A 72,089-nucleotide genomic window follows, 5' to 3' on the forward strand; every position below is an offset into this window, starting at 1 on the left:
CCCTCTCTCTCTCTCTCTCTCTCTCTCTGACTGCCCCTCTGCCTACTTGTGATCTCTTTCTGTCAAAAAAATAAATTTAAAAATCTTTAAAAAAAGAAAAATGCAGGAGGGAATCAGAAGGCACTTACTTACACCATTAGAATTGACTGTTTCTGAGGCCAACAAGATCTGGTAGGAGTCAAGGTGGAAGAGACCTGTGCCTAATGGTGACGTGGCCAAGACAAGAGCCGGCAACTGCCCTGATGTACTAGGTACCTACTTTCCAGCATCACAAAGTCTCAAAGTCATACATTTGTTAGAAATGATTCATAAAATATTAGCATGAGAAAAGACCTTAAGGAATATCTAGAAAACACCTCCTTTGGCAAATGAGGAAGCTGGTGCTCACAGATATTTAGTCTGCTATCTCTGTCCTGAGTGTGTAACCTTGTGACACCTTTGCTAAGCAGGGAAACACACTGGCTCCGTGTTCATGCGGACAAGTCTGGCGGATGTGCCTTCTGACAAATAGTCTAGGTTAACCTCCCAAAGGGCAGGGACCAAGGGAACGAGGTCCTGGGCTATGGGTTGGGGAAGCACAAAGACAATTAAGACACAAGTCCACGAAGGTTCTTCCGACATAGCTGGGGAGTTGAGATACCCACAGTGTCAAATAATTACACAAAGCAACAATACATGGGAACTGCCTGCTGGCTATAGTCACACAGATGTTCTGGAACCATTCCCCTCTTGACATTTGTGAAAACCTTCTCAACATTTCTCCCCACTTTTCTCCCACGTCTCCTACTGAGAGTGCCTTCTCCTCAGACACCCGTATCTATTAATAGTGATACTATCCTCCAATCACAAAGGCTTGGAATACCGGAGTTTGCTTTTCCTCCTTCCTTCTCCTCCTCCCCATATCCGGTTAGTCACCAGGTTCTGTTGATCTGATCCTTAAATTCTACCTCGTCCTGTCTAAAGACATCAAAATAATATTTCTAATAACTATGCTCCAGCTCAAAGTCCTTTAGAGTGCTGCAGAAGAATTTGTAGAATGAAACCCAACCTCCTTCGTTTATAATGTCTGTGGTGCCTCATGATCGAGTCCCACCTCCCGTTTCCTCTCCCAAATCTCCTACAGGGATGTACCAGCCATGGCTTTTTGCTTTTGGTGTGTTTTTTGTATTGTGATTCTTTGACATCTGGGCCTTGCTGACCCAGGAGGGACTGCCCCTCCCAGGGCTAACCAATTCCGAGAGATAGGAAGCAACTAGCCCCAGAGGGCACCTTTCAAAGTCCAGCGAGGGGCACCTGGCTGGCTCAGTTGGTGGAGCGTGAGACTCTTGATGTTCGAATCCCACACTGGGTGTAGCGTTTACTTCAAAACAAAGAAAAACAAAGCAAGGTACTTGGCTGGCTCAGTCACTAGAGCATGCAATGCTTGATTTTGGGGTCCTGAGTTCAAGTTCCACATTAGGCATAGAACTTACTTTAAAAAAAAAAAGGCAAACCAACCAATCCAGAGCTCACACCCCAACTACCTCCTCTCTCTGTCACCCTCAAGGCGACTATTCCCCCACCTAAAACACCCCAGAGCCAGCCCCTAGGCATCTGAGCCTACTAAAATTATTCCAACTGCCCGCTCTAAACTTGCTCACCCTGTCTTGCCCATTCCTTCCCAAGAAAACCACGGTAAAGGCTCTAGCCCATGTTTTGGCCCACTCCTCCTACTTGCTGACCGACCTAGGCCTCGATGTGTCCCCACGTGGCCCCCTGTGGTGTGGTGTGCCTTCTCTCCTGGGATTGTGAGTTTAGTTATCTTTTCAAAGGCAGTCTTCTCCTAATCTTAGGTTGTCCTTGCCATACCTAAATAATAATAATAATAAAAAATTTATACTTTAACACAAGGAGTCTCAAACTCCAGGGGAGCTCTCTGTTTCTCAGACAGGCTCCTCCTGCTTTCCTACCTACGTATGTTTGCCTGTACTAGTTGTCGCTCTCAAAATGAGAAATACTGAGACTCTCGCCAGCTCACCTGGCGGTGAAAAACAGGCTATTGCTGCCCACTGCCATTCCTCTGCCATTCCTACAGCTTACAGCTCCCTCCATACTTCAGTGTGTTCTCCCCAGCGGTGGCCTGATCACTGGGGAGATAAAGCTGAAGGTGTGACTTGTTCTATAACACACAGCAAGTGGAAGACAGTGGCAGGCCTCAGAGCCCAGCAGGCTTTCTCTGTGCTCTTTTCCAGCACTGCATTGGCTCAGGTCCTTTGAGTATGGGCCGCAGGAACTAACCGTGGCCTGTTTGTCACAAAAGGGTCTTCCTGGAAGGATGCTGGGGCAGCTTGTATAACAGAAGGAGCTGAAGGACCAGACTCCAGGTGAAGTGTGAACACGAGTGGTCCTGGGGATGGAAGTCTGAGTCTTCGCTCAAGATCCCCGTCCTCAGTAGGACTTAGCTCAATTCCTTACAGTTTCAAATATTTGGAAGTAAAGATTTGAGGGATCATACATGGTCAGGTATAAACCCTGGATTAAATGTGGGGTGTGTTTGGGAGGGGGCAGGGTAACACTGATATGATCACTGGGGAACCACTCCTATGTATTGGAGAGTTCCCAAAGGAAAAGGGAGCTGTTGAGATTTGAGCATATACCCCAAGCTGAGTCTCCTACAGCCATCTTTCTAGTATTTTAAACACGAAATCTCTCAAATCAGAGTGGGTAATGGAGGGCTTGGATGAAAACAGCTCCAAATCCAGTTGACAGTCCTCACCTGCTCAGCGTAAAGCACTATGTGAGACCCTGCAAGGCAGGGGAGGGATGAGGTTGACTGTGAAAATCAGTAAGATGTGGCTCAAGGATAAGATAGGCATAAAAATCAGGACAACGACAAGCAGGATAAAGGCGTGACAATGCAAGGCTCTAAAAGAGGGAGAAAATCCTGGAAGATTTTGCAATATGGAGAGATTCCCTAAAATTTATATCCAGAGGAAAGCCAGAAAACTCAAGTTCAGATTTTCCTTCCTATTACAACTTTATCACCTACTGGAGAAACTGTACATGACTCCACGTGGAAAGTAACAGTGTTCTTATTTCCCCCTACTTCAGTCCAGCCGCCAATCCAAACATCTGCCACCCCTGAAACGGGCGCTTGGGGAAGGGTCAGGTTCGGGGGGCTTGTGTGCCCCTGCCAAGCCTCGCTCTGATGGCCTGGATAAACATGGTGTCTGGGAAGGAGAAGGGATTGCCGGAGGAGTCCTGCCTAGACTCCTAGGAGGATTTCAGATGTTTCTTCTATCAGGGAGACACCTCAGAAAACCTGTGGGCACAGACAGGGAGAAAGCCCTCTAGCATTCTTACTGCTAAGGTTCAGGACAGAGTCCTCTGCTGGTAACATCTCTGTACAAGCAGAGTTTGCCACAACACTTCATAACTCAAGACCCACGGGCCCAAGGCCACACTGTTGCAACATATTTGGATCCCTCGCACATTGTGGTGGTGAGAGAGTGAGAAGAATGTAAACATCTTGGTCTCATCGGGTTCATCCAAACGACCAGGCTTTATTGAGAGCACCAGGTGCCTCTCATGACTCCCCAGGGTCAGGGGAAATCAGTTGAGGACCTGCTGCAGGGCAGGGAGCGCCCTGGATTCCTCGCTCACTCCCAGGCTATTGGCTTGTCTTCAGTTGGTGGCTGCAGGAGGAGGCCGGGCCGGGTCGTGGGGACGCCCAGGAAGGGAAGGCTGGAGAAGCAGGTGAGTGGGAAGCCAGAGGCGGAGGAGGGGTGCCTGTTTGGGGGCAGGGGTATTGTTTAGCCCACCTTTCATGCTGACGTGGTGGAGAGGAGGCAAAACAGAATGGGTGAGGTGAGCTGGGGAGTGTTTCGGTGTGTCTGCAGGCACTGCTGCATTTTCTTCCACTTGGGGGCTGACTTAGGGACAGAGAAGCCTCCAGCACTGGTCCTTGGGAGACTTACAGAAATATATCCAACATCTCCTCACCCTTAATCCACACATAAGATTCATCTCTAGAACGTGGCTTTCTTTCAGCCAGGTGTTCGGTCTCCCCCACACCCCCGGGGGGGTCAGAGGGCTTAGAACACCCCTTTGTTCAGAGGCTGACAATAAACACACAGAGGCCCTCCTTGGGGGGAAAAAGTCTCATATAAATAGTAGCCCAGCTACCATGTCTCCTCGGCTTCACGAAGTTCCTCAAAAAACAAATTGCTTCACTGTAGGCATACTGGGTACATATGTGTATATTGAAGTTATGTGTGCTCATTTCCCAAAAAACACTGAGGCTTCACTATATGTAGGCACTGAAATACAGTGGTACATAAAATTGGCAGTTCTTGTCATGAAGTTTATAGTCTAGTAGATAATACAAGAGACTGAGGATCTATGCTATAAGTGCCACGCAGAAATGACCGGAGGCTACAGGGTGCTGTGGAAGAAGTCATTCCTTACCATAGGTGTTTCGTTTTTGTTTTTAGCATTTTTGAAAACTTAATATATAGTATATTTTTGGTTTCAGAGGTAGAGGTCAGTGACTCATCAGTTGCATATAATACCCAGTGTTCATAGCCATCACCCAGTTATCCCATTCGGAGAATCAAGGAGGAAGGGTTGGAGGCACTGAACTCAAAAAGAGAGGTCAAGGCTTCCTAAAGGTAGTGATGTCTGAGCTGAGCCCTGAAGGATGAACAGGAGATATTCAGGTGACCAAGGCCAGGATTTAGTGAAGTAGTCCAGACAAAGGAAGGAGGATATGAAAAAGCCCAGGAGAGAAAGAGTACGACATATGAGAAATTTGTGCCTGGAAAAGGTGAGGGTATGGTAGGTGATCACTAGCCAAACACCCCTCCCACCCCCGTCCTGCAACCTCATTTCCCCTTTGCCTGGCAGAATTTTTTTTATTGTATAAGGGCCATTATTCCTGTGTATGTTCTTTTCTGTTTTAATAGCCTTACTGATACACTAGTCCAAACATGCCTGGACAGCTGTTAGAATATGCCAAACAAACTCCTGCCATCTGGTGGATAGAACATCATTACGTACAGAAAATAGGTCTCACTAGTGTCAGGCTTACAGCATCCCAGATTATGGCAATTTTCCACTCAATGGTTTAAAAGTCCTAACAGGAGCTTTAAAAAAAATGGTTGAGGAAGAAATACTTAAGAATATTCTTGGGCCAGAGCCCCATGTGGTGTGGCAAATGTAAGAGGAAGGAGGGAAGGGAAACCACTACGTACTGTGTCAACATTACACTTAGCATGCTCTCACTTACTCCTCCAAATGATGAGGTAGGTATATAAACCCCATTTTATAGCTATGCAAACCAAGTCTCAAAGTACAGGGAAGAGGCAGCCTTGGCTGTCTCCTTTGTTATGCTGTCTCTAGCCATGGTTTATTTTTAACTGGTAACAGGTGAGTAAAGGGGCTTTGGTTCCCAGTTGTTCTATCTATGCTTCTAATGTCAATGAAAATAGTTAAGGCCCTATTTGGTGTTTAAAAGACGTTGGAAGACTGTTCATTTTACTCAATAATATATACATCAGTTGGTTCACAAAGCAGAAGAGAGGCTCAAATGCCACGTTAATGCAGACATGTTTTTAAAGCTAAAAAACTGGAACACATGTCTAACATTTTCACATTACTTCTAGTTGAGAGACATTCTTAAAAATGCAATTTAGATGCAGAAATTTGGAATTCACAGAACACATTCAAGGACTGACATTTTTGGACCTGAAGTGGTCTTGGGAAAATCTGAGATGAACAGGGTCCTTACAAGTATGAAAACAAATCACTTTAGCAAAGTATAATCAAGTGCATATATAATGCTTTTCCATAGTACTTGATGCATACTTACAAGTCCTTAAAACAAATCGATTTGATTGTTATGGCGCCTGGTACATTGTAGGAGTAAAAACACAACTGTAATAATTATGAAATTTTTGCTCACTTTCCTCTTATACAAGGATGTGAAAGGTTATTACAGACAGAATGTCCACCAGCTGTTCTGTCTCCACTGCGGTTTAAAGCAATGGGAATGGAACACCAGCAAAGTGGAGTGGAGGGAAATTAGAATTGACATGGCTAGGATGGGGTGGAAAGTTGGGAAATCAGTACAACCTTGTAGATGTTTAAAAATAAAAGGGCTGGGGCACCTGGGTGGCTCAATGGGTTAAGTCTCTGCCTTCAGCTCAGGTCATAATTTCAGGGTCTTGGGATTGAGCCCCATATGGGGCTCTCTGCTCAGCAGGGAGCCTGCTTCTCTCTCTCCCACTACCTGCCTCTCTGCCTACTTGTGATCTGTCAAATAAAGTCTTAAAAAATAATAAAATAAGATTAAAAAATAAGAATAAAAATAAAAGGGCTGGGTGTCCATGTGGCTCAGTCAGTTAAGTATCGGACTCTTGATTTTGGTTCAGGTCATGATCTTGGGGTCCTGGGATTCCAGCCCTGTATGGGGCTCAGCGGGGACTCTCTTTCTCCCCTTTCTCCTCCCCCTGCTAATGCTCTCTCTCCCCCTCAAATAAATAAGTAAAATCTTTTTTTTTTTTTTAAAGATTTTACTTATTTGACAGAGACACAGAGGGTGAACACAAGCAGGGGGAGTGGGAGAGGGAGAAGCAGGCTTCCCACTGAGCAGGGAGCTTGATGTAGGGTCCGATCCCAGGATCCAGGGATCATGACCTGAGCCAAAGGCAGACCCTTAACAGCTGAGCGACCCAGGTGCCCCTAAATAGGTAAAATCTTTGAAAAAGAACAAAAGGGGCTGTCTTCAGGCTGGGACTGGTGGGGTTTGGAAATACCTCCTGGTGTCAGGTTCCTAGTTGACTCAGTTTTGATAGTGTACTTGATTCCCTAATGTGGTAAGAAATGTGGGAGAGGATATAAAGCAGTCTACCTTCCAGAAATTTATCATCTGGGTATAGGAAGTCAAGGAAATGATCATTTGGATTGCTCAGGAGAGGTTTTGTAGAGGGAGGAATGTGACTTCAGAGAGCCTACTAAGAACGCATTTGGGATACACAGAGAGGAGGGAGAGACATTGCAGGTTATGGCAACTAAAAGTTCAAAGACCCCTTTAGGGCCCTTTGGAACCTGAAACCTGACATCAAAATATTGCTTTCATTCAAATTACATATTTTTGGGGGGTGGGCACAGTCTACTGAAAAGAGATTATGTAAAAAGGAAAGAGGCATTTCATTTTTATGTAACTCCCTATCAAATAAATTGTACCAAACTTAGGAAAATAGGCACCTGTATTAAGAGAGGTTTTTGGCTTCCTATCTTGCCAGAAAAGCAAATTAAATATAACTTGAATATACTCAGTTAACAAATATTTATTGAACACTTGCTCAATAAATGCCTGGCCTGGTTGTTACACTGCATAGGGACAAATAAGAAAGATACTTCCTGAAAACACACAACTTAGAGATGTAAGATGCTGGTGTTTACACATAAAAGTGATGAGTTTTGATTTCATATTGATTCAACATCACCTTATAAAAGCTATGTACACACATTTCATATGGCCATTTATCTGTGGAGTTTCAAAATAAGAAATTAAAACGAGAGGACACTCACAGAACACCATTCATTTCACAATTTTACTTGGGGCAAAAGTGTAAAGGAGCATTGCTAATACTTGTCCAAAGATACTCGTGTACACACACACACATTGGTTTTGTTTTTAATCAGAATAGTTAGGGTGTAGGAAGACCAGCAACATGCCAGAAGAAATAACCTTCTACTGGGTTACAAAAACTATTAAAGCATCCAGAAAAACTTGGAGGTGGCTAGATTCCCCCCCCCCTCCTTTTGCTTAAGGACAGAGCTAAAATAACAAAGTGAGGCTACACAGCCATACATCTGCTTCTGATTTACTCTCTTAATCTTGTCCGAGTTGGAGTCATTTCTAATCTTCAGAGAAGTTACAAAGGAATTTATACAAACGATGAATACATAATTCAACAAACACCTATAAAAACACATCATCAGTAGAATGTAGGTAAGGAATATATGCAAAATTCTGATTAGAAAGAAATTACCAGGTGCTGGGGCGCCTGGGTGGCTCAGACAGCTGAGCGACCAACTCCTATTTTGACTTAGGTCATGATCTAAGGGTAGTGAGATGGAGCCCCTCCTCCCCCCAATCTAGCTCTACACTCAGCATGGAGTCTGCTTGGGTTTGTCTCTGCCCACCACTCCCCAATCCCCGCTCATGCATGGTCTCTAAATCTTTTTTTTTTTTTTTTTCATGGTCTCTAAATCTTAAATCAAGTAGCTCTTCCATTTTCTAATGTTTGCCACTTACTCCCCAGCCAATAGGTTGTTACTGATTTCAGGATCTCAAAAGCCCATCATCCCTTGGTTCATCTTGGTTTCCTACTAGAGGGAGTGACACTTGCCTTCTCTAAATCTAGAATTAGAGATGAATCTAGAAGTTATTCTCTATTTTCCTTCATAAGATAGTATTAAATTTCCTAGTGCCTAACCATTATTTTCCTTGAATTGCTTTGGTAAGGTCCAAGATGGAAGCCACTTAAGAGCTGGGATGGTGTGTTAAATTTAAAAGGGCATTCTGAACATGGTGCATGCTTTAATCAGAATTCTAAACCATTTACAACTGTTTTCTAGTCATCTTCCTTGCCTTATAAAAGCTATGTACACACACCAATAAGATTTTCACTTAACCTTTTGAATTCTTTACCAAACCTTTTTTTTTTTTTAAGTTTTGTCAGACATTATTTTAACTTTTTAAAAAGTGACTCACAACCATGGTCAAGGGCAATTTATTCTTTTAATTCATTTTCTTCTATTGAGAAAAAAAAATTTAGCAGGTTATATTAAGCTTGAACTATTTTGCCATCACTTTTCTGACTTCATTTTTACAATTTTCTCTCCCAACCTGCAATTGCTTCCCTAAGATGAGAGCTTTTTCATTTCAGATATCTAAAATGTCATTATCTAGTAAATACTTGGCTTAGCACTGAACTTGTGGTTACTTTGTTGAAAATCTTGCTGTAATTTGACACAGCATTAACTACTTCTGATTACTTATCTACTATATGGGTGATAATATCCACCTTTCAAGAAAGGAAGACAGCTCAAACGAAATTTGACAAAATTAGGAAATGGCAACCTCAGTTCTAAGAACAGAGGAAAAAATCTGAATGGGGAGTTGACATTTCTGCTTAGTGTTAGGTAGCGTTCTTTAAAGGCCACAGACAGCACGCACAACATAGGGCAGAAACAATACATCTGCAGACCCTGGAAGACAGCATTACCCGCCAAATTTGGCCAGTTTCTCAAGATAAATAACTTTTCAGTGACGTGCAGGGCTGAAATTACATAAACAGCAGAAATAACTAAGACCTAAGCCTACATGTCTTGTGGGTTTCAAGATTTTACGCAATCAATATTCCAACATCTGTAACACTATTTTATTCCTAAAATGCTGATGCCAGACACATCAGATTAACATCACTTGATGACTTTTGTTCAGATTTTGTAAGAAACTAAGTTTCATTCTTTGGAATAATCATTCTTGAACCACGTTTTTATTTAGGTCATTAAGACAACCATAATCATTTCCATATAAGGAAAAGTTTCATTAAAAACGCTACAGAGCTGCAGCCTGTTTCGAAAACCAATACTTGTAGCCTGTTATATTAATAGTCCTAAATGTCTAAGGCTTATTAAATGAAAACACCCTTAATAGTTTTATCTCAAGAGTCTGAGCAGTAAGAATTTTAAAAAGCTGACAATAAAAAATAGCTGAATATTCTGGGAACTTCCATCATAATTGGAAATGGCATTAACTAGTTACCTTCTTAATCTTTCCCTAAAAATGACTATTTTGACTAAAATCTTTTAGGCTGATATATGCCATTTTAAAATGCTGTTCAGAAGGCTGAAAAGCTTGAAGAATATGCGTATGGAAACTCCTTTCTAATTTCTATCTATATAGCTCCCAACATTCTCTAGTGGGACTGAAATTGCCTGAGAACTAATTGACAACACTGCATGGCTTTTAAAACACTGGCTCCCTTTACCGCCCACCTCCCTTTGCATATCAGCCAAGTTCTCTTCTAATAGAATATTGATATTAATAAAAAGTTGAAAGAGCCACCCTGAATATTAAACTTTCTTAGAAAACATCTCCTGCCCTGCACTTTTGGCAGTTCAATTTTTCTTCCTGTTAATTTTCTTAGAATATGTTAACTTGATTGTGAAATCACAACAAGAAAAAAAATTTTTTTTAGCTAAGACTTCGTTATGATTACTGAGGTGACTTACTGCTTTACAATTTGTTACAAATTTCCTACAAATGAGGTGAATGAACACCTTTTCTATACAAAAATCTACTTCCATCTTTCACGTATTGGTTGAGCCAGGTCAATTTTAGTTAATCTACTGCCTACTATTTGTTGGAGAAGCATTCATCAATCTCAGAAGGAAAATATTTCCTTTCCTAATTTTTTTTTAAAGGGTATTCCTCCTTTTTTTTTTTTAAAGGGGATTTTTCAAATGAGTAGCCAGACATAAAAAATATAAAAGAATAACTTTATTAAACATACAAATTCAAGAACATTCAAATTTTGTTTTTAAAAGATACAGTATGAGAAGACCGAGCACATCAGCAGTAATGGTTTATGTATATACTATACTTACCAAATAGGGTAGGTAGACATTACTGACTTGAATGCACAAAATAACAAAATGTATGTTCTAGAGCCCTAGAACATTTCTATACTCTGTATCTCTACTAAATAGGAAACTTCTCAGCGGATCCATACCCCCAGACTTATTTCCCACAGAAAGAATTTGATATATTGTCAATGATATCTATAATTTTGGAATGTAGTAATACATAAGCCTCCATCTCTGGTCCTCCTCTATTACGCCCACTTAATTCTCTTCCCAACACACCCAAGATTCTAGTAATCAACGTTCTCTGAGCAGGACCAATTTAGTTGTAATAGGGTGCAGAGATCCTGATGACACACGCAGAGGAAAAACCTCCAATAATATTCTCAAGGCTGTATTTACTTTTCCTTTTAACAGTTACCTAATTACACCTAAGATGGTGAGAAAAAGAAAAGCATTTTGGACTATCAGTATTCATTTGGCTCTGCAGCTTCGCTTTAAACAACCACTGTACGCAGTGAGTTTCCAACTGTAAACACGTGCAATATTTAAGAGAGCACCCAGAAACTTTGTGGAAAGCACCATGTTATTTCCAAGGAGAATGTGTTAGGTGAGAAAAAGAAGGTGGAAAAATCAAGAGAAACCATTAAGAAACACATGTCAATTCGCACACAAAAAAAATGCTTTATCAAAGTACTTTGAAAAATTGATAAATTCAGTTTTAACTGCTATTACTCCTAACATTTTTTCATTGTTTTAGTGTTCGTAAGTGTAACATATGCCTTTAGAAGACGGAATGATCTCCATTACCTTTAGAATGGTTAGAGCACCACACCAGGTTGAGTTTTCTAAAAGCACACAAAGCTCACAGTTTAAAGAAACCAATAGTCTTTTGACTCCTTTAGTCCTGATCACATCCATTAATTTTAAGACTTACACCTCAAACTACTATGTTCTAGGATAAAACAGCTTCTTTTTCTGTATATGGCAGTGACAAGTAATTAGGGAAACTAAAGATCTGATTCTACTTGGGTAGATCTAAGTTTGTCAAAGATCATGTAGTTAGCCTGAAGAACTACCCCATGCATTTTAGGTAATTTTAATCCATATTTTAGAGTCTGCCAAAGAGCAAATACTAAGATTTTAAAATATTCATCCTGCCCTGGTCTCTAATCAAGAAGTTATAGCTGTTACAAAGAACTCTTTTTCACCCTGTCTCATAATACACAACAGCAAACATTACAAGAATGAGAATCACAAACTCATATCTTTAAAAAAAGGGTGCAACAAAGCCTCTTCTGCTGTTATTCTTGAAGCTGGATTTAGATCGAGAAGTTTATCAAGCAGGTCGTAAGCTTCATCAGGTACCTCATTCCAGCCTTGTAAATTGGCATCTGTATTCAGACTACCCACACAGCCATTACTGTCCCCTTTATACAACAAATTTCCTGAGTGTTGCGCTTGAGGTGTTTGTGTAAGGTGAGAAGCTTTATGGTCAGTTGTCTCTGAAAAAGCTGGGTCACAAGAAACAGGCCCTTGTATATCACTTGTTAATTTGGGAGTGTTAGAATCGATACCTCTGAGCTTCTCACAGAGTTTTCTCAAGTCTTGTGCTGGGACTTCCTTGCTACACAATATTGATTTGCCTAAAAAAGAAAAAAAAATATGTATTTTATATTAGTTGAACATATCAGAAGTCTCATAAGAATCATGCAAGCTCCATGATGCACTTTGTGGATATATTCACATTGTGTGTCAGAGCACATGCTAATATTTAATCTGTGTTTTGTACAGCATAGTTGAAGGTCAAATCATAAAGTAGGACATAGCAAGTAGAAAGCAGTGACTTACTAAACTACGGAAGGACTCACCTGACTGCCCATTTCTTTACCACATCCTCCTCTCATTTGTCATCAGCTATAGCTCCCATTCTCTCTCCTCCTTCCAAGTTTCTAAATGCCCCTGGATACATGGTTCCTATCTTTGCCTGGGATTCCTTGCACTCCCCTGTGCCTAGGATGCTCTAACGTTTTTATCATCATTCAGCTTAAGAACTACTTTTGTGAGGCCTGATACTCTGAGAGTTGAACATTCTAAACTTGTTATACCTGTGAAAATTTCTACTTTTACTTTCATTGGCCTGTATTATAGCTGTAGGTCTGTTTCACCTACTAGACTATAAGCTCTCTGAAGATAGGGACTATTTAATTTACCTTTGAATCCCCAAAGCCTAGACAGTGTCTGGTACATAGGAGGATCTCAATTAATGTCTGCTGGACTAGACAAAACATTACTCAGCCTCTCATGTCGTTGTTCAGATGTCCCATCCTTACAGATGCTGTCCTTGACCAATCTCTAAAATAGCTGAGCCCTCTTCTCTTCCTTTCCCCTTTTATTTTTCTCAATACCGCTCATTTGACAGATTCGTCTCTCCCACTAGAATTTAAGTTCTAGATTCAATGACAGTACTTGGGCCACAAAAAGTTCTGATACATGTTTTTGAATGAGTTAATAAGCAAACCAGATCTGTTTTTAAAAATGTGAATGTTTTTCAAACAATTTCCTGACAGATTTATCAGACATGGGCAAAAACAAGCACACAAATGGGCAGTAGTGTATTATCTTGGCCTTATATTTCCTTATTAAACAGAAATGTGAGGGCGCCTGGGTGGCTCAGTGGGTTAAGATCTGACTTCAGCTCAGGTCATGATCTTAGGGTCTTGGGATTGAGCCCTGTGTAGGGTTCCCTGTTCAACTGAGAGTCTGTTTGAAATTCTCTCCTCTGCCCCTCCCCCCACTCTCTCTCAAATAAATCTTTAAAAAATATATTTTGTTACAGACTATGTGTCAGGCATTTATTTTAGCTCAAGGTTTTTCTTCTGAATTTCTTTCACAGAACTCAACAAGTCCTTGATGACAACCCACAATGGGGCCACCTCTAGGAGCTGAAGACAGTGAGGTAGGTTATGCATAATAGAAGCAAAAGTACTCCCACTGCTAATCCCAAGCAGGTCATTTCTTTGGGTGCTAAAGGTGAACTGCGACTACTGAAGTTTTGAGTCCTTCTGTATTCAGCCCAAAGCTATGGTAAGATATGACTGAAAAAGCTGTGGCAATCCTACTGATAAAACTGAGACAAGTACTACATGGCATTATTATTTTTCTAACAGGAGAACAAGCATTACAATGATAAATCTTTAAAAGCCCTTGCCTGCTATCCTGACACCCTGGAATGTTTTTGTGCTGCACGTTGTGCTTCCGTTACTGGTCCTCATTATAATCTTGACTACAGAGGGGGGAGATTTAAGATCTTCGACAAAATGTTCTGGTGTTCACTCTGTGATAAACTTCATGTTTATAAAGTTCTCATGAAGTTATTCAATAGTAGATGAAAATTTTTCTCAATAAGTTGAGAATAAACATGTGTAAGAATGTGTAAGAATATAATTTCCAAGGTCTCAATTTTGCCTTCCATTTATGACCACTTTCCCTTTATATGTGTGTAGTATTTCACACTATTATCTCAGATAAAATTTTCTTAATGTAGGTGCAAGAAAGCTACAGGTTGTAGATTGACTTTGCTGCAGAAACACTTTTTCGTAAGCCTCTACCATGACGTTTTCTTCACAACCACCACCAAGTTTTTCTGATGGGATCAGACCATAGCAATGGTGTGTAAGTAAGAGGCAATCATCTTAGAAGTTGTTCTTGGTCAAAATCGCTTGTTTTTTCAAACAAGCCTGGACATTCCTACGTATCATATTTTCTGAATCTTATTTTCTAGGAAGGAGTGGGGTGAGATAGGCATATATATTTTTTTAAGTTTCTCAGATAATTCTGATCTGGACCCTTGATAATCCTGGACCTGCTGATCCTGGGGCTGGGCACAAAGCAGCCCAGCTACTTTTGAAGTGGGCTGCCTGAAATTTTGTCCCACATGGGTGTTCTGTATCTTGTGGTAGCATGTTGACTCAAACACAGCCACCCACTTTGGAAAACATTAACTGTAATTGTACATGGAGAATAAATACAAGGTGAGCAATTGAGTTCAAGTCACTGGCCAGAACAAGGCTGAGATAATTCTCAGGTGCCCTATGAAGTACACTGCATATCCCTGTCTTTGGAAGTGTAAGAACTTGGATAGCTAAGGAGATGACTTCCCATGTCCAGTATAGGCTTACAATAATAACTCCATCAGCAAAGGTGTTCTGCTCATTTTTCTTCGTTGTTACCCTAACCCTAAGGAACCTAACAACTAACATTTTATTATCTTCTCTACTATGGTTCTTATTAAATTTCCTTGTTAGTATAGACTAAGATCACTTAAGTCAGGCCCAAGAACACCCGATGCTTAATAAATATACAATAAACAAATTAAAACATACTACTGAAAATATGTATATAATAAAGTCAAACCATAACCACAGGGAGTTATTCCGTACTGTTTTAAGATTATAAAGTTGAATTTTAAATATTTAAGTAGCACTTTGTGCTTGTAAGATTAAATGATTATACAGAAGAAAAGTGATGAATTTTTTTTATACACTGCAATTAATTTTAAAGCAAGAGAAATTTTGTACCTAACATCAGAAAATTTTACAAACACAGAATATGTTTACTTGTAAAGAGAATTTCATAATAATTTGATTTATAGGAGATAATAAAGGCATCTGTTTTGTTCTAGAATATAAAACTGCTTACCAAAAGTTTTAGCAGCTTGGATAGTTTCCCTGGATCCACGAATTGTCATAATTTGAGCCAAAGCAGTTAAATCATCACTTGCTTTATAAAATGGATATCGCCCACTAAGCAAAGAAAGGAATATGACACCTGCAGACCACATGTCAATTGCTGTAACAGAAAACAAACTTTAAAAAAAAAATCCCAAATCTGTGATTTTATCACCAATAGTCAGTTTATATCAATGTTATATCCGTAGTTCTCAACTTTTGCTGTGCAAATTATCTTGAGCCTTACAAAAATTCTGATTCCCAGGCCCACTCAGAGACTCTGATTTCATTGTTCTGGAGTAGGGCTCAGGCATCAGTATTTTTTAAGTGCTTCAGATGCTGTAGTGTGCTACCAGGACTGAGAAACCCTGGTCCAATTTCCTTAATACAAAATATAATGTATTCTTTCTTGAGCAACATGTTAGTAAGTTTAAAGGCTATTTCATCATTAGAAAACAATAAGTAGATATGTATTTTATAAGATCAAAAGAAATCCAAAATAGCTATGTGGGAAAAATCTGGATGCTCCTCAAGAATTACCTACTTTAATCTCTAGAATTCTGGCAGTTAATATTAAGACCAGCCCAGGCTCATGTTAGGACACTGTTTCTTTTAGGGACATCTTCTCTCCTAATCGTTGACCTCCTAGTATCACCAAGTTATTTGTTCTCTATTCCCTTGGCTGTTTGATCACCTGCCTTTCTTTGTCTCTTCTCCACCTCTGCCTCCTTCTCCAGCTTTCTCTCCAGGCCTTAAGGCTGAGGTTCCCCAGAGTTCTAATCTCTTCTTCCTCTGTATTCTCTCCCTGCTTGGCTCCATCTGCCTCATGGCTTTAACCATCTTTTCTGTACTGATGACACTCAATTGTATTTCCAGCCTAGAATTCCATGAGCTTGACTTTTATTTTGTTGGACATTTCTGTCTGTGTCTCACAAATATCTGAAGCCAATTATGCCCCAATCCACCTTATCTTTCCTTGTAAACCGTTACTTATTTATTCTCCACCTTTGTTATTGATACCCATTCAAGTCCCCTAAGCTACCAATCTGATAAACATCCTGAGTGCTTTTTCCTTCACCACCCCAAACCCAAATCCCACAACCAATTATCTATCAAGTTCTACCTTTCCAATCCTTAACCTTTCTTTTCATTCCTATTAATGATGCCCTCATTCCGGCTTTCAGCATCTCTCACTTGAACCACTATTAAGCCACCACTCTCCAAAACCTATCCTCTCTGTACACCTGCCAGAATGATCCAGTTAGAATATAATTAATACCATGTCTTTCCCTTGAATAATTTCCCAACACTTAATAGTCCACGCTGTTTAACATGTGTGATTTGACTTATTAGGGGGACAAGGTTTATTTCTCACCATTCTTTCACTTCTATCTTACAGTCTAGCAACACTAAACTTATTGTTTCCTATATGAATGACTAGACCTGTTTCTTGAGATCCTCTGCTCGTGTATCATTGCCAACCACCCACTCCAATTTACATCTCTTCTCAGAGGTTCCCTCTTCTATAAATTTCCTTCCATATTCCCTTCAGATAGGAATAATTAGGTATCCCTCAAATACCTTGTATAAAGATTTATAACTGTCCTCTACAAGTTACTATTTAAGAGTAAGCAGCTATTTCATTCCTTCTTCTTGTATCATTAGCAAGTGTAGAATAACACACGATAGTTGAATGTATTTCTTTAAAGTCCATGAGCTAAGCCAGTGACAGCATTCATTTACTCAAGATTTTTCCTGGGTTTTGGCTCAATGGTAACTTTTGTAAATTATAAACCTTTTCCTTTTTTAAAACTCTTTAAGGCTACTGTACTGTACTACTTTCACAATAACAAAATAATTTTAATAATAATTAATAGTTTTAATAATTAATAATTTTAACTAAATAACACACAATCAAGTGTGTCACAGAAGACTTTTGGGGTATTGGGCAAACAGATAAAATGCAGCCAAGTCTCAAGTTAGCAAAGACTACTAAACACAATTTTTCTTCCAAAACAAAATTCCTGGCAAAAATCATCTTGTAGAACCTAGATGTCCATCAACAGATGAATGGATAAAGAAAATGTTCCACAATGGAATACTATGCAGCCATCAAAAGAAATGAAATCTTGGGGTGCCTGGGTGGCTCAGTGGGTTAAGCTGCTGCCTTCGGCTCAGGTCATGATCTCAGGGTCCTGGGATCGAGTCCCGCATCAGGCTCTCTGCTCAACGGAGAGCCTGCTTCCCTTCCTCTCTCTCTGCCTGCCTCTCTTGTGATTTCTCTCTGTCAAATAAATAAATAAAATCTTTAAAAAAAAAGAGAAATGAAATCTTGCCATTTGTGATGACGTGGATGGAACTAGAGGGTATTATGCTTAGCGAAATAAGTCAATCGGAGAAAGATAATTATCATATAATCTCCCTGATAGGAGGAAGTGGAGATGCAATGTGGGGGGTTTGGGGGGTAGGAAAAGAATAAATGAAACAAGATGGGATCGGGAGGGAGACAAACCATAAGAGACTCTTAATCTCACAAAACAAACTGAGGGTTGCTTGGGGTGGGGGGGAGGGAGAAGGTGGTGGGGTTATGGACATTGGGGAGGGTATGTGCTATGGTGAGTGCTGTGAAGTGTGTAAACCTGGCAGTTCACAGACCTGTACCCCTGGGGCTAATAATACATTATATATTTATAAAAAAATAATTTAAAAAAAATCATCTTGTAAATAGACAAGATGTAATCTATAGGAAAAAATGTTACCAAAAAAAAAAAAAAAAAACCCCACAACACTAGGAGTAGAAATTTTCATTAACAGCATGATCTCAAAAATGGGACTATCACACTGTTAGAACCACTTATATAATTTATTAAAAGCAGAAAAATATTAATATTAGTAAAACAAAGATCATAAAATAAAATATACCTGGGATAACCAATTCTTAATGGGGTTCTTCCTTTCTAGTGCAACATACCTGTAGTTTGGTTGGGGCACTTTGTCAAAACCTCTGGTGCTCTGAATCCTGGTGTTCCTGCCCTAGGGGCAACCTGTTGCCGCCTTATGATGATGAAGTAAGATTTTTCTAGTTATATTACAAGTTTAATTATTTAAGACCAAAATGTGACATTTATTTGTTACAGTAAATTCTGCCTTGATAGCTATATAAATAAAAGTTACTTACAAAGCAAATAATAATTCAGTGTGATGAAAATCCTAGGTTTTATTTCTACCTCTCCCCTCTACCCCACAAATTATCAGGCCTTATTCCAGAAAAGTTTTAAGGTAACTTCCAGGTATAAAAATAGGTAGTAGATGATAAGGACTATAACAGAAAAACATAATACAACAGAATTGAATACAACAAAATTCAGAGGTATAAAAATTCATTTGTGTGGAGTGATATCAGAAAGTTACATTTCTGATATACTTACTCTCTTATATACTTGGGTTAGGAGAGGTTCATGACAGCTCATGAAAATTTTGAAAGGAAGGGAGGAATTTATGAGGTTAAGAGTAGGAAGTGGGAGTGAGAGAGATACTCTATTTAGTTCTGGTTATTTCTACATGGGAATAAGGAAAGAAAACAAAAGATTAAATCAGCAAGCAAAATGTGTGATTGTAAGTTTCCAAAAAACTACCCCTGCCCCCACCAAAATTATTTGCCTATAAGAGCAAATGTGTTTTTCAAAGAGCATATAAATGTCAAATAAACAATATATGAAAATAGTTATCATTTGCTCTTCAAGGTACCTCTCCCCATCAGTGTCTGTGTTGTTCCTTTCCTCACACTAAATCAGTTGCCCACCAAAATCAATGTGATTTCTACTGTCTGATAGCATGCTGATTTTATAGCACCATCAAAACACATTACCTTGAAAGGCAAATACTGCAAACTTTATCTGTTGCATAACAGTCACAGGTCAGGTTAGCTGGGCAAGAACTGGCAGTTTTCCTGATCACACCACTATTCATAACTTTTGTAGAAACAGCCTTCTTTTTTGTTGCTAACTTTCTAGAGAGTACATCCGCAGTCTTTGACTGCTTCATAAGCTGTAAAAGAAAAGTTGTATTTCCTATTTTCATGATACTTAACATGGTACCTTCAAATGCTAGTATAACAAAACATAACAGAAACATAACTTTTAGAACTGCCAAATGGGCTGTTGGATTTTAAGTCAACAGTTGTCTATTAAAGTATTTAAGATCTTTTTAGGTTTTCCTGTTGAATAAACACATTAAAATTTACTTAATAGTCCTCAATTGGTAATTACTTGACTTATACTTTATCACAACTTTTCCTGATGTTACAAAAGTATAACACAGTTAGGTTCTAGTGTCTAACTCCATTTCAGAACTATAAACTGCACAATTACATTGGCTAAAATCAGAGTTTGAATTTGTTGCTCATGCTATCTATCTGTTATAGGATATCTTAAGTCAATTTAAAACCATTTAACATTGATTACAATTTAGTAAACTTTACAAACATTTTTATGCTATGAACTGTGTCAGAAAAGTGTTATTTATTAGGAGCTCACGTTCTAGCCAATGAGAGAAAAGGCCTAATGTTCTAAATGTTCCTTTAGAAAAGAGTAACAACAGCCAGCTAACCAAAAATGATAAAAAATTCCACCAGAAAAGTTCAGGAAAAAAAAATGGAGAAAATAAAAGTGTTGACAAGATGCTCAAAGCAGTAATACTGTCTGCCACAGCAAAACTCTATTTTTAAAAACTTAGTGATAATAAATACTAATCTACTAAGCCCTAAATTCTCTTTAGTGTACGACTGACTGATGATTGCACTATTAAGCTACATTACTTACTTTCACTGCAGGGCTCTCATGTGAAATGGAGCTGTGTATATTGAAATTTCTTTCTCCAAAAACAGAGCGCTGGACAGAAAGGCCTACAGATCCCTCCTACAATACCAACAAAAACAAGGAAAATAAGGATTATATCTGTAACACTTTCTGCCAGCTGTACTCTGCCAGTTTTGAAAGAGTTAAGTGACATGAAACAAAAACAGCTGCATCCAAGTCATTCTCAGGCACCAAAACACTTCTGTGAAAGGAGAAAATAGTCTAGACAGAATTTTTAACACCCAATGTTATCATAATCCACAAATATAAGAACTAAAAAATTTAAAAACCACCTGCATGGACGTTACATTTTTGCTGTGCAGCTAAAATGGAGATAGACACTTCAGAATTTTTCCCCTATAACTAATGTTTTCTTTTAAAAAGGATAATTAATCTGAACTTTATAACATGCAGGGAGAATTTGTTATTTTCCATATTTGTTACATAACGTAATGACAGAGACATTATAAATCTACCAAGTAATTTCAGTTTTGAAATGGTAAAACAATCCATTATAAATCTTAGTGGAATCTAATCAATTTAATATGTAACAAATGTAAAAATAATTTTTTTGATTGCAAGTGTTGTCTTGGTATTATATCTCCCTCTGTTGGATGAAGAAGTACATTTCTAAAACCTTATTAGTATTTGAGAAACAAAAGAGGCAGAACCTTTCCATCTTTTCCTTGTTTAATCTGACTTTGTGCATTTGTGTAGGGCCTTTTAACAGAAGTTTTCATGGTGGGCTGCTGATTCAACTCCTTAGGTGCTGCTGGGCCACTCAATGAATCTTGTTTCCTGTGATTATATGGATTATTTTGTGAACAACTTTCCTGCTGAGCTTCAGACTGGACAAATTTAAGAAGCTCTATTTTCGTATCATGGGTTCCTTGAGCCAAACCAAAGTCTACCAAAGCGTACCTAAGACAAAAGTAAGCATTTTTACTTTTTTGTAACAATCAAAGCTTAATAACATCATAATACACTCAAGTCATATTCATACAAAAAGTTAATTCTTTACTGGATCAATTAAGAATTTATAATATTCTTGAAAAAAGACAAGAAAAATGAGTTTATCAACAAGGTAATGATTTAGCAGTTAATAGGCTTGAAAATTAAGGAATGATATATCTCATACACACAAAAAAATCTTTCTCCCCTTTTTCCAACGGCCTATGCTAACAAGGCAGATAAGGACTACAGGACAAAAGCCCAATCCTTTGTTCCCTTACCATGGCAGAGATGACATCACAGTAGATAATGTTTAATTAAATAAACTTAAAAAAATGAATTAAAAACATGAATTTAAAATTTGATTTCATTAAAGAAAGTTAAAGAGAAAATTCAGAAGTATAAAATTCAAGAAAAGAAGTTATATTTCTATACTTCCTATCATACTCAGTATGACCCATTATATATTGAACAGTATTAAAGTTAGGTCTTCAGCTTATAATACCTCTATCAGTGTAAAAAACATACATGTGTGTGCGTGCGCGTACACACACACACACACACACAAAAACAACTTTAGTATTGAAACAGGAAATTACCTATCATTCGGCAATCTTTCTAAGTTTCTTTTTGTTAAGTGCTATTTCTACTGAACCATGCTGTATCTAATATACACTGCTTTACCGATACAGTTTTATATTTTCTTTCACTGTATTTCCATTCCCAACCATAATGAAAAATTGAAACAAACTGTGCATGCAGTATATTCTGTATTTCCGAGATGAACCGCATAGCACAAATTCATTCAAGTGTAATTATTTTCTGGTAACTTTTCATACTTACTTTTTTAGGCGTCTATTATATAAAAAATTGCTGGGTTTAACATCACGGTGAACAATACCAAACTGATGAATCCGTTTCAAAGCTCTAAACAGATTAAACATATATTCCCGTACTTCTTGAAAGGAAAGAGAATTCAAAATGTCCTAAGATAAAGTTATGAATAAGGTCATAAAATTGTTTTCAATTCAATATTCAGTCAATAAAAATTCAGTTAGTATTGAAACCTACCAAAAAGGACTCATGCTCCAGATATGGCATAGCAATAACCACGTGATCATTTTTCCTAAAGCAGTATTTAACTCCCATGACATTGTCTTGCCCCCTAGTGGAAAAATGCATAATGAACTTTAGAGGAAAGATCAAATGAATTGAAACTTTATGCTCAGTTTCCTTAAAAATGAAGTGTTAGCAATGCATAAATAATGCTAGAAAACTACTTAAAACCAACAACTTGTAGGATGGTATACATGTTTAACTGACTTCTACAAGCTAAAAAAAAAAAAAAAGCACCAGTTATGAAGTTATTATAATTCAGACATGAGATAATTATAGTTTTAATTGGGGAAGTGATAGAATGAGGACAACATGAATAACAAGAATGCATTAATAAGACTTAGTAGTCAATAAAATGATAATAGTAATAAGTTAGTTAAAATATAGCTAGTATTTATTGAGCATTCACTCTATGTCAAGCATTGATCTAAGTGAGCACTTCACATTTATTAACTAATTCACTTAATCCTCACAACAGCTCTATCAGGACGATGCTATTACTTCCTCCGCTTTTTGCACAGATAAGGAAATTGAGGGACAGGGAGGTTCAGGAACTTCCAAAGGACACTAAACTAGGAAGTCATGGAGACAGGATTTGAATCCGGACAGTCTGCTCTAGATCTATGCTCTTAACTGCTATGCTATATTGTATCCTAAAAGATGAGGAAAATAGGGTAAAGTTGACCTTCATGGTTCTGAGCCCCAGGAGTGAAACAACATGGATACCAACAAAATATATGGAGGAATCAGGAAAAGAAGCATTGAAAGACAAGACATCATTTTGGTAAAAATTTCTAGATATGAAATCACATCTTTTTTGAGAATTGAGAGGTCAGTGACAGTACTTGTGGAGAAGTGATACCTAAAGCTCTGAAAATGATTTGAGAGAAGAGAAAACTTGAGTCTTGGAAAAGTCTCAAGTTGGAGGGTAAACCAAGGAAGGGGCAGAAAGCCCACAAAGGAATGTCATCCAGATGAGGAATTTTAAATGAAGTAGTAATCAGTATGAAGGCCATGAGAATAAGGACTGAGGGAAGTCTTCTAGTTTGGCAAAAGAGGAATTAACTGGTAATTTTTCAGAGAGCAATTTAAGTGGAAGGGAAGAGGCCAAACAGGACTTATGGAGGCAAAACAGGATACAATGGATGCAGAACATAAAATTTGCCTGAAATATCTGGCAAAGAAAAAAAGAAAAACCAGTGTGGGAGCTAGAAAGGAAGCAAGATCAGATAAAGACTTTTTTTTTAGCATGCATTTTTTTGAAGTACGTAGAAAGGAAAAATGGTAGAGAAAATATTTAAAATATGGGAAAAGGTACAATTTTATTCAAGTGACTAGAATGGATGTAATTATGCCATAGAGAGGCCATCTCATCCTCCTATTTTCTCCAATAAAGGGAGGGTGAAACAAAGAAATTGGCTTGTCCATTCATCCAAAAAATATTTAGTGGGCACAGTCATTTGGGAGACACTATCAGATATTAGGAATGGGAAGGCAAATTAAAATTAACATTTCTGCCCTCATGGAGTTTATTATCTAATGAATAGTAACATAATAAAATAACATAAGACAGATTACAAGGTTTTTGAAAGAGATCAAAAGATGCTGTGACAATAACATATAAGTGAATCTGATTTAATTCAGAAGACATCTTTGTTTTTCTGTTTAAGTAGGCTGCAGGCCTAGAATGGAGCTCAACGCAAGGCCTGAACTCAGGACCCTGAGATCAAGACCTGAGGAGAAATCAAGAGCCCGACGCTTAACTGAGCCACTTGGGTGTCCCTCAGAAGACGTCTTTGAAGTGGTGCCACTCTTGCTCAGATCAGAAAGAAGAGAGGTCAGCATGCAAAGACTGGGAGAGGTCTTACTGGAGGACAGTATGGACAGTGACACTAAGAGAAGAAAGCTTGAGACAAATTTGAGGAAGTGAAGAAACTAGAGCACAGAGAGGAAGGTGGGAAAAGTGGCATGTGATAAGGCTGAATTTTTGTTTTTGGTTGTTTTTTTTTTTTAAGGAAAACCACTGAAGGATTTTAAGTGATGGAACTAACAGTATATGATTTATACACATAATATAAATTTTGATATTTAAAGATCACTCTGCTGTTTTGTAACAATAGGATTCAGAGGGAAAGAGAAGAAGCAGGCTATTTTAGTAATCTAGGCTTGGTCTGAGATAGTGGTTCAGAGGACAGGAAAATATGGATGGGTTTTTAGATATATTTTGGAGGTAAAATTGCCAAGACCAGATGATGGATTCTGAGATGAGCTGATGAAAACAGACTGTTGCAATAGGGGTTTTGGGGTAGCCAAAGGAGTATTAAAATTTAGTTTACAGAATATTAGGTTTGAGATATTTATTAGGTACCCAAGTGGATATGTCAAATCAGGTGGGTATATACAAAACTACAGGTAAGAGGTCTGAGACAAGATATATACTTATGGGAATCCATAAGGGAATATATACTTATGGGAACTTAAAGCCACATGGAAATACAAACTACCTAGAGAAGGGTCCAGAGCAAGAAAGCCCAAGATCAGGCACTCCAACATTAAGATGTCAGGTAGAGAGGAAGAACTGGCAAAAGGCTATTGAAAATGAAAAGCCAAATAAAGCAGGAAGAAAAACAAGGAGCATGTGGCAGTACAGAAGTCAAAAGACAATGATTCAAATAAAATATGTTAAACATTGCCTACATTCATGTCAAGAGAAAAAGAAAACTGGCAAAAAGGAAGTCATGCTTGACTCTATCTAAAGTAGCTTCAGTTTAGCACAGAGGACAGCAGACACTGTGAGTAGTAAAGGTAGGGTGTGAAAGTGAAAACAGTGTATGTAGGTCATTTTTGGGAAGTCTGGCTGGGTGGGGGGGAAGCAAAGACATGACGGGAGCAGCTGGAAGAGGGATGGCAGTACAGGGGCATAGGAGATACTAGATCATGTACCTTTGATGATAGGAATGACCTAGAAGAGAGAGATCAATGAGAAAGACATGCCAGATGTTTCTGTTCAAAATAAAAGTATGAAATGGGGCTTTACATATAAAAACTTATATTATGTATATACATCGTATACTGAGGAGATATGAAATATGAATTCCCTACACTTTAAAAAATATCTAGACCATGGTTTATGATTTAGCAGGAAGATTAGAAAAAGTGGTAAGAGAATAGGAAATCAAGCTGGGCCTCAAGGTAATCCACTCTAAAAATACAAATTTAATTAACCATCCCAACGTTAGAGGAAAAAATGCTACCAAACTGGAAACACCTGACTGAAAGATGTTCAATTCATGGATAATCTCTCATCTCTGTTAGATATCCCTTTAAAAAATCTTAAAAATTATATACAGCCACTTCAATTAAAACATCTTTTAAGTTACATACCCAGCCACTGTGAGGCACTGAAGTTCAGCTGCAATTCTTATAGGATGACTTGTTGGAATTAAGTGTTTAAGAGCAATTTTCTCTTCAGGTCCTATTTGTAACTGTGCTGTAGCCAAATAAACAGAGCTAAAAGTGCCTGTAAAACAATTTATTAAATTTTTCAATATTTGGTTTTGATGCTAAAATAGATTTTAAAAACTGTTTGGAACCCAGAAAATTATCCTAATCTATTCATTAATATATTTAATGATATTAAACATTAAGAGTAACAACATTTATAAATACAACTAACTTTCAATTTTTAATAAATTCTTAACTGTGCTTAGTTCTTTACAGGGTATATTAATTTACCAAATATCTACAATAAATCTGTTTGCCTGGGTTAAAAAAAAAATATTTCCATAGTCACAATCCAAGGTAACGAGTATTTTTCTATAATACTGTCATTTGAAATTACTTTCTTACAACAGGTCTGTTAGAAGCAGAAATGTTAATAGTCTTCGGGGAAAAAACCCTACAACACCTAGGCTTTTAAATTCAGCATTAAACTAAGCATAAAACATAAAAGAGTTGGTGGCCAGTTAAATTTAAGAAATACTGAGTCAAAACAAACTGATATATTTCTTTACTACAAAATTTTCCAGAGCTTTAATATGTTTTAAATACATCATGAATAACCAAAAGGGAGCTTATATATACATTTTCCAAACTTATTTAGCCTTGCAACACCCTCCTTCCCTTCCCCCTCCAACAACAGCTATCAGTTTGTTAAGAGGACACCAGCGGATTCCAGAACAGAGTTTTTTGTTTTTGTTTTTAAAGATTCTACTTATTTGAGAAAGAGAAAGCATAAGCAGGGGGGGCGGCTGGCAGAGAGAGGGAGAAGAAGGTTCTCCACTGAGCCCAATGCAGGGCTCCATCTTGGGACTCTCGGATCATGACCTGAGCCGAAGGCAGATGCATAACCAACTGAGCCACCCAGGCACCCCTGGAACAGTTTTTTGAACACTAAGTCAGAACACACTGGGATTCAGTCCCAGATCAGGCTCCCTTCCCTTCTCATTGGGGAGTCTGCTTCCCCCTCTTCCTCTGCCCCTCCCCCAGCTCATGCTCTTTCTCAAATAAAGAAAATATATTTTTTTAATTTCTAAAAAAAAAAAAAAGATAAGGAAAAGATGTAAAGATCTACTTCTTACATCACAAATCATCTCCTCTTCTAATCTCTTCTAATTCTTCTGCCCCCATGACCCAGCCCTTTGTCTGACACTTTGTATTGCGAAAAGCAAAGAAATGGAAGGTTTTTTGTTTTTAACTATTTAAGTATTTCTCAATATAGCCACCAAAACCTTCTATTATCTTTTACTTTCTCATTCACTTCACATCTGATAAATTCACCCTTCATTCAGTCAACAAGACTACCAGTCTCTCAACGACATTTACGTTAATACTAATCTTTTTTTTTCTTTATTTGGTGGGGGGAGGGGAGGAAAAGAGAGAATCTCAAGCAGATTCCCCATTGAACATGGAGTCCGACGCAGGGCTCAATCCCTCAACCCTGAGATCATCATGACCTGAGCCAAAACCAAGAGCTGGACACTTAAGAAACTAAGCCACCGAGGCACCCCAATACTGATTATTGCATAAATATCATACTACTTTATTTTCATCTATTTTGCCACCTCAGGTTTCATACATGTTTCAATGTAGAGTTCAACCTAACTATAATGGAGAAAGGAAAAGGAGCTGACTTCCCTTGATCGAATTCCTCCATATGAATTTATAATTTCTCATTTTTAATAACTATTGATATATTAGTATATCAATACTTTCAATGGTATAACAGCATAAAGATTAAAATAGGACTGTTCATTTTACTGTAAATACTTATTCTTTCATTCCTTCCAGGGAAAAAGAAAACCTGATGTCATAATTAGTAAATGACCATGGTCTTAATAGTTTAAAAAGCATATACTTTTCAGGGGCACCTGGGTGGCTCAGTGGGTTAAGCCTCTGCCTTCAGCTCAGGTCATGCTCTCAGGGTCCTGGGATTGAGGCCTGCGTCAGGCTCTCTGCTCAGGAGGGAGCCTGCTTCCCCTTCTCTCTCTGCCTGCCTCTCTGCCTACTTGTGATTTCTCTATCAAATAAATAGATAAAATCTTTGGGGGAAAAAAGCATATAATTTTCAATAGGAAATACTAACGAAAAATCAAGATTATGCAAAGGAAAATGTAAGGAAAAGAAACTTATAAATAAAGTAGATCTCTATATTACCTTCTCCAATTTTGTCCTTAATCTTAAACAGATTACCAAGCTGTGGTACAGCTTCATAAAGCTTCTCAATATCTTTTTTAACACCTATCAAGGAAGAAGAATTTGTAGTTATAATTAATGAGAGTATATTTTATACTTTTAAGTCAAACTCAATGAAATAAATTCTAAAACAAAATTAAATTACAAATTTAAAAGCTATGATATATCTCAAAATCATGATAAAAATATTTAAAACCCTGTTAGATTGCTATAACACACATACCTCTTGAACAAATAGATAAAACTGGTAAGTCCCAGAATCACATACACCAAATTTGTATTAGTCTGGAATTACATACTAGCAGATACATTGTCATTGCACAGAGTACAACACAATAAAGAAGCTAAATTAAAAAAAACAACAACAACAATCTGTCCTGCAATCACTAGATGGCATGACAAGGACACAATGCAATCTTCTTGAAAACTATTTCTCTCCCCCAAGACACAAAATGTTACACACTTGGGAAAGTTTTATATATTGAATATTCACAGTGTACATTCAGAAAGAAATATCTACTAAAGCTCTCAGGAATATTAGAAATATTTTTAAAGAACTATCCCAATATCAATAGTATCCTCTATCTTTGAGAGCAAATATAATACATGGCTACTTTTAAATAAATAAATAAAAGCTCTTTACAAAAACATACATGGTTAAAATAGGAACAGGCAGTAATACCAGTTGTGATAAACTACTGGATATAAAAGAAAATTACATACTTAAGAGTCATTGGATTTTATTACAATATCTAAGCCAACCATCAGCTACTTTTTCAGTTATAATAATAATCTGGATAGTGTACATAATGGTTTAAGACATTTTCAAACCATTTTCACATATATTATCTTTTCAGATCTTCAAAATAGCACTGAGATATTGGCAGAACAGGAATTATCCTGATTTTCAGATAAGAAAACCCTACTCAGGGAAATGAAATCATCCGGCCATATAACAAACACTATAAAAATGCTCAGCGATGTGTAGTTAAAAAAAAAATTGGTGCAACCCTCTTCACTAGCTCAGTCTACTGGAAAGAACAGCTTTTAAAAGCTCACTCTGAATATAAGACAGTAATTGTAATAATACAGGAATGTAATATATTACTAGTTAGAAGGAAGGGGAGGGGAATGAACACATCTGAAGATACCAGGAAGCTCCAGGTGACAGTTAAGCTGTGTTTTGAAGCACTCACCAAGTAGAAAAAGTGGATGAGGCATTTTAGGACCATGTATGTAAGGAACTATGTATGTAAAGACATGGATTATTTTGAGGGGAGAGGTGGATAAGGCAAGTAATGACATTCAGTGTGGCTAAAGAAGGGAAAGACAGAGAATGCAAGTGAAGCCATGGAAAATTTTTAAGCAGGAAGATGGTAAGTAGAGGACAAATTTGAGGGGGAGGAAAAACAACACTAAGAGCTTTCAGAAACTAGGGGTACCTGGATGGCTCAGTTAAGTGGCTGCATTTGGCTTAGGTCATGATCCCAGGTTTCTGGGATCAAGTCCCATATGGGGCTCTCTGCTCAGTGGGGATTCTGCTTCTCCCTTTCCCAGCACCACTCTCTCGTGTGAGTATGTGTATGACATGCACACACTCTCTCTCTCTCTCAAATGAATTTTAAAAAAATACAGCTGGAACTATTTAACAGGCAAAGAAGATCTAGTCTAGTATTCTTTCCACTGTATCAATCCATATAAGGATTATTTCCCATCTACTTCATAGGTGAAGTGGAGAAGCTTCATGGGTTTCAATATAAGAGGCAAGAATGTACCCATAATTACATGTATCCGTTTTGGAGATGGGAGGCCTAAATTAAAATCCTGGCTCCAATATTTAACAGGCAGTATGACCTTCCTTGAGCATAGAGTTTACCACTTTGAGCCTTAGTCTCCCCATCTACAGAAAATGGGTAATAACTGTACCCATGCTAATGAGATACTGTGAGGATTAGATGAAATAATATACATAAGAGAAACTTTTAACACAATGCCTGGCACATAGTAAATATTAAATAAAAGACAGTGGTAATCTTATTGTTGTAATTATTGTTATTATTTCTTTAGCACTTTTTTTAAAAAGATTTATTTGACAGAGATCACAAGTAGGCAAAGATCTTTAGCACTTTTGCTTTTATTATTCCCTCTACTTGAAATCTTCTCCCCATATAATTTCATGTGATTGGCTCAATGGTCAGTCTTCTCTGACATCCTATTTAAAATAACATTCCTCTTATTACTCACATTACCCGGCTTATTGTCTTGAGAGTACTTATCTAGTATAAAATCATCCTGTTTGTTTGCTAGAATATAACAAGACTATACGTTCTATCAGTAGCTCCCTATTTGTGTAATTTACCATAGTACATTCAGCTCCTAGTTAGAAGTGCCTGGCATGTTCGTTCAATGAATGAATTATTACTATCATTATGGGCTTCAGAGACAGCTGTAGGGGAAAAAAAAAAAAAACCAGTACCGAAAGTTGAGAAGTTACAAAAGAGTGAAGCCAAAGACAGTAGCAGCTACTTCACTATCAGCTACCACACTACTTCACTCTAAAAACCAAAACCAAGGCCTGGGGGGAAAAGACAGCTTTCTAGCACTCATAGTTGCCACAGTCAATTACAATCTTTCCTAATGAGTGTCAATTCCAACCAGCTTCAAATTCCAGTATTAGAGGAAAGGTACCATGAAAGATACTAAAATGATATGTTCAATTTTATATATTTCCTTGATTTCAAAACCCAATTTTTAAAACTCTGAAAAAATCAGGATGCAACCTACAGTTGTCAGCCAGCATCAACAGAACAGGTATCAAAACCTTAAAGAAAATCCAAGAAATCATAAAGGAGCATTCACATTTAACCCTTAAGCACAAATGGTCATGGGGAGCAGTGGTAAAGGTGATGAAGTAGAAATCAAATGTAGGCCAACTCCACCTAAGTGGGCTCTTATGAGTCCACTAACAATGGCTTTTTAAAGAGATAAACTCCTCAAAGAAATTCTGCAACACTAATGTACAGAGGACAATATCATGAGGGGGGAAAATAGGATGTCAGTGAGTCTGAGTACTAAAACTGACTCAGAAGAGAAAGATGTGAAATGTTTCCCTTTTTAATTATGTACCAGAGATAAAGAGTTATTTGTCTCATTAGATCTAAAAGAACTCTTTCAAAAAGTATAAAATAAAAAATTCTAGGTGATAAGAAAAGCATTGTGTCAGTATAACTGGCAGCATTTCTGAGCAGTATATTAAAAGGTGTATCTGACAATCACTGATATTTATATATTATGAAATATGTTAAGAAGCCTGTTTGTAGGGGTGCCTGGGTGGCTCAGTCAGTTGGGTGTCTGCCTTTGGCTTGGGTCATGATCCCAGGCTCCTAGGTTTGAGCCCCACGTTGGACTCCCTGTTCATTCTGGGGTTTGCTTCTCCCTCTCCTTCTCTCTCTGCCCCTCCCCCTGCTCTCTCTCTCAAATAAATAAAATCTTAAAAAAAAAAAAAAAAGAGGCCTGTTTGTAGTCTTTTTATTACTAAGTATATTAAAGTGTTTGTGTGCATGTTTTGTTGTTTGTGTATATATGATTGATAACACCAAAACCTTTGAAGTAGTATGATACAGAGTTGTGCTGTCTACTGGTTTCATGTGACTATTTAAATTTAAGCTAAAATTTTAAAAATTAAAAATTTCCTCACTCAAGCCACAGGTGACAACAAACATTTCCATTATCACAAAAGATACTACTGGAGTGCTGATACAGAAGAAAGCCTAAATTCAACTCCTATTATTAAACCACATTAATGTCCAGTTTCTGAACCTGCAAATCAAAGAGGTCAGATTAGACAAACTTTACTTCCAAGTCTATGAGTTCCATATTTTGGAACTTCCTTCTGTTGCAGCTTGAGCTGGCACTCCGTAGTAGAGATGCTGATTAACTATTAGAAATCAACAGAGAGGGGAGCCTGAGTGGCTCAGTTGTTAAGCATCTGCCTTCGGTCAGGTCGTGATCCCAGAGTCATGGGCATGATCCCAGGGTACTGAGATCGAGTGCAACATTAGGCTCCCTGCTTGGTGGGAAGCCTGCGTCTCCCTCTCCCACCCTCCCTGCTTGTGTTCCCCCTCTCGCTATCTCTCTCTCTCTCTCTGTCAAATATATAAATTTAAAAAGTCTTAAAAAAAATCAGAGAAAAATATAAGGAACTACTGTAATGCACAAGTCACTCACTTGTATACCACTTCCATATCACTCACTACTAATTTGCTATGTACTCACCTATTCTTACAAAATTCAAAATATGCTTAGTTTCCTGTCACTACGCAACAGTAAAACTTTCTGACTACCAAATCGAATGCAAAATCCTCAATTCTAAAGTGGAGATGAGGGTAAACAGCAGAAAGGTGCATTAGTGTTAAACAGTGGAATATACTACTAAAGGCAGAGATGAATGAATATATACTTTGAGGATTAGGGTAAGACTGTGAAAAGTCTACAAGCCAAAAAATTAAATGCCTGTATTTTAAACATAAAGGTCTAGCTTCTGTTTTGAATTTCTTTTTTTTTTTTAAGATTTTATTTATTTGACAGAGATTACAAGTAGGCAGAGCCTTAGGCAGAAGCGGGAAGCGGGCTCCCTCCTAAGCAGACAGCCTGATGAAGGGCTTGATCCCAGGACTCTGAGATCATGACCTGAGCTGAAGGCAGAGGCCTAACCCACTGAGCCACCCAGGCGCCCCCTGTTTTGAAATTTTTAGTAAAATTTTTTTTCCTGCTACGTGATATATCCAAGTGGCTTTAATACAGCCACTATACTCACTGTTTTCATCATTGCTAGCCTGTATTATCTAGTTGTAACACAGAATGATCCTGTGAAAGCTAAGTCACCATGTCACTATTTTGCTCAAACTCACTAATAATTTCATAACTTGCTTCATATAAAAGCCAAGGAATATCTCCTCTCCTCATACCTCTCTGCCATCACTCCCACTATCCTCCAGCTTCCAGTCACAAGGACCTCCTTGCTCCTCCTAAATGCTAGGCACACTCCCATCTCAGGGCCTTCTCTCTTGCTGTCTCCTCTGCCAGGAATGCTCTCCCCCAGATATCTACATAGCTCACTCTTTCACCACCTTCAAGTCTTAGTTCAAATGTTATGACACTGAAGTCTTCTCTGACCAATTACACTTATTAAAATCACAATCTCCGGGCGCCTGGGTGGCTCAGTGGGTTAAGCCGCTGCCTTCAGCTCAGGTCATGATCTCAGGGTCCTGGAATCGAGTCCCACATCGGGCTCTCTGCTCAGCGGAGAGCCTGCTTCCCTTCCTCTCTCTCTGCCTGCCTCTCTTGTGATTTCTGTCAAATAAATAAATAAAATCTTAAAAAAAAAAAAATCACAATCTCCAACTCCAACACTCCCTATCTCCACTTCCCTTCTTATTTTCTTTACAGTGTTAACCACTTTTTTTTTTTAAGATTTATTTATTTATTTGACAGACAGAGATTACAAGCAGGCAGAGAGGCAGGCAGAGAGAGAGGAGGAAGCAGGCCTCCTGCTGAGCAGAGAGTCCAACGTGGGGCTCGATCCCAGGACCCCGGGATCATGACCTGAGCAGAAGGCAGAGGCTTTAACCCACTGAGCCACCCAGGCGCCCCAGTGTTAACCACTTTTGAATATTTCTTTTATTGTCTATCTTTCCCCTAGACTGAGGGCATTGATTTTTGTTATGCATTGATTTATCCCAGCACCTTACAAAAGTAACTGCACATAATAAACATTTAATATTCATCATATAAATGAAATGTTTTAAATTACTTATGAAGGAGTAAAACTGACACTCTAGGAATATATGTGATGCCTATTCTGGACCTTCAGGTAATCCCTGACTTACATCTCTCAAACCAGGAAGATCATTTTAGGAACTAGGAAGATCAATTTAGCCCAAACTGAGGCAGTCCTGAGAGTGAAAAGGGCCACTAATAATAATGACAGTGTGACAACAGGCATAAACTGGATCTGTCCCAGGCAAATCATATGGCAACTACAACCCATTTTAGTAGTATGAGCTAAGAGCATCCATATAACACACCAAATGCATGCCTTATGGTACAGTTCAACAATACAGAGGAAAATAAACATTTGATACAATATTATGCCCCGTACTTTGTTCACTGCAGCATTTTTCTTAATAGGTAAAAATGGAAAACAATCCAAAACTTCAACTAAAAAGGTAATTAAATTATAACATACTACACAATGAAACATTAGGCAGTCAATTTAAATCAAGCTATAGATTTAATAACATAAGAAATGTTCAAGTTACATATTCCTAAGTGAAAAAATAAAGATTAGAAATAAGTTGGTTACATTCCTAATTTTTTTTTTCTTAAATATACCTCCGTATGCACAGGAAGACTAAAGGATTGTAATAAAATGTCTACAGTGGCAATATCTGTAGAGTGGGATTCGATTTCCTTATTTTGGCCTTCTCTAATTTCTAAATTTTCTTCAATAAGCTATACAATTTTTTATATAAAAAAAAGCCATAAAAAGCTGGAAAATATCCCAAAACAAAGGATCATGTTATTCATCCATTACACTATGTATTTTACTTTATATCTTTGCATTAAGTCATTCACTGGGGGCACATAGGTGGCTCTGGGGCACCTGTCTTCAGCTCAGATCAGGATCTAGGGTCCTGGGATAGAACCCCGAGTCTGGCTCCCTGCTCAGTGGGGAGTCTGCTTCTCACTCTGTCCCTCCCTTGCTTGTGCCCTCTCTTTCAGATGAATAAATAAAATCTTTAAAAGAAAATAAACCATTCAAGTATTTTCAAGCACCTACTACGTGCTAGACACTATTAGGTTCTGGGAATACAAAGATACATAAAGAGTTCCCACTTTTTTAAAAAAGTTATTCCATCATGGGAAAGTAAATCATATTAGATCATGAGACAGTTATGGGCCTGGATCTCATCAGCTTTACTCCTGACTGAAGTTGTTTTTGATATAACCTTAGCTTTTACTGAGTCATTAGAAAAAAAAGTTTTATGACTAAAACTTCAGCATGTTTTATGAATTATCAAAGGTACTGCTTATAAGGTTTAATGTTTTGATACATAAAAGCCACAATAACTATAGAAATTTAGAACAAAATTCATCTTTATTTCCCAGATTTTCAGAATATTAGAACAGTAGCTTTCACTTGAACATAATACTAGAACCAAGTCGGATTCATCTGTTCACACACTCTGCCTAATGTACAACATATACCAGGAGCTGCTTAAGATACTGCCTTCGAGGAGCTTACAGTATAACTAAAAAGACAAAACACAGAGTGCTAAAAAAATACAAAATTATATATATAATATATATATATAAAAATACAAAAATTATAATATAATGACTCCGTATTGCATTATATGTCCGATGACATAGAGGAAAGCTGTGAAGAACAGGAAAAATGGAAGAGCGCATCCATGAAACTGGATGAAGTGGCATTTTAAGATTATTCTAGTAGCAGTGCACCAGATGAACTGGAGGATGGAAAAGAAGTGAAAGCAGGCAATTTAGATAAGAAACTTCATTGCAATTCAGGAGCAAAGTGTAAGGGAATGAATCACTGTGGTGGATGTGGGAATGGAAAGAAGCAATGCCATATATATTAAAAGAAGATAAAGCAGGGTAACCGGATATGGGGAGCAAATACAAATCACACAGGTAACTGGAGTAATAGTGGCTTTCATCACCATAAATAGGGACATCAGAAAAGGTATTCATTTTGACACCAAAGAAGAGTTTAGTTTCAGTCAAAAAGCAAAGCAAGTGATGTCACTTCTTCTAGGGTATTGTTAAAGTCTATTTTGTAGTGGGTAAGTATATATCATGAATAGAAAGTCAAAGCTAGTATCTTTGGGACAAGCATTAAATATGCTTAAAACAAAGATGGAAAAGAAGATTTCACTACATTTTAGGAAAAAGAAAATGGTCACCTGGAACTCCCCTATTTAACAGGTATTTATTCAATGCCTATTATGTCCCAGGCACTACTAAAGCAGGAATGAAGGTGCACATTTTAGTGTACAAAATCAAGTATTGTTTGTTCCCCTCCTTCTCACTTCGGAGTTTGGATTAGGGTCAAGCAACACTTCATAATGTACACAGAGAAACAGTGCTTTACTATTGCTAAACCATTTATTTTTGTCAGTGAATTCTCCTTTTCAATCCTTTAACTGAAAATCCCTCCAATGTTGACTTCTAAATCCAAGTTTAATGCAATATGGTGAGTAGAGATAAGAACACATGCCTAGGAGAAAAAAATTCTAGTTTGGGGATCAACAAACTGTGTTCTTGGATGATCACCAATATTCAGACCTTAGCAACTTCATCTGTAAAATGACATAGATAGTCTATATTCCTAAACAGCAATCCAGTCCTAAATCTAGATCTTAGGATGTTTTACTGATTTATAAAATGCTCCCATTTAAATATACAACTCACTTTACCATTCAGGAACTTTCCTTTAAAAAAAATAATCGAAATCACAGACCTGTTGCCTGCACATCCTTGGAATTAAACACATACCTGGTAGTTTAAAATTCTGCTCATGTTTTTTTAACGAGCCATCAGCCTGAACCTGGTCACGCTGGAGAGAAAAAGCCATTGGTTCATCCATCTCAATCCCCAAAGACGCCTCCATCACAAAACAACTGGGATGCAAAATGCCAGCTAAGGGGTCATGTCCACAGAGGGAACAAAGCAGCTGTGAAAATTAGAATACTGGAGAAGATGAGAAGTTTAAATCACACACTGAACCAAGCACTAAAAAATGCCACTGTCCCAAAGGGGCAAACATTTAAAAGTGCACCATATGTCTAAATACCCAAAGGTGGGAAACCTGTGGGCCATTTCTCAGGATTCCATTTGCTTCACTTTCACCTTCCAGAAACACAAGCAGAGGGAACGAGGGGAAAACGTCCGAGGCAGGGGAGCCGCCTTGGCGGCCGGCGGTGGAAGAAAGGGTGCTGGTGGGAACTGGGACGGCTGCCAGCCCCGGCACGAGCCAGACGGAGAATGGGGTAGCAGGGATGGGTTGGGGTAGGCCTTGTGGTGAGAGCGGTTTGACCTGAGGGAGGAAATCGTTTGACTACTCAAAGGGAACGCCAGGCGGCTCGTCCAAGGCCCCACGCAAGCTGATGGAGAACTGGTCCGATACAGGCCACGAGCGCCGGGTAAAGAAAAAGAGAAGGGAATGAATGGGATCCTTCTAGGAGCACCGGCCGCGAGCTCAGCTGGGAAGGACCTTCCTCAGACCCGAGCAAGAACGGGATGCTTAGTACGCAGGCGCAGGACTTTCCCGCCGTGGGTCAGCGGGATCCGAAAGGGGTGGGGGCTTTACTGCGCTCCTACAAGACCGAAGTCACAACCCAGAATTCGTTTCTAATCCCTCACAATCCCGCGCCATGGAACAAACCGTCGGAAACTCACAGTTTAAGGGAATACGACTTCTGTGGCTCCCCAGGTGCCTGGGTCGCCACCTCCAAGAGCTCCCCACCTAGCGAGTGTGCCAAACGCGCCTGCGCAACACTTCCCGCCTCGCCGCTTCTGGTTGCTCATGCGCACTGTAAAATCCTCTGAGTCGCGGAATCTGCTCCTGGGCGCTTGCGCAAGAGGGCTGGGTGTCTGCCCTAGGCGGTGGTTGGCTAGAAGAGCGGTTACAGAAATAAAGCCCGGGAATAATTATTTGCTTAAAAAAAAAAAAAAAATAGTGAACCGTAAGGTTAAGGATCCAGCACTATCTTCAGGAAAGATAATTCAGAGGCAGAAGGGTCTCAGGTTCTAGAAGTTCTAGCGTATCCTGACATACCGTGGCCACACAAGACACTGGGCACTTTATGGATAAAAGATGGTCATATTACTGACCCCCTTGCTTTCCCCTTCTTTTTGCTGAGTGCCCCACTAAATTAAAACAAACAAAAATGCAACTGCTGGTTGTTTATGATTTTGTTGCAGAAATGAGCCCAGCGACATTCAGACATTCGTTCATATTGGGCCCATGGCTGTGAGGCAGGTTTCTACAGGCTGGAGTTACACCTGTGAACACCACAGAAAAACATCAACCCTGCATGAAGCAAAATTCCAGTAAGGAGAGGACAATAAAGAAACGAACAAATGAACACATTTCTTCCAGATATTGATTAGTGCTTTGAAGGAAATAAAGTGGAAGGATGTGTTAGTGACTAGAAAAGAAGTGCCATGATGGGAGCCAATAGGGAAAGAGACTGCCAGTTAAGGAATAGAGCTAGTGCAGGGATAGGAATGAACTTGGTATGTTGGAGGAGGTGGTGAGGGAGGGGGGTGTAAATTCACAGAAAATCAACATCTGACAGAGCCACTCTATGACCATGATAAATCAAGACATAAATTAAAGTTATTTTTGTAATTATATCTGTAACTATATCTGAACGTAGGCAAAATATAAACATTGTCTGAGCCACAAAAATGAGCGAACATTTCCTTATCCTGGCGAATATGAATGACTGCTCCTGCTTTACCTATTATACTTACAGCCTCAGCCCAGTAGATAATACTCAATCCTTCTAGATAATACTTAGTAAAATATCCAATTATAAAATTATTCTTGCCTCCTACAGCTTCCAATCCGGAGCAAAGCCCTTCTTCCTTGAACCCTTCCCTAAATCACCAAACAAGTCCAGATTTATAACACCTTCTTACTAAAATGTCCAAGGTTCTCCATGGTGTGTATTCTCACCTACTAAAACAATAAACCCAGCTTGTTCAATTACAGTTTTATTCCCAGTGGTCTTTGGTCAGTGGACATTGACAATGATCAAGTTTGAGAGGCCTATTAGATAAACAAATGATAACATCAAGTAAGCAGATGGATATATTGGTCTGAGTCTAAGCTGGAGACATATAATTGGTAGTTAAGAGTTTATACATGAAACCAAAAACCTTGGGACTACTTGAGATTATCTAGGCAGACTATAGACAGAGAACAGAGCTACGAGAACCTCCAACATTTCAAAGTTGGGCAGAAGAAGAAGAGCTACCAAGAGACTGAGAAGGAACAACCTGTGGGGTAAGAAGTTGATGTCATAGAAGTCAAGAAAAGGAAGTTTTACAATTGAAAGGAAGTGGTCAACTATAGCAAATGATTTATAGAAGTCATGTAGTGAGGACACAAAAATGACCAATGGATTTGGCAACATAGCAATCATTAGAGTCTCTGGCAAGAATAGTTTCAGGGTGGGAGGAAGAAAGACTGAAGTGTACTGAAGAACAAAAGAGGAAAAAGTGTGGACAAGTCTTAAGGTTTTGTTTCTTTGGCTGGTTTCTTGGAGTTTTTTTGGTGGGGCAGAGGTGGAGGGATAAAAATCAGAGAAATAAGATGGTGGCTACAGTGGGTTAAATAGAGCAAGGGAAGTTTTTTGTTAATGTTGTGTTGGCAGATAAATGCTTATATTATGCTGGGAATGATGTAGTACGGAGAGAAATTGTTGATGTTGGAGAAAAAGGGAATACTTAAAGGAATGAAATTATAGGGGGGAATGAAAGAATAGATCCAAAGCATAAGTGTACTTTTGAAAAGAACGTAGATAGAAAAAAAAAAAAGAACCTAGATTCCCATCCTTTTTTTTTTTAAATTTTTTATGTATTTCTTATTTTTTATAAACATATAATGTATTTTTATCTCCAGGGGTACAGGTCTGTGAATCACCAGGTTTACACACTTCAAAGCACTCACCATAGCACATACCCTCCCCAATGGATTCCCATCATTTTAGCAGGAGGGAAAAACAGAAGATGAATTCAGATGCAGATGGTTTGTGTTTGGGTGGGAAGATAGTGTAGTTCCTACCAAATCACATGCATTTTCTTAATAAAAGAAGATGAAGTCTTCAGCTGAGGGTGAGGCAAAAGGGGGATAAGAGGATGGAGGGGTGAGAAGACCAGAGATATATTTTGAGAGGGAGAAGCGTGAACTGTCGAAAGACTGTGATATTGCCAGCTGGACTGAATGCCTATTTTCAATTTAAAGTGAGTCCAGATGGCATAGTGGTACAATTTTCTCAATTAACCTTCAGTCTAGAGAAAGCAGACATGGAAAAGAATGGTTAGATTTAACTGAAGATGAATATCACACAGAGGAGCAAGTGAGGGTCTTTGTAAGGAAATGATTGTAATGATGCATCGTGGAATCTTTGGGAGGCAAGAAGGAAGGAAAGGTTATAGGAAGGTGATAGATACTGTTATGTAGATTGACAGATCGATATATAGATAAAAAGTCCTGGGAACCATGGGTTGGCACTCTCTCTGTAATCTAAGAATTGGTGTAATTGAGGTATAAGTTTGAACTAAAAGGATAGAGCTAGTAGATGGTGCACAGAACAGTGAAATAACAGCGTTGGAGAGAACAGAGATAACAGCGTTGGAGAGGGTAGTTAATTTTGCTGGAGAAAAAGATCTATTTTGGTGGGAAAAGATTGTATTATCCTGAGCCGAAAATCCATGCTCAGGCCAGGGATATATCAGTTATTCTGCCTAATCCACTTTCTCCCCAAGCAGTAAGTAATATTCCCTCCTCTGGGTTCCATTAGTATTTTATGCATGTTCCCATTTCAGCACATAGGCATAGGAAAGACATGAAGAATCTGGGCCCTACCACAGCCCTAAAGAATCAGAATCTTCAGTAAAACAGGCTCCCCAGGTTATTTGTATGATCTCTAAAGCCTCAGAGGCGCTGTTCTAGAACACTGGTTCTCAACATTGTGAGCACATTAGAATCACCTGAGAAGCTGTTAAAATTCTGAGCCCCAGACTATACCTCAGATCAATTACATCAGAATTTCTGGGGGTGGGATCCAAACATCAGATTTCTTTAAAGCTCCCCCATTTGACTCCAATGTGCAACAGGGTGAAAACCACTAATTTATATTGGTCACCTTAATCTGTAAAGCTTGTTTTCATAATCCCTGCCAAAGTTATTTCCCCTCATTTTAATCATACAGTTACCTCTGTGGTCTTTAACCTCTCCTTTGTATGTTTTACACTGTACACAGGAATTACTTATTTGCATGACTGTATCTTGTGTCTCAAATTGTTTACAAGCTAGCTTTATGTTAGGTATGTAGCCTGCATGAGTTCGTTAATATCTGAGTGAGAGACACTCAATCTCTATTTCAAAAATGTAAAAAGGACAACATGCTTGCTTGGTTTGCTGGAGGGAATGAGTTAGAGTGAGATAAGACATGTAAAGCACCTAGCCAAGTAAACCCATGTTAGTTCATTTAATTTATATTTGGTATTTTTTCCTCTTTCTCTATGTCCTATTCCCAGTGCTATCCAAAAAGTAGAGACACAATAAACGGCTATGGAATTAATGAACAATTAGAGTTTAGGTTTTATTATTTTTTAAATTTTTTACCTTTTTTAGAGAGGTAGAGAGACAGAGAGTGGAGAGGGAGGGGCAGAGGCAGAGAGAGAGAGAGAGGGAATCTTAAGCAGACTCCATACTCAGCACAGAGCCCAATGCAGGGCTTGATCTCACAACTCTGGGATCATGACCTGAGCCAAAATCAAGAGTTGAATACTTGACTGAGACACCCAGGTGCCCCTAGAGTTTAGGTTTTAAATGGCTGGTTGCATTTTTATCTCCAGGAGCAAACAGAATGATTTGATGATTTAATGATTGTTGAATTTGAGTTATAAAATTCAGTTTAATAATACAAATGGGCAGGCATATAATTGACAATTAATTATTAAGCAAAAATTTAATAATTGTTGACTTGTGGTTTGAATTAATAGTTGTTACTTAGGGATGTAGATAACTACATCACAAAACACAAGAAACACAAAGTTTTCTTTCCGGTCAGACCAATACCTTCACTATTTTTCCTTCACAGCATGTTTATTCAGTCTGCATAGCTGTGTGTGTGCATGTGTGTGCGTCTCATTTTTATCTTTTGTGTGTATCTCTGCATCCTCTAAAGTTTGAAGCTTCCATTTCTTCAGATATCCCAGCTCAGCATCTGTCCCTTGCCTAATTCATGGTTAACTCCTTATGGACCACCTACAAGTAAACTATTGCTGTTTGGTTTTCTAATTAACTGTTGAACAGTTTAGTTCCTTATTCAATATACTTTCATGTTCTCTGAAGTACACTGCTCTTCTGTGCATTTCATGTTCCAACTTGACTGCAATCTTGTGGAGAAGGGCCTTGTCTTCTAAGGATCTCCTTTACGGTGTATAATCTATGTACTGAGTTTTTGATCCTATGTAAAAGAACTCCTATTCTGAGGAAGGGAGTTTGTTTATCCAGTAGTAATGAAGGATAGTCAGAAGAGAGGCAAGGACTAGCCCCTCTCTGCACCCCCTTCCACCCCCACCCTGCCGTAAGAAGAAACCACCCTTAAAGGGATTTTACACCCCCCTAGCTGGAACCACCCCCCACACCCTTTCCCACAGGATAGGTAAATGATAACAACTTGATTGAGTGATAGGCACATGGAGCATTTGTCAGATTGAAACAGCCTATCAATAAGCCCATAAAAACCCCTAGAAACTACGGGGCAACCCTCTTGGGTCCCTTCCCTTTTCAGGAGCTTTGTACTGTCGCCTGATACTATTACTCATTAAACTTTGCTTTGCTGCCCACCACTCTTCATCTGGTTTACCTCTTCATTCTTCCAAGCAGTGTGATCAAGAATCGTGAGCACTAAAGGAAAAGAAATCCTGTAACAGTAGATTGTTCTCTTTCCTCCACTTCCACAGGAGACAGTTAAGGATTACCAAGAAGGGGAAACAGAGGGTTGGTGACTGAGGCTTAAAAGAAGCAGAAGCAGAAAACATTGGAATAGGAATCTGAAAGTAGTTTTATTTCAAAGGCATGAGAAAGCTCTGCAACGATTTTAGACAATTGAAATCAGAAGAGGACTTTTTTTTTTAAGACCTTTTTGACAGAGAGAGAGGGAGAACACAAAGTAGGAGAGGGAGAAGCAGACTTCCCACCAAGCAGGGAGCCGGATGTTGGGCCCGATCCCACCCTGGGACCATGACCTAAGCTGAAGGCAGACACTCAACGACTGAGCCACCTAGGTGCCCCGCAACAGGGTTTTTTACATAGATCCTTCTATGGTTCTAAACTGTATCCAGAAAAGACAATGACTATGTAAAATAACTTCTGAATTCTTCGTCTTCAAAGATAAGAGCTAGGGAATGCAAATGGGAAGTAAGAAAGAATGCAGGTAGAAAAGGGAATTAACCTATGAAACTACAGACTACTGTGCTGGCTTTAATCTTATTATTCTAGATGTCCTGTAAAAAAGGGAAAAAGTAAATGGGGAAGGGGTCCTTCAGAAGGTCCTTCAGAGGGGAACAACCATGTTGGTAGGTTCTATCCACTGGAAGGGGAGGTGGAAGACTTGAGTGGAGAAATGACTGAGCACTGTTTGTAGGAAGACAGCTTCCCAGGCCTGGCAAGACGACCATCCCTGTTGACAGGAGCAGGGAGGGACCAGGTGGGCTGTACAATGGGACAATGAGTACCTCATCACTAAGACGTGGTCTCCCCAGTGCTTTGGTGCTCCATTAGATACCCCCCCCTGGAATCTTTGCATAATTTGTTAGAGGGGGATGCAAAGAATGAATTTCCTACCATCTCAGCAGAATGATGTCTCAGAGGCAAATTAAATTGGATTCAGATAAATAAATGCAAGTTTTTTGAACAGTTGAGTTGGAAGTCGAACTTACTTCATAAGTTCACACAATAGCAGTAAGCCAGGACTTAGAATTCTGCTCTTCATGTCCCAAATCTTGTGCCTTTTCCATTGGAGGAGCAAGCAAGTTAGAGGGACAATTAAGCCATTGTCTACCTGGCCTGTAGCATGGGGTAACATATGGCCCCAAGTCCTGTTATCTTTATCCAGTTGTGTTAAAAAATCTTTCCCTGTCAGCAGACCTCTTCTCACCCTCTATCCCTTAACACAGCTCCCTCTCAAAACCTTTTATTCTTGAGTGCTAAGTAAAGCAGAAGTTTTTATTTGACAAATAAGGAATCATTCAGAGCTGTCCTCCAAGGTGGCTAAAAGTGAATTCTATAGTGTCAGAGTTACAGACTCTACACTTTTTTCAGAGTCTGAAAAAAGGAGTAAACTTATTGGGAAAAGTTATTAGCTAATAGTGAGCAAGAGAAACTACAGGCCTCTTGCTACTAGTGAGATTGTGGGTCTGTGCTCCTGCAAAGGTTATCCTGACTTCCTATTGCACTCATTTCTCATAGGGAACATATGGGGACAAACTTAGTGGGATTCAGACTACTTGGGCATCAGGCAATCTGTGTGTAGACAGATGGTAAGTGATTATAGACAACTTATCTGGGAAAACCTGGTACCTAGCAGGTGGAGATCTAGGGGCTGGTGGAAATTTGAGTTGGGTGCAACCTCTTCCTCTAGGAAAAGTAGGGAGTCCCTCTCAGTTGTGTGGTCAACTCAGAATAAGTTCCCAGTACAACATACAACATTCAAAGAACTCTGTTCATCTTTCTTTCTTCTCGTGGAGTCATCTACTGACAGGAAAAGTTATTGGAAGTGTTATCCCCTTCCCATTTTATTTATTTGTTTGTTTATTTGTTTGTTTGTTTGTTTATTTTTTTACCTCCACTATTAAGCAGAGGTACTCAGGAAGTCCTCAAAGATAGATAACCATGATAAAGATAAAACAAATACACAGCTTTTCATTATGAACAGAAATTTTCTATCAGTGCAATAGCTGTAGACTCAATGTTTCTGGGAGCCCCCCTTTCACATGTTGATTTTGAAACCTAATCCCTATGGTGATGGTATAAAGAGGTGGTGCCTTTGAGAGGTGATTCGATCCTGGGAGTGAGAGCTACAGTTGGAATTATTGTCCTTATATAAAGATCCCACAGAGCTCCCTCCTCCCTTCTGCCAGGTGAGGGCACAACAAAACCAGGAAAATGTTCTCATCTATCTGGTCCTTGATCTTGGATTTGCCAGCCTCTAGAAATATGAGAAATAAATGTCTGTTGTTCAAGCCACCAATCTGCAGTAGCTTTGTTATAGCAGCCCGAATGGACTAAGACAAAACAGGTACATGAAATAAACCTCCGTATTATAAAATAAAATTCTACACATTCACTGTAAAATATATGTGGGATAAAACACTTAGCATTTCATGGGGAAATACTATTTCAAAAATAAAACTATAGGGCCCCTGGGTGGCTCAGTGAGTTGAGTATCTGCCTTCGGCTCAGATCACGATCCTAGGGTCCTGGGACCAAGCCCTGCATGGGGCTCCTTGCTTAGTGGGGAGTTGCTTCTGCCTGTGTGCCTCCCCTCTGCTTGTGTTTTCTCTATGGCTTTCTCTCAAATTAATAAATAAAACTATAAATGATTTAAAAGTTAAAGAGCTATCTGAGTCAAGCCTGAAACTTTAGTGGAACAGCAAGGATTTTGAAATATTTAAATAAATGAACTGAAGTTCAGTTTCTCTAGTAATGAAAGAAAGGAAAATGACTGCCTTGCAGGAGTTAATATCACAGATTAAATAACACTCTTAAAGCTCTTGGTAGAGCTCATAGAAGACACCTAACCTTTTAGCTAATTTATTAATTCAGTAAACTCATACTTGTTGTGCTTAGCCAATAGAATAGGTCCTGCCATATAGAGAGACTAAGAAGAGGACTCCTTTTATAAGGGGCCTGAAGTCTATCTAGGGGTTGAAGGAGGCAGTTTTCATATTCATCCTGCATGGCCTGACTTTAAGCTCCTCTTTCTCAAGGAAACCTCACCAGATGAACAGGTTAATTCTCTAGGTATATGCTTCCATATCATCCTGTGCTCTTTCTTTTATCAATTTGTTACAGTTACTTGTTAATGTTGCTCTTCCTCATTGGACTTGTTATCTCTCATAATAAGGATGAGGCCTGTTTTGAACATGTGCCCTGAAGAAGGGCTGTCAGGGAGACCATGGGCAACTGAACTTCTCTGGGATTCAGTTGCTTCATTTATATAATGGTGGTAGTAAGAGTACTTACTTCACAAAGTTGTTGCTCAGGTAAATCAATTAACAAATGTATGTTGTTTAGAACAGTTCCTGGCAGATGGTAAACTGTATGTGGGTATTAGCCAGGGAGACAGCGGTGATAGTGAGATTCCCTAGCATAGTACTTGACATGTATTAAGTAGGTCAGTAAATATTTGTCGAATGTTATTGAATTTTGTCAAATGAATGAATGAGCAAAATAGAGTAAGTGCACAGAAGAATGAGTTATTAACTCTGATTCAGAGAACTTTTTCTGGGAAAATTGAAGCCCAAGCTGAGTTCTGAAAAATTAATGAGTTTACCACCAGGTGAACAGGGAGAAGGAAGAGGCATTTTCTTAGCCATTGAAAGAGAACTGAAACAGACAAATGTGTTCAGGGAACTATAAGTTGTTTAGTGTTATTTCAGCACAAATAGAAAAAGATTAGAGGGAGATGAGCTAGAGAGTAGAAACGGACCTCATCACCAACCTTCTTGGGTGCTATTCTCAAAATGGGTAATAGCAAGATAATAAGGGTGTTAAACAAGGCTAAGAAAAATATAAACCGAGTTTTATTAAGATCACTTTGGGAAGAGTGTAGAAAATAAACTATAGGAGAAGGAGGCTATAATTGGGTGACCTATTCAATAAATGTTTAGAGTCAGCAGGAGCAAGAACTTGAAATAGACCTGAAATGGTCTCTTTTTGGAAAAGTTTCATTTTTTGTGTCTCCTCCTTCATGAGGCTTTATGCTGCATTCAAGTCATTTCTATTTTGTTTGTGTTTATATCTCCTTGAGGGATGTTGAAAGGAGAGCAAGCCTCTAGTTTGTTTATGAACTAAAATGTGTATAAGAAAGCAAAAGTAGCAACCCTATTCTCATCATTGCTGACTTGACCGCAAGAGTGTTGTTTCTAGTGTTGCCATGTCTCCTTTGCAGGAGAAAACGGTTGAAGCAATATTAATTAAGTCAACTGTTCTTATGAGTGGATATAGGAACAAATTAGCCAATGAAAAATACTTCCCTTCTTTCTGTGTAGTCATTTTTGGAGGACATAGAACAGTGAGCACTGGGTCCTTTTGGGAGTAGGGGTAGGGAAGGGGACAGCCTGAGCCCTGGATGCAGAAGGTGCTTCCTGTGTGTGTCCTGCTTTCTCTGGGTGATGGATTGAGCCTTGATTCTGCCTTTTGGCCTGCCCCACTGAAGATGAGAGTTAGTAGCCGTCAAAGTCATTGATCCAAGAAGTCACTGACAAGGCACTTGCCTCCAGACATACCTCTCCTTTGAGAAAATAGCCCAAACAAGAGATTATGTTGCTCTGGAGTCAATGGTTATGAGAATTCAGGACAGATATGCCCTGTATATACAAGGTGTGGGGTCCCATGAGTCTGACAGCTGGAGGCACTACTCCATTATGGCCTGCTTCTCCTCTAATTAGTAGGCCTATTTGTTTTGTTTTTTAATGGAGGAGGAAGGACTTCACTGTTAAATAAAGATTTATTTATTTATTTGTTTTAGAGAGAAAGTGAGAAAGAGCCTAGGCAGGGCATGGGGAGGGACAGAGGGAGAGGAAGAGAAAATCTTACAGAGACTGTGTGCTGAGTGTGGAGGTGGCATCCCACGTGGGGCTCGATCTCATAACCCTGACATCAAGACTTGAGCTGAAACCAACAGTCAGAGGTTTAAAACCCACTGTGCCACCCAGGCACCCCTGGGCCCATTTGTTTTTAAGAACCTGGTGCTGGATCAGGGAAATACAAATCAAAGTCACAATGAGATATCACCTCACACCCATCAGAATGGCTAAAATTAACAAGTCAGGAAACAACAGGTGTTGGCGAGGATGCGTAGAAAGGGGAACCCTCCTCCACTGTTGGTGGGAATGCAAACTGGTGCAACCACTCTGGAAAACAGCATGGAGGTTCCTCAAAAAGTTGAAAATAGAGCTACCCTATGACCCAGCAATTGTACCACTGGGTATTTACCCCAAATATACAAATGTAGTGATCCAAAGGGGCACATGTACCCCAATGTTGACAGCAGCAATGTCCACAATAGCCAAACTATGGAAAGAGCCTAGAGATCCATCAACAGATGAACAGATAAAGAAGATGTGGTGTAGATATACAATGGAATATTATGAAGTCATCAAAAAACACTGAAATCTTGCCATTTGCAATGATGGGGATGGAACTAGAGGGAATTATGCTAAGCAAAATAAGTCAGTCAGGGAAAGACAATTATCATATGATCTCACTGATATGAGAAATTTGAGAAAAAAGACAGAGGATCATAGGGGAAAGGAGGGAAAAATGAAGAAAAATGAAACCAGAGAGGGAGACAAACCATAAGAGACTCTTATTCTCACAAAACAAACTGAGAGTTGCTGGAGGGAAGGTGGGTGGGAGGGATGAGGTGGCTGGGTGATGGACATTGGGGGAGTATATGCTATGGTGAGTGCTGGTGAATAGTGGAGAGAGAATTGGGATAAATGATTCCAACCTGTACCCCTTTCTTCAGGGCGTGGTTGTAGTTGAGGTAGGTAGATAGTAACTAAGCTTAGTCTTGCATTAATATAGTGAGGAAAAATGGGCATTTTCCTCTGGCATTGAGGGATATAATTATAGTGATCAAAGTGCAGAACTTCCTTCCTATTCAGGCATCCAGAACAGAAATTAGGAGAGTTTGGGGGAGCCTGGGTGCCTCAGTCAGTTGAGTGTCCAACTCTTGATTTTGGCGCAGGTCATGGTCTCAGGATCATGAGATCAAGCCCTGAGTGGGGCTGTGTGCTCAGTCTGAAGAGTCTGCACGAGATTCTCTCCTTCTCCCTCTGCCTCTCCCCCTGCTCACGCACCCCACCAAATAAATAAATAAATAAATAAATAAATAAATAAATTTATTTTTTAAAAAAAGAAATTAAGAAAGTTCAATAGCAGGGCATTAAGGGAAACCTCCAAGAATTCCTTCTCAATCCCACTTTCTGTATGCTTGAATTATTGATATGATTGATATAATGAGTGCTGTCATAAGCACTGAATTAAGAACTTACATATGTTATGTTTTACATTCCAATCAACAGTGCACAAGGGTTCTAATTTTTCTTCATTCTCATAACACTTGTCGTTTTGTTTTGTTTGTTTTGTTTTGTTTTGAAATAGGAGCCATTCTAGTGGGTGTGAGTTTGTAACTCATTGTGGTTTGGACTTGCATTTCCCTAATGATTAGTGAAATTGAGCATCTTTTCAAGTGCTTGTTGATCACCTGTATTTCTTCTTTGAAGAAATGTCTATTCATGTCCTTCGCCCATTTTTTGAATAAATAAATAAATAAAAATAAAAATATGAAGAAGGGGGAGCTCTATAAGAAATACCTGGAAATCTAACAAGGAAGAAAAAGTATTTATAGGATAAAATAAACATGCTGTACTTGAAGGTGACTGCTGCATACAAAGAAAAAAACATATTCTTTTCTTTAGAACATAGATTTCAAACACTCTGGAATAAATCTTGTCACTATTACTAAATTCGGAGAATCATAGGACCAAATTCATATTTTTAAAATTTAAATGTAAACTTATGAAAGTTGAGTTTCGTTTTGTTTTGTTTCTATTTTAATTCACTGGCTTCCACGTAAAGTAAAATACTAGTAGGGCTGGGAGGTCAAGGAACAAATCCTGTGATGTGTCAAGTTTCATCTCCAGACACTGAAACCCTAGCATCTGGTACCACTCTAAAGTAGGCTGACAATTTCAGTTTAGCCATTAATGGGAAGAATATTCACTCCAGTGAAGTCATAATGATTTGACTTCCAAATTGCTTGTTATCTTTAAAGAAGATGTTTACGTTTTGAAAAATGCCTAGAAAATCCAAGTTCAAGGCCTTTGCCTCAGTGTCCTTTTGCTGGAAAAGAAGTACACTAGAGAGTTAATTCTTAAAATGATATATCAATACTGTACATAACTTATAATATCCCTGTATGTTTTAAAATTCCAGAATAAGATTATAATTAGTCAAGTTTATCTAAAAAAACCTCAAAGGGGTAAACACCCATTCATTTTAAAATAGTTTTTCAAGATACAGTTGAATACAGTAATGTCAACTGGGGTTCAGTGTTAGTGATTTTTCAGAGGTAGAATAATTTTTTTCTTTGCTTTAGGTTTTAAATACCAAATTTTATCCCAAAAAAGAATTTTACAGTTAGGTTGTAAATCCCTGACCCTCCCCCAAAGTGCTAAAATGTAATTTAAAATGGAGCCACAAGCAGAATTCACTCTTAAGCTTTAAACACAATGACAAACTTTAATAAGTCTGATATCAGAGCATAAGTGTTCTATGAATTATATACTTTGTGCCAAATCTAGTTAGCTGCCTGTTTTTGTACACATAGCAAGAATGTATTTTTACATCTTTAAGTTATTGAGAAAAAGTTTAAATAATATTTTGTGACACATGAAATTGTATAAAAAACAAATTTCAGGGTCGCCTGGGTGGCTCAGTGGGTTAAGCCTCTGCCATCCCGATGTACAACACCCTCCTGGTCTGTCACTCTGTCTCTCCTCTTGTTTGGCTCCAATCTGTTCTCCACACAGCAGGTGAAGTGATCATCTTAAAACATAAATGCAGGGGTGCCTGGGTGGCAAAGTGGGTTAAAGTCTCTGCCTTTGACTCGGGTCATGATCTCAGGGTCCTGGGATCGAGCCCCGCATCGAATCGAATCGGGCTCTCTGCTCAGTGGGGAGCCTGCTTCTCCCTCTCTCTCTGCCTGCTGCTCTGCCTACTTGTGATCTCAGTCTGTCAAATGAATAAATAAAATCTTAAAAAAAAAACCCAAAAACAAATTTCAGTGTCTATAAATAAAGTTTTATTGTTACACAGCCACACTCATTTGTTTATGTATTGTCTGTGGCTACTTTTGCCTTACCGTGGCAGGGTTGAGTTGCCACAGAGCTGAGTGGCCCACAAAATCTAAAATATTTACTATCTGGCTTTTTATGAAAAAAGTTTGTCACCTTTTGGATTATGAGAAAAGCAGGTTGTTTTGTAGCACAGATATACAAATTAAACAACTGTCACTAAGGAGTGCGGGACACATTTTTACCATACATTAAATCAACTAATGTAGGGGAAAAAAAGGACACAAATACTTACTTTAGTGTTGTTAATTACAACAGTTAAGATTTATGCCTAGTATTTTCTAATGGTAGCTTCTTTTTTCTTGACAGGAGAGCCTCAATGTACCCTTTCCATATGAGAAAAATACAAAAGGCAGAGATAGAGGATATATGGTGGGAATCCATACATTGAATGTTCACAGTGTAACTATGGATGGACAGTGACTTGGGTGTTGAATGTTGACAGGAGGGTGGAGAATCCAGCAAATGCTCAGTGCCTCTCTGAAGTGAAGGTAAAAGATTCCACTGAGTCTTTTCTTCCAGTGTTTGCATCGCTGGGAATTGTGGTAAAGCCAGTAAAATGACTTCAACATCCTTCAATAGCAGTGATTATAATCTTTCTTAACAGTTTTAAGTCTTACTACGTTGTTACTCACACGGTCTAATACATTTTCTCCCCTTAACCACATGAAAAGGATAGAGTAACACATGTGTCTTAAAATTTGGAGTGATTTAAAATAAGTTACATCTGGGTGGCTCAGTCAGTTAAGCGTCTGCCTTCAGCTCTGATCCCGATATCAGGGTCCTGGGACTGAGCCTTGTGTTAGGCTCCCTGCTCCCTCTCCCTCTGCTCCCCTCCCCTCTTCCTGCTCACTTGCATATGCCACCCCCCTCAAAAATATAAAGTCTTTAAAATAAGTTGCATCATGAACTTTTAAAAAATTATTTTTATGGCACCTCTTTGGAAACCTAGAAGTTCTTCAAAAAGGTTACAGTGATCTCAGAATATGCTGTAGGGAGCTGAAGAGGATCTCTTGCCTACTACCCATTGCTGAAGATAGTGAGTGACATGCTGAGAAAGTGGCTGAGCATGGCAACCAGAAAACAAAACAAAGGGAAAAACAGAGACTTAGGAATTAAAATAATCAGTGCCTTCTTACATGTGAGTATAAAGCATACTATCCCAAATAAACAGCAGTCTTACAAAAAAAAAGATCAAAATAAAAAACCTATTCTGTTTTTAGATGCTATAAGTAGATAACTGCTTATATAACCACTCATCTTCTATATAGCAAGAAGTCACATCTCCATGAACTATGCTAGGCTCCAGCATCTCAATAATTCTGATAAGATGCAGCACATCTGGAACTTGTCAAAGCAAGTTAACTTTACGAGATAGTTCCTTGTAGCAAGACCCCTGGCTAATTCTTTCTTTCCACCACATTTCCACTGCAGTTTATCCATGGATAGTCACTATGACTATGAAAAATGAAGGACAAGTTCCCTTAAACTTTACATTTTGCTGGAGCAAAGGGAGCACTTTATTATAAAATTGGTTTAACCACCAGCATTCTAATTTTCCTGCCTTTTTTATTTTTATTTTTTTTAGTGAAACTTGAGTAGCCAGTTGTAAAAACTAACGTGTTCATGGGATATATCTAGTTCTCTCTTTCATGCCATTTTGTGGTTATTGTTTTACATGTGCTCTTTTTCAATATGAGATTAGGAAGTCCTGTAATAGCAATTAACAGAGGGACTAAACATTTTTCTTAACACACCTGAAAAGCATTGGTATTTGGTTAGAACCCAGGATCTCATACTCTTTACACTAAATAGCTTAGTCCCAACACTGATGCAACAATAACTCTTCAAATATTCTGGACATTAACTTATGGAAAAATAATCATTGCTAAAGCCAAGACATAGAAGATAATATCTTTAGGTTCTCCTTAAGACCAATAACATTTATTAAACAGCGGTTTTCAGGGAGCAGGTAAACCAGGCAGGAAAGAGAAGGCAAGGCAAAGATATGTTGAGGGGTTGGTTACCCCATAGGTGATTGGTACATGAGCCTGTAATGATCCTCCTAGAGGGCTTTTATTATAGAAATGTATTGCAGAACTTTCCACTGGGGGTTAAAAGAGGAAAAAATTGTCTATCCATTGGTTTCTGTTCCCCATTGGTCACCTTCCTCTTCTCTTCTGGATTGCACATCCCAAAGCACTGAGTGGGATCTTCTGGGTGTCCTTCAAAGGGGTATCAGAGGTTCCCTAAAGCAGACAGGTAGAGGGATGTATCCTAAGTTGAAGCGAGGCACTATTAAAGTGCTTCTGCACAAGATTAGCTGAGATCTATCTGGAACAAGTTGCAGCAGAAGTGGCAGAAGTGAGTGGCTGACAGGGTTTTTGAAGTGGTGCTCTGTCAGGAACTATAAAGAACCCAAATTTTACCCTACTTGCAAGCGCCCTCAAGTTAGGCCATCATAGTTTCATGGACACTGGCAGAAGACATGAGATTTCTTGGTCAGAGACAAAGGACTTGATTACTTACTGCACAGCAGAAAGCATAAAATTCATGTTCATGTTAGTCTGCTTATCCCTAAGTCCCACTGGGACACTTCAGAGGTGGGTCCAAGTGAGTATGTCAGACATAGTGTGAGAAACAGCTGAGAAACTCAGAGAATCCTCAGTTTTTTCATATGAGGGTTGCAAGGAAACCCATCCAAACTTATACTGGTGGGAGACACGACCTTCATATATTTTTTTCTTTATTTGTTTGGATAAGTTATACTTTGGTTTTTTTCGGAAGCAAAAAATGACAAGTGGCAGCTTGCCTTTGGAAAAGATATTAAAGAACATCAGAATAATAGAGACAATAGCCTAAGAAAGACTATTATCATATACCTCTTGAAGAAACTCATTTTATTTATTTTTATTTTTTTAGGGTTTTATTTTTAAGGTTTGAAACCACAGCCCTGAGATCAAGAGTCATACACTCCACTGACTGAGCCAGCTAGACACCTCCAAGAAATTACTTTTCAATAAATCTCAGAATAATATGCTTCTAACTAGAACAACAAAACAAAAACTTCGACACTGACAAAAAAATTGTACAGAATCCATAAAGTGATACATGAAGAAGGAAAAAGGAAAATCTGGAAATCTACATACTGAGAGTTCTCTACGAAAATCAAATAGATTTCTATATAATCTGAGGGAGAGAGAGAGAGAGAGAGAGAGAGAGAAATCATTTGCAGACTCAGCCCTCCCAGACAACTGGAAGCTAGTATATTAGACTATCCCATCTGGTTGCAGATTATTCCAGGTGAACTGTAGTGATTTAAAATAAATTGCTTTGAGGGCTCCTGGGTGGCTCAGTGGGTTAAAGCCTCTGCCTTCGGCTCAGATCATGATCTCAGGGTCCTGGGATCGAGCCCCACATCGGGCTCTCTGCTCAGCAGGGAGCCTGCTTCCCCCTTCTCTCTTCCTGCCTTTCTGCCTACTTGTGATCTCTCTCTCTGTCAAATAAGTAAATAAAATCTTAAAAAAATAATAAAATAAGTTACTTCAAGTATTTCCCTTTTTTATTTAAAAATAAATAATAATATTACCTTAGTAGCAGGAAGAATAACTTTTATCCATATAGCATCTTTTCTGCAAAACTTGCATACTAACACATTGTGAAGAGTGCTATGTTCAGAAATGAACATCTTATAGGAACAAAATAATCTTAAAAAAAAAGAAGTTCTGTTATGTCCACGGGTCAATTTTCTATAATTCACTTATGTAAATTAAGTCTACTGAGTATGGTTTTGGAATAAAGAGTTAAAATATATAGAAATCCCTTTTGTTCTTTCTTTATCCTGAGTATAAGATTTTACATAGGAAAACTCAACACAGAAGGTTTTTGTTTTTTTTGAGAAAATATGTAAGTATAAGTTGTACATGCTAGTAATGCTTTATACAAAATTTTTCAAACTAGGATAATTTTGAGAGTGGAAGGGGGAATCATTAATAATTATGATGGGACAGCAGGTCCCATCACTGGCATTATTCCTGGAAAACTAGGGCCTAGAGCTGTACCTCTAGGTATAATTTATTTAAACTACCACTTTAATATTCTCTCTACCTAAAGTAGATAGGTAATTTTAAAATGCCTCACTGCTCTCCAAAACACTTTAAAGCTACACAGTATTTTGTTTCAGTTTTTTAAATCTTCATATAACCTCTAATTAAAAACACAGTACAAAATGAGACAAAATTGTGTTAATTTTATTAAGTTCCATTAACTAATGCTGTTAACATTTAGCTTTGTGGCTGGTCAAGATCAGATCATAATATTCTTTTTTTTTTTTTTTTAGATCATAATATTCTTTTCTCCACTAAAACACTTGGAGTTGAGGAAGATGAGTAAATAAATATATGACTTTTTGTTTTTTTGAGAGAGAGAATGTGGGGGGCACAGAGGAAAAGGCAGAGAGAATCTTAAACGGGTTCCACACCCAGCATGAAGTCCAATGCGGGGCTCGATCTCACGACCCTGAGATCATGACCAGAGCTGAAATTGTCTTTTGCTTACCCGACTGAGCCACCCAGGCACCACTAAGTGTATCATCTGGAATGAATTTTTATTGAAATAGATGAACGACCATATAAATTATATTACAGTGCATTTTAGAGTAAACTTGAGGATACAAGTATATGATATTTAATGTTTTGTGGAAATCATCCTATAGAATAAGAGCATGCATGTGAAATGAGGTTTTCAAGTACATGATGATATGTAGGATAGTCTAATCCTGTGCTGCCCAGTCTGGTAGCCCCCAGCCATTTATGGCTACTGAACACGCAAAATGTGGCTAGTCTGAGTTGAAGATGTGCTACAAGAATAAAACACACTTATTTTAAAGATTTGGTACACAAAAGTGAAAAAAAATCTCAATTTTTACATTGAATACATGTTGAAACGATAATATTTTTGATATATTGGGTTACATGCATTACTAAAATAAATTGTACTTTAAAATTTTATCTTATTGGAAGGGGAGGGGCAGAGGGAGAGCAAAAATTTAAGCACATTCTACGCCCAGAACGGAGCCTGAAACGCGCTTGATTTCATGACCTTGAGATCATGACCTGAGCGGAAATCAAGAGTCAGAGGCCTGACTGAGCCACCCAGGTGCCCTTTTTACTTTTTAAACATAGCTTCTAGAACATTTAAAATTATATATGTGACCCACATTATATTTCCATTGAATTGGGCTGGTGTAGCCTTTTGCAAAAGATGGGAATGAAGATGGAATATAAAATAATAGGAGTACAAATGATCATCTAAGACAAATGAAATGCTTTCTAGTGAAACATGTGTTTGGCTGAGTCTTGTCCCACCTACCAACGTAGGTTCCTAGCTCCCTGAAAACCCCCGTTCTACACCATCCTGTTATTTCCGGGGGTCTCCTGGGGTTCTCATGAACGCATTTCAGTTACTATGTGGATTTTCCCCCTCCTGCCTCAGCCCCCTTCCTGTCAGCATCACCTTGCCTGGCATGGCGGCTGCTGTTTCCATCGGGAACCACAGTATCTACCTGAAACTGCCACCTCTGTGACTCCAGAAGGACCTTCAAAGTGCCAATGTAACAGCTAACTGCAGTTAGAGGAGAATGCCGCTCTGACCCTTTTGTGTTTTACTGTATGGAAAGAATAGAGGTATACTGACTGTGCCCATATGCCTTAGAAAGATTTTTTTTTAAGATTTTATTTACTTATTTGACCAACAGAGATCACAAGTAGGCAGAGAAGCAGGAAGAGAGGGGGGGGGGGAAGCAGGCTCCCTGCTGAGCAGAGAGCCCGATGTGGGGCTCAATCCCAGGACCCCGGGATCATGACCTGAGCTGAAGGCAGAGGCTTTAACCCACTGAACCACCCAGGCGACCCTCTTTAAGAAAGTTTTAAATGCAACACGTCGATACAATGTTCTAGTGTCTGTTCTCCACAAGAGAAACCTGAGTCCATGGTGGGACTAGCCTGAAATAATGCTGAGCAAGCAAGAAGAAGTCCTCCTGTTTATTATTCAAGTTTTGCCACCAGGCCATGCCTGCCTGTCAGGCTTTCCCTTGTGCAGCAGCTGAAAACTGGTGGCATGGAATTCGGCTGCAGACTTGCCTTTGTTGGGAGAGCACAGTATTGCTGTCTGAACGCTTGAAGGCAGAGTGCATGCCCCAGTTCACCTCAGTTCCTACCAGTCCCCAACATGTTATGTTGTATCCGTCTCCATCACACATCTGCTGTTGGCTTGGTCTTCAAGTCAGCACCCGTTTTAGAGCCTTCCTATTCAGCATTTGCTCATCGCCCAAAAGCAGCAGCTTTAACTGGGGGCTGATGAGGAGGCAGGGTCTCCAGCCCCACCTCAGACCTATTGAATCAGAATCTGCATTTTTATTTTATTTTATGTTATTTTAAAAAATGTTTTATTTATGTGAGGGGCGCCTGGCTCAGTTGTTAAGGGTCTGCTTTCGGCTCAGGTCATGATCCCAGAGTCCTGGGATTGAGCCCCGCATCAGGCTCACTGTTCAGTGGGAAGCCTGCTTCTCCCTCTCACATTTCCCCTGCTTGTGTTCCCTCTCTCACTGTGTCTCTCTCTCAGATAAATAAAATCTTAAAAATAAAAAAAAAAGATTTTATTTATTAGAGAGAGCAAGAGAGAACATGGCGGGGTGGGGGATACTACAGAGGGAGAGGGAGAAGCAGGGAAGCCTGACATGCTGTAGTCTGACCCCAGGACCCTGGGACAGGCAGACTCTTAACTGAATGAACCACCCAGGTGCCCCTCAGGATCTGCATTTTTAAATGATCCTACATGATTCCTATGTACACTGAAGTTTGAGAAACCCTCCCTTATATAGGATGTATTCTCTACCCGTAGGCTCCATAACCCACATTTGATAGGATTTGGCCTGAGCGATTTTCAGACACAACCAGACAAGCCTGGTCTAGAGAAGGTCACTGCTTCAGTGATGCTCTCTGCTACTCCAATAAAAACCACCACCAACATAACTTTATAATAGACACCAAACCTTGGAAATGAAAGGAATTCCTCTCTGTTGTACGTGGAAGTCACAATCTTTTCTCAGTTGCTTTCCTTTTCCTTTTTCCTAATATGGCTCATTCTCAAGTGGAATGTCCTATCTTCTTTTATTCTGTGGCACCTTCCTTTAACGATAAAGTAAGGGGACTGATATTATATATATATATACACACATATATACACACACATAAATATACACACACATACACAAACATATGTATGTATACATGTATACATACATTTTAAAAGTTTTTTTAAATAATCTTTTTTTTAAATAATAATTTTTTTTTTAAATAATACACCCAACATGGGGCTCAAACTCACAACCCCGAGATCAAGAGTTGTATGCTCTACTGACTGAGCCAGCCAGGTGCCCTGATATGTTATAGTTTTATCCAGTTGGAACTGTTCAGCTCATGAATTTGGGAAGTGTGAGGAGCCTTAAGAAAGAGAGCATCTGGACTTTGGAGTTAAGGTGGTTTGAGCCACTGGAGCTCCTTTAAAAACTCTTTTAAAAAGCCATTCCCCGTTGGCTCTGCCAGATGCTCTGCTGTCCTGCCTTTCAGAGAACGTCAATTGTAGGACAACATCAAACATACTCGGCAAACAATGTGGGGGCAAGGGTTGGACAGGAGGCTGTTTCTTAGCAGGGCATGGAAGTCCTTCATTAATCACCTCCCAGGAGTATTTTAAGAAAGGCAAATACCAATTTTTAAATAGTAGCTTTGTGGAAAGCAATTTAGCGAGAAGTGCTGTATTGGATATTCCTCTACATCCACTGTCTACCCTTCCTCATTCTGTTCTCTGCCCTGGGCGGCTGATCTTTACTGACTGGGCCACATCACTTAGTGGAGTCTCCGTGAGGCTGGGGAACTGGGAAGCGAGAGGGGAGGAGCACCAGGAGAGATGTTGAAGTTTTATTTCTCCAGCTCTTTCCCTGCCGGGCCCCATGTAGTTGGGACTGTGGTCCCTACCTAAGGCCTATGCCCTACCCCCATCTCCTCTCCCATTCTCACGTGTTTCAAGAACAGCTCTCCATTTGCCCTTTGGGTCTGGAAAATGCAAAAGCTTCCCCACTCCTCACCCCACTCTTCTTGCTCTTGTCAGTCCCCAGCGGTTTCATCAGCCCTTAATTCTTACCCCTTTGTAAATCGTCCTTTACTAAACCATCCTCAATTACCTCTTGGGGTGTGCTTTCCCCAAGATTTCCAGTTTTACTAAAAATCTGGAAACAACTTACATGTCCAACAGAAGGAAAATAAGGAATGACACATCAAATGGGTGATTATACAAACTGTATGAAAAATGAGAAAGAAAGATGGGGCCTGTGGTCTGAGAGCTAGCCTGGTGCTATTGGGGAAGCATTACTTTTCCCTGTTGAACATAAACAATTTCATAAAACAGCAGCATCAGTCAAGGCTACTCTGCAACTGGGATGGATCAAGGCAAAAACGGGATCTCTCCATACTCAGGCCAGAACAAAATACGAACCTTGTCCAAATCAGAAAAATCATCAAACATTCCCTGATCCCGGCTGGTATGGGTGATTACTTGAACTTCCCTCCTTCCCAACCCCCCTCTCTTTTATATGGACCCTTGTGATTACATTGGATCCACCTGAATAATCCAGGCTAATGTCCCTATCTCAAAATCCTTTACTAAATCTCAGTTGCATTAACATATTCCAAGGTCTGTGGAGAACTTTGAGGGGCCATTATTCTGTCTATACCATATAATAGGATCACCGTGGGGATTAAATAAGAGAAAACATGTAAAATGCTTATTTTGATACAATATTGTTATTAAACCTAAGCCTAGGCTTTTGAAACTCGTAAACCAAGAATTATTATCTGTGACCTGCTGTGTCATCTTTTCTTTGAGGCAATGCATGCCTCATATTTTACTGGCCACCTGAGTGAAGAGAGGGTTAAAAGGTATAAGGAAATTTGGGGTAAAAAGTGTCAGTTAAATTGCAAAGATCCATTCCTGCCACACCTGTAAACATTTTCATTTTTCCTGAATTCACCCACATCTAAAGAAGTTTGATCACCAGTGAACTAGTTGGCTTTGAGGTGCTTTCCTCCAACACTATGATCTTCACATTTAGATCTTCTTTTCTGAGTAAGTATGAGCTGGTGTAGGATCCCTCATGGTTTTTCTTTGGATTGTTTTCCTCTCCACCTCCCTTCTCACCATAATATCCAGGGAGTGTCAGGAGTTGGACATGTTTGGGACTGGGCATGCTAGAAAGGACAGCTCATTTGTGGCGGGCAGAGTCAACTCCACTCCACCACGGGAAGGAAATATTACATGGTACTCCATTAGCATTACAGAGCAAGAGCATTTCTAGGTGCCAGTGAGAGAGGCTGGAAAGTGAAACCGACATTTGAGGGAGTCTTGCGTGGTTCATCTGAGAAGAGCCAGCTGGTTCTCTCCCAGCATTCCCTAGCTGTAGTAGTTTGACTGTGCTTAGGCAAGGCTGCAACTTATCAACTCCCAAATGACAAGAAGCGGGCAGCAGTCAGTTTTTTAAAGCCAGGACGGAAATTGTTTTAAAATGCTGGGAAAAATGTAAGAATGTATTCCCCAAAGCGAGGTCAAGAAGTCTCTAGAGGAGAGCTATGTCTCATTTTGTGGAATAATCTCTCAAAATGAGACATGTAGACCTTGTGGGAACTGAGGATAGCACCAAGAATTAGAATGAACACCAAGGAAAGGATGTAATAGCCAATAGCCTTCAGAAAGGAAGATGAGACTTTAATTTTAAGTTATGAGCAGCTGCGGTAGATCTAGAGCAGCACTGGCGTAATTAGGAGACACTAATAAACCTTGGCATTTACCACTGATAAAAAATTCTAAGAATTGCCAGTCATTGAATTATTCCTATGTTCAGAATCTGGTACTTGGTACTTACTTGTGTTATATTTAATTCTCAAAATATCCTCCAAATATTATGTTATTATTGCATTCTATTCTTTTTCTAAAAAGCAATCTCTATGCCCAACATGGGGCTCAAACTTACAAACCCAAGACCAAGAGTCTCATGCTCCACCAACTAAGCTGGACAGGAGTCCCTTGCATCCTATTCTATATGTACATATGTCTTAGCTTTAGTTTTCTTAATCTTTGAAACTGGAATGATAACATCTATCTTACACTATTGCTGGGAAAATTGAACTTAAATGTATATGTCAGAGTGACTGGCAATTAGCAGGTGCACAATTTATATTTGTGAAATTGTTATTGAGATAGGCAGAAAAGATGAGGATATGAAATATATTCTGATTGATTATTTCATTTAATAATTGTATTGGGTATCTGCTACATTCTGGTCCAATTCAAACAATAAAAATATAGACATGACTTTAGGATACTTACAGAGCAGGTAGCAAAAAAACCAAACATAGAAAATCACTGATCAGAGGGGCACCTGGGTGACTCAGTGGGTTGAGCATCTGCCTTCGGCTCAGGTCATGATCTCAGGGTCCTGGGATCAAGCCCCGCGTTGGGCTCTCTGCTCAGCAGGGAGCCTGCTTCCCCCTCTCTCTCTGCCTGCCTCTCTACTTGTGAGCTCTCTCTGTCAAATAAAATAAATAAAATCTTAAAAAAAAAAAAGAAAATCACTGATCAGAGAAAAAAGTTACTGATTAGAATTTAATACTATATATTTAGGATAGGATGATAAAAGGTGCTTCTAAAACCAGTAGGCACATAAGTGGATGCTTAAAAGGAATAAATAGGAATTGGAGTAAGTGTGTGTGAAGTGGGTGTCTTGTCCATTCATTTGAGATGGGGAATAACTGTAACTAGTTTTTTTACTGTCAGGGAAACACGGCTATGGGATGGAGTGGACAAGTAGGCAGGGACTGAATCATGTCAGCTTTTATGCGTTTTTCTAAAAAGTTTAATTTTATGCTAAAAGTAATAGGTAGTCATTAAAGGATTTTATTTAAGATGTACTCTGTTCAGATTTATGGTTTCGAAAGATTACGAGTAGTAATGTGGAAGGGAGACACACCGATGCAGAACAGTGAGGAAACTAAAAGGAGGGGTGTGGTACAGTGATTTAAACCTGGACTGGATTGCCTGGCTTCATCATTTTCTAGTTGTATGGCTGCGGATAACTTACTTAACTTCTTTGTGCCTCAGTTTTCTCATCTGCAAAATGGGGCTGAAGATAGATCCTACTTCAAAAAAGTGATATGACTGTTGAAAGAAGTAATAGAGATATAGCATACAGTACAATGTCTGCCACAGAATGCCCAAATAAATGTTAGCTTGTGGTTGTTGTTGTTGTTATTAATATCTTGGTGCAAAAGAGAAATGATGAGGGCCTGGGCTAAGGAGATGGCAGTAAAAATAGAAAGAAGGGGATGATGTCCAAGGAAGCAGAATGGAAAGGACTTGGTAATGGAGTGTATTAACAAGTGTATTAATCTGGATTTTAAAGGAGTGGAAGAGGGGTACCTGGGTGGCTCAGGTTAAGCATCTGACTCCTGGTTTCAGCTCAGGTCACGATCTCAGGATCCTGGGATTGAGTCCCGTGTTGGGTCCCATGCTCAATGGGGAGTCTGCTTGAGAATTCTATCTCTCTCTCTTTCTACCTCTGCCCCTCTTCCTGCTTGTGCTTATGTGTGCTTTCTCTTTGAAATAAATAAATTAGTTTAAAAAAAAAAGGAGTTGGGGGGGAGGGGAGTTATTTGAATTCACTGGGTGAGTAAAGGAGGTCTAGACTCAAGGCTGTTCTGGTTTATATTCTTCCTCCATTGTTCTTGTTGAGTAGATTGCACTATGATTCCGTGATCTTGCATGTCCTTCTCTATAGGTAGTGGGTTCAAACCTCATCCACAAATACAGATGTGCAAGAAATATAAACGTCTTTTTTCTCTAGCTCAATTTAAGTTCTGTTTTGAGTCCTCTCCCTGAATGGCAAAAACGTAATTCACTTAAATTGGGGTTGCCCCTCCTCTTTCCCAAGGTTGTACTTAGGTTTTGGGCCTAGGGTGTGAGGTTGGGCTTAGACATTAGATCCTTGGTGTCATCTGGCCAAACTGATATCCTTTGGAGATACCATCACTTCATTGGGTCTTCAGTCTGTGATTCATGCAGGCTGTGTGTTGACTCACTTCTCAAGCTCATTCTTATAGCCCTTTGGGTTCCAGGCCCCCCTTCTTGGGTAGTAGCACTTACTGTGCTTCTCCATCAGGTGCTCCCATGACATGCTGAGCAGTGGAAAACTCTATAAGGTGCTAGGGTTATTCGTCCCTTCTGTGACCTTTTGAGCACATACAAGGCATTCCACAGTTTCTGCACCACGTTGTGGCAGGAGGGTGAGGTTGTCTATGGTGATTGTTCTTCTCTGGGTCTTGCCACTTGCAGAACTTTATGTCTATTCTTCACTCTCCAAAACCTCTCCAGAATTCTGTAACCCCAGCAGGTCTCAATTCAACCTAAGGGATGGAGTGAGGAAGTGCAGATGCCCTTTTCTCAAGGACCCCAAGCTTTTAAGCTCTTATTGCATCCCTCTTCAGAGTCTCCTCTCCTACCTTCCAGGCCTGAAGCCAGGTTCTTATCTTTGTTTCCTTTCTTCTTTTTCTTTTTCTTTTCAAAAAACTGCCAGAGTCTGTTCAGTTTTCCTCAGGGCCTAGGTTTTGAAACTCAAAACCTAGGAAGAGGTTCTTTTAAAAATCTGCTTTCTTCTGTAACACCCCTTCCCTAAGGCAATGAAGGAGGGGAATGCTAAAAGTTGGGAAAGTGTCAAAGAAAAATAATCTATTAATACTTCATAGAGATTATGCCACCACATTTTAAACAGAGTCATCAGACAATAACCTACAATCTCTTTTGTCTTTAGTCTTTGAAAATCTTTTATCTTTTCTCCAATTGACAGATATGTTGTGTGTAATTTTGATATTCTTTTGATTTATTGATGCTGGACATGCCGTGCTGAATGCTACTGATGTAGAAATCTCTCAAAGAGAAGATGAAGCCAGCCTCTTTGAACTGGGGGGAAATTAAGGTAGGGATCAAAAATGGACTTCTCCCTCAATACTACCTTAGTGACGTGGTGTGGGACAGACTGAAATTGAGAAATGCCTATAGAAGTCTGAGATGGGAGACAGGATTTGCCTCTAGCTAGACTAGAAGGAGCATCCACACTGGTTTGCCTGGGACATTCTGACTTTAGGCTACATTTTCTTATGTGTCATCTGATTAGTGCCCCTTTCTCAAAACTGTCATGGCTTAGATGATAAAATTACATGGTCACTCTCTTTCTAGCTTGTATAAGCCTGCTAAAATGTTCTCATTTATAGCTAAGCTAGAGACACCAAAAGCCTTGAATAACTTCTCCTGATATAACAAAATCAACAAAATCATCGAGTTTGAGATCGAAGAGTCTTTGTTTTTAATTCTAGGACTATGTAAGTCAACAGTTACTTTGATATAAAAAATAATAATTTCAATATAAATAAATAAAGGTACACTATTTAGCCATTTCCACTTTGTTTAAATATTCACATATATCACTGTGGCTTCATTAATCTTTGTGCCCATTCAATTTGTAGTGGCAAAGAGAATCTCAAATCATCCGCTGTTCTATGTTTCATACCAACATTTTTAGAGTTTTTAATTATCCATGAGTAAAATAAAAACATATGCTGCCTTTAAAATGTTCTACTTTTCAACTATTGATATGATCTTCCACTACCTAGGATGGTTTCTAGAAAAATTGTCAAATTTGTATACACTACCTATAGATGGCATGTATATTTATGTATCTGATGTCCTATGAAATGAAATTGATTAGATTCTGAGAACAAAAATAAGAGAACTGAAGCCATGATGATTTCCAGTAAACACAAATAGTGTCTCTTGGCTTCTTAGGAGATCAGGTTGTCAAGAGTAGTCAGAGAGTCTGGAGGTCAAGGGGCATCCTAGAACCTAATGAACTAAACCTAGTGCTAAGAACAAACCCCTTTCTTCTTTTGTTTTTGTGCATATGGTATTATGGTTCTTCTTTCAAATGTCTCACTTTACCTGTATGGTATAAAGGTCACTCTTTCTAAAAAAATTTTTTTAAAATTTAATTTAACATGCACTGTATTATTGGTTTCAGAGTTAGAATTCAGTGATTCATCAGTTGCATATAAATACATCCAGTGCGCATTACATCATGTGCCCTCCTCAATGCCCTTCACCCCATCCCTCACCCACTTCCCCTCCAGCAACCCTCAGTTTGTTCCCTATAATTAAGAGTCTTTTATGGTTTGCTTCCATCTCTGTTTTCCTCTTATTTTATTTTTCCTTTCCTTACCCTATGTGCATCTGTTTTGTTTCTTCAATTTCACATGGTATTTGTCTTTCTCTGAGTGACTTATTTTGCTGAGCATAATACCTTATAGTTCTATCCACGTCATTGTAAATGACCAACTTTAATCCTTTCAATGGTTGAGTAATACTCCATTATGTATGTATACCACATCTTTATCCACTCATCTGTTGATGGACATCTAGGTTCTTTCCATATTTTGGCAGTTGTTAACATTGCTGCTCTAAACATTGGGGATACATGTGCTCTTTTGAATCACTATGTTTATATCCTTTGGATAATACTTAGTAGTGCAATTGCTGGGTCATAAATAAGGTAGCTCTATTTTCAACTTTTAAGGAACCTCCATACTGTTTTCCAGACTGGCTACACCAGTTGTCATTTCCACCAATAGTGTAAGAGTGTTCCTTTTTCTCTACAACCTTCCCAACATCTGCTGTTTCCTGAGTTGTTAATTTTAGCCATTCTAACTAGCATGAGATGGTATCTCATTGTGGTTTGGATTTGTATTTCCCTGATGCTGAGAGATATTGAGCATTTTTTCATGTGTTTGTTGTCCATTTGTATGTCTTCTTAGGAGAAATGTCTGTTCATGTCTTCTGCCCATTTCTTGACTGGATTTTTTGTTTTTTGGGTGTTGAATTTGATAAGTTCTTTATAGACTTTAGGTACTAGTCCTTTTTTTTAAGATTTTATTTATTTATTTGACAGAGAGAGAGAGATCACAAGTAGGCCGAGAGGCAGGCAGAGAGAGAGAGAGGAGGAAGCAGGCTCCCTGCTGAGCAGAGAGCCCAATGGGGGGCTCGATCCCAGGACCCCGGGATCATGACCTGAGCTGAAGGCAGAGCCACTAGAAGGCAGAGCCACTAACCCACCGAGCCATCCAGGCGCCCCTAGATACTCGCCCTTTATCTGATAAGACTTTTGCAAAAATCTCCCATTCGGTAGGTTGCCTTTTAGTTTTGTTGATTGTTTCCTTTGTTGTGCAGAAGCTTTTTATCTTAAAAAAAAAAAAAGATTTTTCTTATTTATTTGACAGAGAGAGAGCACAAGTAGGCAGCGAGGCAGGAAGTGGTAGAGGGAGAAGCAGGCTCCCCACTGATCAGGGAACCTGATGTGGGACTTGATCCCAGGACCCGGGGATCATGACCCAAGCTGAAGGCAGCTGCTTAACCAACTGAGACACCTAGGCACCCCCAGAAACTTTTTATCTCAATGAAGTCCCAAAAGTTCATTTTTGCTTTTATTTCCCTTGCCTTTGGATACATGTCTAGCAAGAAGTGGCTGTGGCCAAGGGTGAAGAGGTTGCTGCCTGTGTTCTCCTCTGGGAGTTCAATGGATTCCTGTCTCACCTTAAGGACTTTCATCCATTTTGAGTTTATTTTTGTGTATGGTGTGAGAAAGTGGTCCAGTCCCATTCTTCTGCATGTGGTTGTCCAATTTTCCCAACTTCCCAACATCATTTGTTTATGAGACATTTTTCTATTGGATATTCTTCCTGCTTTGTTGAAGATTAGTTTACCACCATAGAGTTGAGGGTCCATTTCTGGGCTCTCTATTCTGTTCCATTGACCTATGTGTTTGTTTTTGTTCAGGTATCATAGTGTCTTGATGATTACAGCTTTGTAATATAGCTTGAAGTCTGGAATTGTGATGCCTCCAGCTTTGGTTTTCTTTTTCAACATTCCTCTGGCTATTTGGGGTGTTTTCTATTTCCATATAAATTTTAGGATTGTTTGTTCCAGCTCTGTGAAAAATGTAGGTGATATTTTGATAGGGATTGCATTGAATGTCTAGATTGCTTTGGGTAGCATAGACATTTTTTGTTTTGTTTTAAAGATTTATTTGAGAGTGAGAGAGAGCATGCACAAGAGAATATGAGTTGAGGGGGAAGGGGCAAAAGCAGAAGCAGACTCCCTGCTGAGCAGGGAGCCTGATGCGGGGCTCAATTCCAGGACCCTGAAATCATGACCTGAGCCAAAGGCTGCTTAACCTACTGAGCCACCCACGTGCCTGGGTAGCATAGACATTTTAACAATATACTTTGTTTCCATTCTATGAGCATGGAATGCTTTTCCATTTCTTTGTATCTTCCTCAATTTCTTCATATCTATAGCTTTCAGAGTTTTGGTTAAGTTTATTCCTAGGTATCTTATGGTATAGTTGTAAATGGGACCGATTCCTTGATTTCTCTTTCTTCTGCTTCATTGTTACTGTGTAGAAGTGCAACTGACTTCTGTGCATTGATTTTATATCCTGTGACTTTGCTGAATTCCTGTATCAGTTCTAGCAATTTTTTGGTGAAGTCTTTTGGGTTTTGTACGTAAAGCAAAGATCACTGGTGATCGAAAAATATATTGACTCTATTTCTGTCAAATTTATATACGCCCAATAGCCAAACAATTTTAAGAGATTCTGTAAACATTGTGAAATAATTTATTTTTTTCATAATTTATTTCAAAACATTTCAAAAATAAAATGTAATTGTTCTTTGCTTTAGGGAACTTGTAGAACATGACCAAGTTGATAAGTATTTTAAAATTGTGAACAATATAATGAAACTGGATAATATCACTTAGGATCAAACTGTTATCAGGACAAATGTATAAAAATAGTATGAGTGATTTAAAAAATGATGTATACTCTAATACTTTGTTATCTTTTGGCTTTAAGTTACCACTATAAGCCATTAGAAACATGAAGCAATTCAATAATTCCTGCAGGTCATGTGTGGAGTAAATAAAATACTTCAGTTTCTTACTGAAGAGGCAGGAAAAGTGAAGATCTGATGAGGCTCTCATTAACTGATTGTTGCCAGAGTTTTAAAGATTTGGGGAAAACTCTCAGGAGATAGAAGATTCTGCCTGGGGGACAGGGGTGAGAAATTAGAATAGCTGGCATATTTTCCACTGCAAAAAAAAAATGGAAGAGTTGTGTTGTTGTTTTTTTAAAAAAATTTTTTAAAAAGATTTTTATTTATTTATTTGTCAGAGAGAGAGAGCAGAAGCAGGGAGGGCTGTAGGCAGAACAGGAAGAACAGCTGGAGGGGGAAGCAGGCTCCCTGCTGAGCAAGGAGCCCCGATGTGGGACTCAATTCCAGGACCCTGGGATCATGACCTGAGATAAAGGCAGACGCTTAACTGACTGAGACACCCAGGCATCCCTGGGAGAGTTGTTTTATAGGCTAAGTGAAGTGAAGTTTTGTTGGATTTTGATCCAACAAATGATGGATTTGCAACACTGGAGTCTGGGAGAGGAGAAAGAATAAAGTAGGGAGCACATGGGGTCAACAGATGGGTGGGTAGGCAAAAGAAGCCTGGCCTTTTGGTTGAATTATGTAGAATGAGGTAAACAACGGTTAAGAAAAGGTAAAGCCTAGTGCTTGTAAAAAACAAGTGGAAGAAAGATTATGTGACAACGTCTTTGTGATGATTAGCCTTAATCATAATGACAACATACTGGTGACAGCAATACTGGTCATCTTTTCTGCGTCCCTATAGATGCCTATAAAGTACCTACAAAGTGCCAGGCAGTCCAGTCTGCAAGGTGCTTTTTCATGTACTAAGTCCTCACAACCTGAATCCCCACAACTGTCCATGATAATGTAAACTGAGGTGTTCTGGCTCTTGGTCTTACCTACTAAGGTTCTTCAAAGCTCCCTCTTTTGCCCAAAATATTTCTGGCAGTTCTCAGATGGGGCATTCCCAGAGGAGCCCAGCCAATGACCATCTTTGCTGGCTCCCCCTGTGTCTGCCTTGCATGAGCTGCTGCAGATTACTGACTGCTTGTCCTACTTCCTCAGGGCTTTGGTAAGACCTTGTCATTGTCCTCCAAGACTGCTTCTAATAGGAACCACGGACTGTGCTGGCTATCGCTATCAGTTCCATTGGCTATCACTGCCGACTGCCTGAGTTTTGAGGGTTTCCAAGTTACATGATGTTCTGTGGGAAATTGATAGAGAATGCATTGGCCACATAGTGATAAAGGGGTTCCAATATGTCATAACATTTTAAAGAATAGGTCTTTGTTTTTGACTTCCTGTTTCCGTTACTTTCTTGCCACAGCAGGTTCCATTTGACGTTCCATTTGACGAATCAGGAAACTGAGTCTCAAAGAATGAAGTAACTTGAGTAAGTGACTTGCTAGAATCCCACCTTGGTGATTGCGGTGACTTGCTGGTGAAACAGAGGGTTTTCAGTTTGCTCGAAGCCTGGGCTTTCTCAGCACACCATGCTGCTCCACCGTCTCTGGTTTTTATAAAGCATCTGATGGTCCTGAGTGTCCCTTCTTTGGAACTTGAAACTCTCTCTTCTCTTTGCTTCTAAGACTGTATATATTGCAGATTCTCCTCCAAATTGGTTCTCTGTTCCCTTCCACAAGTCGTTCTCTCACCTGTTAATTGTTAAATACTCATACTTTTTCCTTTTCTTTATACTCTCCTTCATATGCTCTCGTTTTGCCTATGACCTCTAAACAAACTTTTTCAACAGCATTCACTTAACAAATATTTATTCAGCTCTTATTATATAGCAGACATCATGCTAAGCAATGGATTCAAATAATCAAGGAATTTATCATCTAGGGTGGGAAATATGTTAATCGTTACCTACAGTACAATTACCTATACCTATATATTACCAACTCATTGATAGAAGTATGGTGGGTGGATTGGAAAGGGGCAAGATTAGAAGGTGGATGACTTTCTAGATGTCTATGGTAGGAACCCAAATGTAGGAATAAAAACAGAAATAATAGAGTAAAGTACAATAGGTACAGAGAAAGGGCAGACATAGGGTATGATGGGGGTGAAGAAGTCAGATTATAAACATTAAAAATTACCGAGAAGGGGAAAAGTAATGAACCTGGAAACTAAGGGAAGGTTAGAGAAGGAGCCCTTCTACTGAATCTTGAGGGAAAAGTTGGTGTTAGATAGGTGAAGAATGGGTTGGGGTAAAAGCAGAGTATTCTAAAGGGAGGGAGGGAGCAATATTTACAAGATCACACAATCCTGAAGCTACAGAACCTATTGCAGGAACTGGAAGTGGTTCAGTATATTAAGCATATGTGAAAAGAAGTAACAGGAATGCTTTGAGGGTATCCACAGGTCACAAACAAAAATGGTTGCAGAGGCTACGCAGATGAGGTCAGTGAGTGAAGTAGGTGGGTAAAATACAATATGGAGAGTGAGACTGTGACAAACCAGAGAGCACGGCAGTGTTCGAATGGGCAACTATTCCTTACCATAGCTTGATGTTGCCACTCTGAATGCAGACCCCTATGTTGCCAGATATTTATTTTTTTTGAGAGAAGCCTAGCATATAGATTTTGATGTGAATTTTCCCAAATGTATTAAATAGTTTGTGGCCAAACAAAATACATTTGCCTGCAACATCTGGGCCAAATTATGATAACTCTTGTATGTTAAGACAAAGAGATTAAATTTCCTCCTAAGCACACTTAGTAGGGAATTACTGAATGTTTTGTTGAAGAGGGAATTAACATAATAAGACTTGCATTCTGGAAATATTATCAGTTCATTGATAGAAGTATGGTGGGTGGATTGGAAAGGGGCAAGATTAGAAGGTGGATGACTTTCTAGATGTCTATGGTAGGAACCCAAATGTAGGAATAAAAACAGAAATAGTAGAGTAAAGAGAAGACACAAGGAAGGCTTCAGATCTGTAGAACTTGGTGACTGATTAAATATGAAAGACAAGGAGAGAGGAGGAGCCAGGGTAATGTCCTTGCCCAATGGGCCAACAATTTTCCAGAAGCCCAGAAATCTTTCTTTTGCAAAAAGTTCTGTAGCTCAGATAGGAAACAGCAGTACGTTCCAGTATCAAGGCTTGTGTGATGAAATGAAACAAAGGAGGGTGTTTATGAATGTGTTTTATGGACCCTACCAAGATATTCATGGTGCTGGGCCTGCACTATCTCTTCTGCATGACAGCTGGTTATAACTGTGCATTGGGTTATTTCCCACTACACTGTCTTCCTTTCAGAATGCCTCTCTTTCTTACAGCAATCAATTTAGTTCACATCCTCAGGTCCTGGTTTTTACAATAGTCACCTGGTTGGTCTTCCTGACTGTTGTTCTCTTTCCAGGTTAAACTCCTCTTCCTGGCTTTCAATGCCTTGCACCCCCTGCTACTAACCCTCTGTTTGAATTGTTTTCCTAACTAGGGCCTGACTGGCACACTCTGCCCTCTGCAGGCCGGTCTCTTTAAAGCTCATTGATGCTTTCAAACCTCGTCTCCTTCTGGAATGCCCTACCTTCTCAACTCTGGCAATCAGGGAAAGCTGAAGTCCTCTGTCTATTTTGGCCTCACTATTTCTCATCTTTCTAACCCTAAAGCAGTTTGTATTCTATGCTGGATGAGCCACTGGAGGAGTCCCTGAAGCCTTCAAATGCCTGCTATAGTGAGAGAATGAGTAATTGTTTTCTGTATAAGCTGCTATGATTCTAGCAGGATGCTTTCTGTGAGCCCAAATTGGTGTCCTAGCCAATGGCCTGAACTGGATAGGCACTGCATGTGCCAGAGGTAACTGTATTTGGGCTGGATCATCTCTGAGGTGACCTGTCACAAACCAGACCCCAAAGGCATGTTTCATAGGGTGGTTATTCCTTTTTGGGGTGAAGGTCAAGATTTTAGATGATTTCTTTAGCTTTTCTTCCTTCTTCCCTCCCTCCCTTCCTCCCTTCTTTTCTTTTTTCTTTCTTTCTTTTTTTCTTTTAGA

At 39.1% G+C, this 72,089-nt stretch overlaps 1 protein-coding gene across 1 annotated transcript; it reads right to left on the reverse strand.

The window, feature by feature from the left end:
- Positions 1–10,594: 10,594 nt before the first annotated feature.
- On the reverse strand, positions 10,595–37,540 carry CDC7 (cell division cycle 7). Its single transcript, XM_045980538.1, is given in 14 exon segments — positions 10,595–12,284; positions 15,340–15,489; positions 18,340–18,422; positions 19,237–19,415; positions 20,189–20,284; positions 20,896–21,011; positions 21,014–21,036; positions 21,038–21,145; positions 22,019–22,161; positions 22,247–22,340; positions 25,676–25,811; positions 27,947–28,030; positions 36,566–36,760; positions 37,469–37,540. Coding segments are annotated over 13 exon segments (1,719 nt in total). The 5' UTR covers positions 36,681–36,760; positions 37,469–37,540; the 3' UTR covers positions 10,595–11,892.
- Between the last annotated feature and the right edge of the window lie 34,549 nt (positions 37,541–72,089).

The sequence above is a fragment of the Meles meles genome, chromosome 1 (genome assembly GCF_922984935.1).
Source record: "Meles meles chromosome 1, mMelMel3.1 paternal haplotype, whole genome shotgun sequence".
Taxonomy (NCBI): domain Eukaryota; kingdom Metazoa; phylum Chordata; class Mammalia; order Carnivora; family Mustelidae; genus Meles; species Meles meles.